The sequence below is a fragment of the Silene latifolia genome, chromosome 2 (assembly GCF_048544455.1).
Source record: "Silene latifolia isolate original U9 population chromosome 2, ASM4854445v1, whole genome shotgun sequence".
Lineage (NCBI taxonomy): Eukaryota > Viridiplantae > Streptophyta > Magnoliopsida > Caryophyllales > Caryophyllaceae > Silene > Silene latifolia.
This window is the reverse complement of record NC_133527.1, coordinates 118122197-118194285: the sequence shown is the minus strand read 5'-3', so window position 1 is coordinate 118194285 and position 72089 is coordinate 118122197. Positions and strand designations below refer to the sequence as shown.

General features: G+C 40.1%; 1 protein-coding gene, 1 long non-coding RNA gene and 2 other non-coding genes across 10 annotated transcripts; 3 read left to right on the top strand and 1 right to left on the bottom strand.

Moving 5' to 3' along the window:
• Window positions 1–33929: 33929 nt before the first annotated feature.
• Window positions 33930–55423, top strand: LOC141641227 (uncharacterized). Its single transcript, XM_074449898.1, has 3 exons — window positions 33930–34954; window positions 35167–35858; window positions 54807–55423. Exons 1-3 carry the CDS (start codon window positions 33930–33932, stop codon window positions 55421–55423), a joined length of 2334 nt encoding a protein of 777 aa, XP_074305999.1.
• On the top strand, window positions 44691–44797 carry LOC141644702 (small nucleolar RNA R71). Its single transcript, XR_012544313.1, has one exon. It is a non-coding gene; the product is annotated as a small nucleolar RNA R71 (small nucleolar RNA).
• A 264-nt stretch (window positions 55424–55687) lies between the features above and the next one.
• LOC141630104 (uncharacterized) lies at window positions 55688–58515 on the bottom strand. 7 transcript variants are annotated; one of them, XR_012537435.1, is made up of 5 exons: window positions 58382–58515; window positions 56932–57037; window positions 56561–56663; window positions 56097–56175; window positions 55688–55932 (listed from the first exon to the last, which is right to left on the bottom strand). It is a non-coding gene; the product is annotated as an uncharacterized LOC141630104 (long non-coding RNA). The 7 variants fall into 7 exon arrangements; XR_012537432.1 differs by having other exon boundaries at window positions 58346–58514; XR_012537433.1 differs by having other exon boundaries at window positions 58362–58514.
• Window positions 58516–60586: 2071 nt separating this feature from the next.
• Window positions 60587–60692, top strand: LOC141644732 (small nucleolar RNA R71). The gene has a single exon (XR_012544342.1). It is a non-coding gene; the product is annotated as a small nucleolar RNA R71 (small nucleolar RNA).
• The last annotated feature ends 11397 nt before the right edge of the window (window positions 60693–72089 follow it).

The window sequence follows — 72089 nt, the reverse complement described above, 5'->3', positions numbered from 1 at the left end:
CCGAACTACCGTGACTACTCGAGGCTAAGCTAGGAGAAACGAAGGGAGTGGGGATGACAACAGGAGTAGATTCTCTAATGACTCCTCTAGACTCTGACTCTGACTCCGACTCCGACTCCGACTCGAACTCGTCGTCTTCTGGTTCTCCTTTGAACATCTCTCCTTCTCCAGTGGTGAGCTTGAAGAGCCTTCCTTGGTTGTTGGTCCATTTGATAGATTTTCTCCACCCTTTCTGCTGCTTTGTGTCGATTTCCGTGATCAACGCGATGGGGTTGAAGCGATCGTCCTGAAGTATCATAGTAATGATCTCATCCTGCGCGGCCCTAATGAATCGATCTTCTCCAAACAATAGGCTCACAGCTTGTTCGTCGAAGCAAGGTGCTTGACGGGTTTTGACGGTAGGAACCGTTTCGGGAGGAATGAAGTAGCAATCGTGAAAGATCTCGATTCCGGCTAACTTCCTCTCAAGATAATGCCAAGGTTCGGGAAATCCATGAAAGGGTTCTGAACTTCCTTCTTGGACAAAGTACCCATTTAGAGTGGGGAGATATGGCCTCATTTGGACTCCCACGTGCTTGCGATTTTGGACTTGGGCAAGCATTTCGAGAACTTCCTCTTTTGTGGGTTTGTACCCTAGTCCAAGTGGTATCCTTGTCGAGTTGCCTTCCTTGTATGGTGCGAAGGTGTTCTTCCGAATTGGGTTTAAAGGCATTCCAGGGAAGTATCCCTGGGATTTGAGTATGTGGTTGACCACCAAGTTAGAGTAGGGATTATAGTATAAGGGTGCCAACTCACTTTCTATGACGTTTACACTTTGGAAACCCCCAAGTTCGTATATGGGATCCGCAAGGACTTGATTGTTTGATTGCTTCTCGATTATTGCCTTGATGGGTGACGAAGTGATCGTCACAACTTTGCCATTTAGTGGAATCTTGATTTTTTGATGAAGGGTGGATGTTACCGCTTTGGAAGCGTGAATCCAAGGCCTTTCCCGAAGTATGTTGAATGAAGCTTCGATGTCCACTATTTGGAAGTTAACATTCCGTTCGATTGGTCCCGTGGCTATGGTTAGGTTAGCGAGTCCTACCACCTTTCGTCGCGTACCGTCATATGCACGAACACCTTGATTTGTAGGAGTCCAATCCGACTCTTTCATGCCTAGTTTGTATGCCGTTTTGAGGGGTATGACGTTGACCACGGAGCCATCGTCTACCAAGGTCATTGGCACATTTTTCTTTAGACAAATGATAGTGATGTATAGAGCAAGGTTGTGACTAGCGCCAAAAGGTGGCAAGTCTTCATCCGAGAAAGTAATAGGATTACTTAGCTTAGGTGATTCTTGGAAGACCAAGTTGACTACATCTTCAGGAGTGGAGTTATGTGCTACATTCAATTTGGCCAAAGCTTGCAGTAAAGCTTGGCGGTGTAGAAATGAGCTTGCCACTAGTTGCCGATGAAAGATCAGCCTTGGTTTTTGTAATTGCTTGAGCAAATGATCGTGGGGTCATCTTCGTTGTCATTTGGTGTGATGACGTTGGTTGGACCGTTTTGAGTAGTGCTTTGATATGGACGACCCGAACGAGTTAGGTGATCCACATCTTGGTCTTTACCATTTTGGACTATTTCCTTGACTAAGGTGTTTTCAATGAGATATTCCTCTTCATCATCATCGGCCCAAACCCCATTGACTGTAGCTAGTTCCTTCATTCTCATGATATCACTTTCTAGTCGTATGATTTGATCGACTAGTTTATCAACCACGGTGACTACTTCTTGCATAGTGGCATTTTGAGAGAAGATCAATGGTACGCGTTCTTTAGGTGTTGCATTAGGATTGCGTAAGGTCGTTACCATGTTTTCTAGTTCCCACACTTGTCTATCTACACTCCTTGTCCATGCGATGAAGTCGGAAATGGTAGGGGAGATAGTAGAGTAGAGCCTTTCTTTCTCAATTGCTTGAATTTCATTTTCGGTGGGAGAAATGAGGTGTGAGCAATCTAAGGTAGATTCGTCACTTGTAATCACTAGAACTCCAAGAGGATTCTGAGTGTTGTTGGGCTTACCTCCTGGTGGAATTGGAAGTCGACCATCTTCAATCATATCTTGAAGCACGTGTTTCAACTTGTAGCATTTTTCTGTGTCGTGCCCTTTGCCCCTATGGTATTCACAGTATGAATTTTCATCCCAAAACTTGGATTTCTTTTCGGGTTCGGGAGTAGGTCCAATGGGTTGGAGTTTACCTTGTTTCATTAGCCTTTTTAGAGCGTTGGAGTACGTATCCCCAAGGTTTGTGAATTTCCTTGGTGGGGTAGTTTTCTTGGATGGCTCGAGAAGGTTAACCTCATCGGTCTTGCTAGTAGAGCCGTATTAACGACTTGTGGACCCTTGATATCCTCGACCTACCGTTTTGGACAAGAGTCCTTTACGGATGTCATCTTCAATTCGTGTCCCTAGTACGGTTAAGTCCTTGAAAGTCTTGATGTTTTGATATCTCAAATGACTGGCATAGATGGGTTTGAGATTATCCACGAACTTTTCCACGAGAGTAGCCTCATCCGGGCGTTCAACTAGTTGAGTACTAGTCTTCCTCCACCTACTTAGGAAGTCGGTGAATCCTTCTTTGTCATTTTGGGTAAGAACCTCTAGAGTACGCATGTTGACTTGGATCTCGGCATTATCCGCGTATTGTTTCGAGAACTCGATTGCGGCGTCCTCCCAAGTAGCGACCTTTTTGTGATCTAAAGTGTAGAACCATTGCTTCGGGATGGTGTCAAGAGATGAAGGAAATATCCTTAAGAACATCTCGGGTTTGATGCCTTTGATGGACATGTAATCTTTGAAGGCGTGGATGTGGTTCAAAGGGTTCTCATGTCCTTTAAACTTAGGGATATCCGTCATGCTAAAGTTAGTTGGTAATTTGGAATTGACGGCTTCATACTTGCGATTGTTTTCCCTATAAATGTCACCCCCTTAAGGTACATCAATTGCTCCTCTAGGTATTGGAGTCTTTTCTCATTTTGCGGTTGTCCCTATGATTGGATTCTCATCTTTAGACTCGTCATCGGAGAAACGTAGTACTTCACCTTTAGGGGGAGGCAACCTTCCCTCTACATCAAAGATACGGCCTTCGATAAGTTCAAGGCGGTCATAGGTTTGTTCTTGAGTGATTTGCATTTGGGCTAGCGCGGCTACGATTCGATCATTACTTTCTTGAATTTCTTTGGAGGTTTGTTTCTTCACTTGACCGGGCATCTTGGAAACTGGATAAGAGATCGGCGACGAATCAAAACACGATCGACCATTCTATCACACTTGCTAAAAGAGGAAAAGTTTTGACTCGTGAAGTGGGTGTGTGCCACTTGTGTTGAGTGAGTTTTGAAGAAAGACAAGGTCTTTGAAAACGTGTGTCCTAGTCAACTGTAGTGTAGTTGTAGGAGTGGACTCGAAGTGAGGTTTGAAATGGGCTTGTGGCCCGAATTTTGACACGACAAACGGACGGAGTTTTGACCGGATTTTGCGCTAATTAAAGGCCTATTTCGAAATTCTTGTTTGAAAATAAGGATTTTGAATTTTTTGAAAATTCGTCATGGTTTTGTTTAGAAGTGGTGATCACGTAAGGTTTACACATTTATACAAGCATTATAACGGGATGCAGAGTGCATTTAGAAGGGTTTTGGTTTAAAGGGTGGGTTGCCATACCGAACCATCAAACCCGAAGTCTGTGGAGAGGCTCGTGCCAAACAAGAGTAAGGCCGATTCCTAGTCCATTTACTCAAGTAGTGAAGGCCCTTGATACAAACAAGAGTAAGCATCATGGTATGGATGACGTCAATCGCTATCCATCCTTAGGCCCAAATAAAAATTAGGACCGTTTAGACGGGACGATTGGTCGAATGGGTTGGGTTGGGCCTAGGAAGGCCGAATAAACGATCTAGGAAGATCGAGTTATGAAAACCGACAATTGTCTTGTACAAATTTATTCCCTAACCTTGTTCAAGTTTCACCCTTGCTACACGTAAGTGTATGATCCCCAGCGGAGTCGCCAAACTGTGGACAGCGGGCCGCCCACGGGGGCGCTTGGTGAGAAACGGGACAAGCGTTTGCATTTTTGTATGGAGTCGGCACCAATTTTTATGGGAAATTGGAACCGTTCGAATACCTCGTGTCATGTCAAGACACAAAGTAGTGACATGAACACTAAGCAATCGTTACCCTTACCATTCTATGTCTAGAATGACTCTCGTGGATGCCAATGAACACGGGTGCTCACGGAGATCTGGAGTAAGGGGTGAGGGTACGTATTAGGAAGCTCTTTTGATCGAACACCTAATCCCGCCCGCCTCGATAGCGGCCTCTACTAATGATTAGGGAAGTTATTCGTACTCGATATATCGTCGGTTGTATGCATGCAATGCAACATCCAAGTCTTAATCCTAACATGTGAAATTTAGACTAAGTCGGTTGACACGTAATTTAGCATACAATTGGGTCGAAGTAGGATTTAATGCTCATTTACATGTGGAAACATACAAGCAATAAGAGAAATACAATAATTATAAATTACAATAATGAAAATTACATTAATTACATTGGGATAGGCGATTTATGTCGAAAATACCTTTAAAACGGATAATTTGAGAAAAAGAATAAAGGAATAAAATAAATAAATAAACGAACAGGAATTAGCGTGATGTTACGGATAATAGTTAGTTAATACGTACGTTAATTAAACTACGTCAAGGCAGAAACGGAGTTCAGAGACAGAACTCAGCCAGGAACAGGCGCAGCAGAGCTGCGTCTTTTGGAATAGGCGCGCAGCAGACGCCTGCCCTGTTCCTTGGCTCAGTTCTGGCTGTGAAGCCGTAATTGCAAGCCGTTAATGTCGATTGGTGAATTTAATGAATTGATTAACATATTTACTCGGATGAAAGTGATTAATAGGTTATTACATATGAATGATGGTCATGAAAACAGTAAAACATGAATGAGACGGATGCAAACGGATTAACTACATGATGGAATAATGATAGAAGTGAAAAATATTAATGAGTCCTCTATTGAAATCAATTAACTAGCATTAGATACGATGGATTAATGACGAATATGCGACGAATATGACAAAAGACGGATTAAACTATATCAAGGACGAATTCCAGAAACCCAATATGAACAAATTGAATCTCTATAACCCGGAATTGAATTTAATGACGAAAACCCGCAAATATTGGATTATTTAGGATTTAAGTCGGATTTATGATGAATTGAAACATGCTAATGATGAATGACTATAATACATGTGGATTATATGCTATTACGACGAAGAATTAACAGACGAAACAAGCAAGAGAAAGATTTGAATACGAATTACAGAGGACAAACGAAGAAGAAAAGAAGCAGGCACTGCGGCAGCCTCACGAAGAGGCGCAGCAGGAGCTGCGCTCCTTCGAAGAGGCGCAGCAGTTGCTGCGTCTTTTCTCGACGTCTGTCTACTGGAAATCCGCAAAAGCAGAGTTTTAAAGCACGATTTTGGAAATCAGTTTTAACGGTGTTTTCGACATAAATCTTACAACGATGATACAATAAGTGAAATACAATAAATAAAAGAGGATTATACACCCTCAGACTTACATGTTGACGAAACGAGAAGGACTAAGATATCGATTAGTGAATGCTCGACGCGAATGCAAAGAGAGTGCCCTCGTAAGAGGAAAACGATTGATTAATTAAAGTTGATTGAGTGTAGTTGGTCAAATTGGTCGGTCATGCAACGGAGAGGCTGGTACCCGGAAAGATCCGAGCTTACGTGGTCGGAAGTCCAAGCACGTAGGCGCCAATTAGTAAGAACGAAGTCTAGAATGCAAAGGGAGAAGAGAAGGGCGGACACTCGCGTGAGAAATATGAGGAACGAAGGCTCCTATTTATACTAATCACGTGAAGGAATAGGGTTTCGGAGACTCTTTGGAAGTGAATCTCGGAAAGATATGAAAAAGATACGTAAATCATGCAAAGAAGGGCCTGGGAAGAGGCGCAGCAGCCACTGCGTCTCTTGGAAGAGGCGCAAAGACCTGCGTCTATTCCCGTGAGGTGTCCTCTGAAGAAAGATTTCGCGTTTGAGTTATGGTAGGACGGAAATAATTCGATTATCTTATGAATATTACGGGATATTATTTGCCAAAAGATAAAATTTATGAAATATGGAATAGAAATATCCGGAACATTCCAGAATATTCTGACTCGGGATTTAACAGTTATCAGAAATGGAGACGGTTTTTGACCCGGACTCCGAATGTACTCTAATTACTGCCAAAACGACCGTATCAGGACGTAGATGACAACTAAGAGGTCGACATTAAATATTTGAGCAAACACTTGACGATAATCTTACGAACTGTCACAAATCGCTCCGCGTATCAAACATGCGGCCCAATCATCACCGGGTGGTTTGCGGGAGGTGCAGAAATGAGGTATCTACACCGTGATGGGTATCTCGAGCCCTTTGTTCCTCTCTTCCAATGTATCAGCCGGATCAAGCTCTAAATCCTTCGATCGAGACCTCTTTCCTCTCGAACGTGGTTGATACCGTCGTAGAGTACACAAATAAAATTTATAATCCATACTACTACTATAGATAGTGGCAGTCAGGGTAGAACCGCAAGTAGGCAAGTAATTTATAGTGGTCTAATTTAAGTCTAAACTAACAGTTTTGGGGGGTTTGATTTGAATGATTCTATAACTAAAGGTAATAAAATCAAAACTAAACTAAAGCAAATAAATGAGCAGTAGATGAAAATAGATGAAATCAAATATTAAAAGGATGCTAAGATAGTCGGTTCACTGTGGTTTCGACGGCAGTAACTCTAAGTAAACTGATTTAAGCATGTTAGACGGGAAAATAAAAAGACCACTCGGTCCAATTTAACAGATAACAACCTTTCGGCCTAAGCTACGGGTCCCTAAGTCTCACTAATACTAACTTTCGTTCTTGATTAATGATACTAAAAGCCTAAATTAACTTATCTCTCGATCTTATTAATTTAGTCGACTTAATTAAGTAGTCTATTTCCCTCCCCTATCTTTCGATCTATCGGGTCGGTTAATTCCTAAGCATTCAACTAGTCGAGTGCACTAGGTTCGTCAAATATAGCAATTAAATTAATTAAGTCGAAGCTAATCTAACACGTGGTAGTCGATCAACCATGCAGGGCGGTCGATCGACCTACGGACCCAGTCGATCGACCAACGAAGTCAGTCGATCGACCAGAGCCCGATAACAGGTTACCTATTGTCGAAACCGTCTAACGTACAGATCCCCTACATCTTAGCACGTAGGATTTAGCTACTCATGATGGTGATAATAACAACAATAGAATTAACAAATAAAGCAATTGAATTCATAATTGAATTAACTAAATAAATAACTAACATGAAACGAGAATTTGGCTTTGGGAAATATAAACTAGCAATTCTAAACTACGGAAGAATTAAAGCAACGAAATTGAACAAAGGAATAGAGGAATACCGTAAAGAAGAATTGAAAAGAAAAGACCAAAACCTAATGCGAAAAGAAAACTTTATTGATGAAAACAAATCTAGATTAATGAAATAATCCAGAATTCAACTTCTGTGTATTGAACCCTAATTAATTCGATTCTCCTCTTCTGAAACCTCAGGTTACGTTATATAGATAGTCTTACGTAACTTTTATTTCTAAAACCTAATTACATTGGGCTTTCTCGTTTTCCAAATTTGCGTCAGATTAAAATAGCGGTCGATCGGCCGAGGACAGTGGTCGATCGACCTAAGTACGATGTGAATAGTAGCTTCTGACTTGATACTTAAGATCCAGCTTCCTTGGTCGATCGACCGAGTATGTCAGTCGATCGACTGCCTCTACTGGAGTTATGCTTCTGCCATCTTCTCGTAAGTTTGTCTTTCAGGCCTCGAAACGCGCACCAAGTTCGTTTCTTGAGTAAATACTTTATGTCAAATAATATGCCAAGTACTCGGGGACTGATTTGGCTCATTTTCCGTTGGATTCTTCGCGTTTCTGTAATATTACACAAGAACACGAAAGTAGACGGAAATAGGGAAAATAGTAGCATAAACTACATAATTGAGCTCTAAAATGCGTGAAAAATAGGGTGTAAAACATCATATTTAGGACACGCATCAAACTTCCCCAAACCAAACCCTTGCTTGTCCCCAAGCAAGAATAGACTCGATCTTAAAACTTAATTGAACGCGTTCATTCTCAGAGCGAAATACAAACTGTAAAGCCTAAACCAATTTAATGCACAACTAACAATCAATTAGCAAAATGAGCTATGCAAACGAGTTATGTAGTCGTTAAAAATTGCTGAACTTTAAACTATAGGGACTTATCAAAACGGACTCTCACGGGTCGCTCAAATCACTCAATAAATACAGGTGAATATATGTAAAGATAGGAAGAAGTAATATTGTAATGACTCTCACCTAATCTACGACCCATAAGAACATGCATGCAGTCTAACATGAACAAAATCTCTACAACCGTACATATGCATGCCTACCTAAATAATTCCCAAGACACATGCCGAGGACTTACATTTGGGTAAGTGAGGTAATGGGTAAGAAGGGGCTAAGTTAAATTTGGATATGAGGAGTTAACAGCCAAGCTAGCGATAACGGATCCAAAAATTAAGCAACATCCCAACTTCATACTCAATTTAACAATACAAAACAGTGCAAATTGGAGCACACAAACTCACTAATCACCATAATATCGTCAACTCCCCATAAAACACAAATATAACATGGGAGTATAAATCATCAACACAATATCTTTCACTTTACCGCATATGACTTTTTCTTCTCGAATTTTTCCATGGGGTTCAGTCGATCGACCATGAGGTTTAGTCGATCGACTGCCCTTCTACAGTACAACACGAATTTTTTTTCTTTTCTTTTTTTTTCATTCCCTTCAACATTTCCACCAACTTCTCATAAAAGACAATATTAACCATTTTGCAATAAACTCATTCCCAAAGGCTAACATTACTAGCTCGACTAGGGTAGGCAAAATTATAGATTGTAGCTATATGGGACAAAACCGGCAATTTGGCTATGTGGAGCTCATGGGTAAAATGTAACAAAGGGGATTGCCTCTCCTAACATGTGTCACCAACCACAGACCGAATGCATACAGGTATTAAGTAGACTAAATTCATATTTATGCATATTGATATTACATGCCTTATAAGGAGTAACTACTCACATTCCTAAATAAACCGGTCATGAACGACACCAGTTATAAACTCTAAACCTTAGAATATAATGTAGCTTGCCAATTTTCAAAGTCAAGTCTCAAGATTCAGCAAATAAATTAACGAAAACTCGTAGATATGCATTAAAACTCTACTAATAACATCTCAATTAGCAAGGCTTAGGCGTAAACAGATGAAAATGCAATGTCATCATTGGACTACTACCGTTCCGACTCGACCTACATGCTAAAATAAACATGCACTTTTTTTGATTTTTTGAAATTTTTCAATTTTTTTTTTTTTTTGAGTTTATCTTGTATATATAAGAAATAAACAACAATGCAAGACAAAAGTGTAAATGTGAATGCAGAGCAGAATGAATGCAACGCAAAACCCTTCCCCAAACCAAATCACACAATGTCCCCATTGTGCGAAATCATTTAAGAAAGATAAGCAAAGGAAATTGGGATTTTGCGGAATTATAACTAAAATTGACATAAAAGAAGGACTCGAAAACTCACAAGACTTTAAGCGCAGCAAGAAACCTCCCCAAACCAGCGTGAGCTAGGAGGTTTCAGTAGCCAGCAGTGCTACCATAGATACCTGAAAAGAAACAAAAGTACCGCGCGTAATTCCGAGAAAGCAATTTACGAAACGCAAAATTATGTGCAAAATAAGAAAACATAAGAAAACAGAAATGAATCAGAGAATAAAGTGGAGAAAAGACTCCCTCAACTCCGCAAATTGACCAAACACAACAGGGGAATGGTCGTGAACAAATACAGCAGCGGAGGCGGTCGATCGACCATACCAGCTAGTGGATCGACCAGGGTGACAGGAACAGAAGCCCCTGGAGTCGCGGCACAGTCGATCGACCACACAAGCCAGTCGATCGACTGAGATACCTGCTGTAAGTTTCTGATTTCTTTGAATTAGCTCAATAAATTGAGCTAATATGATCTATAGACCTGCAAATACACATAAAACCACGCCCAAAATTGTGCAAAACCCAAAGTAACAGTCTAAAGTCTTTAAATCCCTAGCAAACTTAATAAACCGAAGTCTCGCGCACACCAAAGCAATAAAAAGTCTAACAAAAGCAATAAAATGTTTTTAAAAATTCTTAATCAACTAATAGTTGATCAAGAATGGCCACAGAATGGCCCACTTGCTCGGCTTCTGGCTACAAGAGGTAGCCTCTACAGTGCTCATCTTCTCAGCTGCACTCCTAACAACTCAAATATCCACAGAACTCAACGGATCAACGTCTCTAACATCTTCCCAATCACTGACCTCGTCTGGCTGATCAAAATACAAATCGGACTCCGTCACCTTAATTGGCTCCTCATCAGGCTCCTCATCAGTTGCATAGCTCAGACACCCTAGACCGCCTCTCTGTACAATGGGCTCTCTCACAACTGGAGCAACATGCGGCTATAAATTCCCCAAACCAGCTCCTGCAACAGTCAAAACAGAAGGATCTTCCTCCAATTTACTCCCAATCTGGGGCGGAGGTGTTATAGCAGAATTAGGCATAGGGGCAGACATATCAGGCAACACAACATAAGATTTAGCTACATTGCAAGTTACCGGGTACATAGCATCCTTTTTCTTATAGGTCTGGGCAAAAACAATGGACTATTTCCCCACCTTAAATGTCAATGTCCCTGAGCCAACATCTATAACTGCACCAGCAGTGTGCATAAATGGTCTACCCAAAATGATAGAAATGTGAGCATCCTCGGGTATATCTAGCACAACAAAGTCAACTGGGAAAAAAAACTTTCCTATTTGCACAGGAATGTTCTCTAAGACTCCTATAGGCTGGACCGCAGAACGATTAGCCATCTGCACTGTCATGTTTATAATTGCAAACTTAGTCAATCTCAATTTCTTAGCAAGACTCAAAGGCATGACACTAATACTGGCCCCTAGGTCACACAATGCCTTCTCAATAGAAAAGGTGTCGATATTACAAGGAACAGAAAAGCTACCAGGGTCAGCTAACTTATGTGGAGCAGTGTGAGTCAAATAGGAACATGACTCCTCAGTTAGTGCGACAGATTGCACAGTATCAAGTGACTTCTTTTTAGACAACAGCTGCTTCATAAATTTCATATAGGCAGGCACTTGATTAACTAATTCTAAGAAAGGAACTTGCACATTTAAACTACGAATAACATTTTCAAACTTGTTAAACGATACTTGTTCCTTTGTCGGCACCAATCTCTCCGGATAAGGGGTTGTAAGAAGCAACTTAGCCCTCTCCTCTAGGTCTCTCATACCGGCGTCAGTGGACTTAGGCTGAAAATCCACTACTTTGTCCTTGTTGTAGCTCAAACCTTCTTCAGACCGTCTCAGGAATGAACCATTAACCGTCGTAGGGTCATACGTTGGAACCGGAACTGACCCATCAGCATTTGGATCTTGCCTCGATAATTTGGGAGTCGTCGTACCCCGAAATAAGTAGTCCCTCAAGTTATATGGCATTGGAGGACGAAAAGGTTCACGATCAGACGTATCTTCAGTCGATCGACCATGTAAGTCAGTCGATTGACTGGCTTCCGCAGGATTAGAAACTTTACTGTTACCTGAGCTGGTCGATCAACCAGGTATGTCAGTCGATCGACTGATGTACCTGCTGATCGTCTTTTTCTTGCTACTGTTCATTCCAGCCTTTTTCTTACTCGGTTCCGCCTCATTTTTTTCAGTAACATCTTCGACCATAGTAGGCCCATCAAGGGTAGACCCACTCCTCAAAGTAATCGCATTTAGAGTCTCTTTTTGATCCGGCTGCGACGGTAAATGCCTCGGAGCTGTAGTTGCACTTTTGCTTGCCAATTGGGCAATTTGACTCTCCAACATTTTCATGTGACCATAATTAGAGCATATTTAGTCCCCGAATTAGCCTTGTTCCCATGCTTTTTAGTGCATATTTGGGTCATTTATTGTCTTTAGTTCTTTGTTTTGCATATTCTTTGAGGTTTTGTGTCCTTGGTAGGAAAGGAGTGCAAACCTTGCATTTTCATGGCAAAACGAGGCTAAATTGATTGAATTCAATGACCAAGCATCAAGGAGAGACAAGATTAGAAGGCCTTTGTACATACTATAGTAGATGGGCAATGATGAGAAAAGATCCTTGCATCCCCGAGGAAATCCTCAAGGATTTTATGAAGAAAAAGGAAGAAAAGAAGAAGGAATGAAACTGTCTGACAATCCGTGCGGATTGCCCTGAAGACTCCCGTCCCTCACCCACAATCCGAGCGTCTTCCTCCACAAGACGCCCGGGCAAGAGCTCCACAAGACGCCCGTCTTCCCCTCTGGACGCCCGTCCAGGGATGCCCAAATCCACCCGTCCCGTGCCAAAAACGCCCGGATTCCCAGACAGTACTTTCGTCTTCTACAAGCTTCAAGGAAGGATGCACATCTTTTTCTAAGACCGGCGAAAAAGAGACCGGAGTCTCCCTAGAGACCATCGATTCCTCAATGACTTAATCGTCATTTAAGCCCTTAGTAAACCCTAATTTATGTACCTAATCCCCACTATAAATACCTCATTAGTCTAATTAGAAGAGCATGTTCTTCTTAGCAATCTATAGTGTAGTTAATATCAATCAAATATCTCTTTAATCTTGTAATCAACATTTAATCAAGTTTTAATACAAATTTTATTTCCTTAATCTCTCCCTTGTTCATCCTTTATTTTGGGTAATTGAAGATTATTTGGGTTATTATTGGGAGATTGACAACCTTCCAATCAAGCATCAAGTACTTCTTTTATTCTTTGCTTTATTATTGGAATCATTAGTAGGTATAATTCTCTTAATCCCTTTTTAATTATTGTTAATCATCTTCATTTATTCATCATGTTTTACTTTGTTGGTATGATTGACAACCTTGCTAGCATGTTCAACATGATAATGAGTGAGTAGTTTCCTTAGCTAGGGTTAATGGGTAATTAGGGGAAACCAACATGGGGAATGATTCATGCTTAAATTAATATGCTTTCATAGTTTATTTGCTTGCTTGTTGTGATCTCAACTTATGCACATGTTATGTTTGATGAAATGCGAGCCTATGAATCCTTGCATTTTTTTACCCATCACCTATCTTTTCAATGAGACTTGTAAGACATAAACCAACTCGAGTCTCATTACACCATGCATATTTTTGAGTAGGAAAGATTAAGTCGACTTGTAGGTGTTGTACAATCTAATCGATTCGGCTCCGGGACCCAAACTTTCCTAGGATTGTAAGATATAAACCAACTCGATCCATCACAACAATAATTGCTTGCTTATAACTTGAGAATATGTTTGTATGATCAATTCCCATGAATCCCCTATGACCCCATGACACCCTAGTGCCTTTTATCAATCGTTTACATCCCTTTTAATTCATCTTGCTTGTTTACTTTCATTGCTATTTAGTTTAGTGATCTTCTACTTCAAACCCCAATTGTGACACCCTTAGACACCACTAGTTGCAATAGAAATCTCATCTCAATTCCCGTCCCTTGGGATCCGATCTTTACTTGCCTCTTTACTAATTGTAGAGTTGTTGGTGAAGTTATAAATTGTGTTTTGGTCTAGGTGCTCGTAACGACAAGTACTGAAAACTAAACCCCACGAGGGATCACGACCACATTTTTTTCGAAGTCTCTCTAGCTAGAGACTCCTTTTGCAGCAAACCCGACAAATTCTAAACCATGTTTTTCAATTCAGAAATATCAGAACCTTGAAACTGCTGCTGCTGAGGCACATAGGGAGGCTTTTGATACTGCTGCTGCTTATGAGGGGGCACATAGTTTTGCTGCTGCTGCGGACCCGGATTAAGGACATTCTGGTTAGTCCACCTCAAATTGGGGTGGACATTAGAGGGATCGGGATAAGTACCAGTCTGCCTAAAGTGCTGAAAGGCAGCCACATGTTTCCGTCGAACTAGTACAAAACTCCGAAACATGTCCCTCTCCTCCACATCTTTTGCATGTAAAGGGACCGTCTAAAACTGCATTAACTTTATATATCCCACCATTTTGGGATCCCCCGAAATCTAGCTTGTCAAATCTCGTAGTAAGGGCCTCTATTGCAGCTGTAGTAGGAGATTCAGCTGCTCTTCTCTGATTTCCTCTAGAATTCCCATGCTCAGCTTTATGGGTGGCCATATCTTCAATAATCTTCATCCCCTTAGTCTCTCCACTATTCTCCTAGAATCTGCCATTAGCTCCAGCATCCAGGATAGCCCTCTGATCATCATAATGCCCATTGTAGAATTGATTACACAGGAACCATTGCTCGAACCCATAGTGCGGAATAGATCGCACCAGTCTCTTGAAACGGACCCATGCCACATGAAAATCCTCACCGGGACCCTGTTTAAAGCTTGTGATCTGAGCTCTAATCGCATTGGTCTTCGATGCAGAGAAATATTTTTTATAAAATGCTAGGGCCAGCGAATTCCAATCAGTAATCCCATTAACAGCTCGATCCAGATCTCGGTACCACTCCCTAGCAGCATCACGGAGCGAGAATATGAACATCGTCTCTTTTATCTGGTCCTGGGTCACACCTGCTGGTGGGGGTATGGAACAACAATAGTCAATGAATATCTCCATATGTTTAGCTGCATCTTCATTTGCAGCTCCCCCAAATTGGTTTCTCTCAACCAAGTTAATGTAGGACGGTTTCGCTTCGAATTTTCTATCCGTCCCAGCTGTTAATGCGAATACCTTATAGAGATTCTCAGCTTTCGGCTCGGAGTGACTGGCTATACTTGCTTCTTCAGCCATATTTGGAGAGGTAACGGTCTCAGCTAAAGAAGTAGAAATAGGAGATGAAGATGGATCCTCCTCAAATAGCGCATTCTCGTAATAACTGGACAAAGTACTCAGCTCTTCCTCTGTCGGCAATACTCTAGATAATCATCTCAACTCACGCAAAGTCCTCTCGATCTCAGGATCTAACGGTCGTAATTCACCACCCTGTGACCTGCGCATAAGAAGAAACTACAAGTAGAATATGAGAACAGTTTAAGGAACAGATGTCCCTTAAACCAAGAAAGAGACTAAAATAAAAACAACTAAAAATTAAACAATTGCCTCCCCGGCAACGGCGCCAAAATTTGATACCGTCGTAGAGTACCAAAAATAAAATTTATAATCCAAACTACTACTATAGATAGTGGCAGTCAGGGTCGAACCGGAAGGAGGCAAGCAATTTATAGTTGTCTAAATTAAGTCTAAAGTAACAGTTTTGGGGGGTTTGATTTGAATGATTCTAAAACTAAAGGTAATAAAATCAAAACTAAACTAAAGCAAATAAATAAGCAGTAGATGAAAATAGATGAAATCAAATATTAAAAGGATGCTAAGATAGTCGGTTCACTGTGGTTTCGACGGTAGTAACTCTAAGTAAACTGATTTAAGCATGTTAGACGGGAAAATAAAAAGTCCTCTCGGTCCAATTTAACAGGTAGCAACCTTTCGGCCTAAGCTACGGGTCCCTAACTCTCACTAATACTAACTTTCGTTCTTGATTAATGATACTAAAAGCCTAAATTAACTTATCTCCTGAGCTTATTAATTTAGTCGACTTAATTAAGTAGTCTATTTCCCTCCCCTATCTTTCGATCTATCGGGTCGGTCAATTCCTAAGCATTCAACTAGTCGCGTGCACTAGGTTCGTCAAATATAGCAATTAAATTAATTAAGTCGAAGCTAATCTAACACGTGGCAGTCGATCAACCATGCAGGGCGGTCGATTGACCTACGGACCCAGTCGATCGACCAACGAAGTCAGTCGATCGACCAGAGCCCGATAACAGGTTACCTATATTCGAAACCGTCTAACGTACAGATCCCCTACATCTTAGCACGTAGGATTTAGCTACTCATGATGGTGATAATAACAACAATAGAATTAACAAATAAAGCAATTGAATTCATAATTGAATTAACTAAATAAATAACTAACATGAAACGAGAATTTGGCTTTGGTAAATTTAAACTAGCAATTCTAAACTACGGAAGAATTAAAGCAACGAAATTGAACAAAGGAACAGAGGAATACCGTAAAGAAGAATTGAAGAGAAAAGACCAAAACCTAATGCGAAAAGAAAACTTTATTGATGAAAACTAATCTAGATTAATGAAATAATCCAGAATTCAACTTCTGTGTATTGAACCCTAATTAATTCGATTCTCCTCTTCTAAAACCTCAGGTTACGTTATATAGATAGTCTTACGTAACTTTTATTCCTAAAACCTAATTACATTGGGCTTTCTCGTTTTCTAAATTTGCGTCAAATTAAAATAGCGGTCGATCGACCGAGGACACTGGTCGATCGACCTAAGCACGATGTGAACAGTAGCTTTTGACTTGATACTTAAGATCCAGCTTCCTTGGTCGATCGACCGAGTATGTCAGTCGATCGACTGCCTCTACTGGAGTTATGCTTCTGCCATCTTATCGTAAGTTTGTCTTTCAGGCCTCGAAACGCGCACCAAGTTCGTTTCTTGAGTAAATACTTTATGTCAAATAATATGCCAAGTACTCGGGGACGGATTTGGCTCATTTTTCGCTGGATTCTTCGCGTTTCTGCAATATTACACAAGAACATGAAACTAGACAAAAATAGGGAAAATAGTAGTATAAACTACATAATTGAGCTCTGAAATGCGTGAAAAATAGGGTGTAAAACATCATATTTAGGACACGCATCAGTGGTCTTTCAGGTGATTTTTCACTCGATCGAGCACTAGCAGGCTCTCGATCGAGTTGTTCTTTATATCATTCGATCGAGCAGATTCTTCAGCAAATTCACTCGATCGAACAGTTTTATTTACTCGATCGAGCTCTTCTTTTTTCCTGTTCACTCGATCGAGTAGAAATTCCACTCGATCGAGTCCTTTCTTCAGCATTTTTACTCGATCGACCCCCAGAAATTAGTCGATCGAGTACTTTCTTTGTCGTCAGCTCTTTTTCTTCGATAGTGCACTGTTCATCAGCTAGAATTACCTTCCCGGGGTCTGATTTCGGTCCTTCATATGAATAACCGCTCCTCAAATTAATTAAATTCACCGTCTCTTGTGGGTTCTTATCGGCTTGTGACGGTAAATGTCCTGGTTTCCTTGTGGACTGGTACGCGGCTAACTGGGCAACTTGAGTTTCAAGTGCCTTGATAGATGCATCTTTTAGTTGGTCACTTAGTTGCCACTACTTTGTCAAAGACTGCAACATCATCTTCAACTCACCTATCTCACTTACCCCACCAGAAGATGATGCACCTTGATTAGGTGTAGGAAAGGAAGGAGGCTTATGAAAGCCTTGTTGAGCCTTATGAGGAGGGACATATGGCTGCTGCTGTTGCGGAGGAGGGGTAGTGTAACACCCCCATACTCCAAGTGCCTTACCAGGACCACTCAGGTATAAGGATGCTACCATCTCGGTTACCCGAGGCAATGATAATCAAATAGACAATAACGAAACAACATTTAAATAGAAATACTTTAGCGAAAGGTTACAATCCAAAACCAAAACCAAAATACGAATACAAGTTCTGAAACCAACTGTCTAGCAACTAACTGAAATGTTTATTAAACTACTAAGCTACAGCGGAAGACTTCTATCATCAGACGGTGGCAAATCCCAGCTATCCCACAGGTAGCTTATCCATGATCTTAGGGGTCAACCCCCTCTCAAACCTCAGCGCCAGGTTCTCCTCACTCTAACCCATGTCCTCAGCATACCTAGACTTCTCATTAAACTGCTAGTAGTACTCAGCAACTGACATATCAGATGTCATCTTAAACCCATCAAACTCCTCTCTCAGCTTACTCCTCACATGTTCCGGTACAAACTCTTTCCTCATAGCCCTCCGAAACTCTTCACAAGGTATAGCAGGTAAGCCCTGGTTCACATACATCTCCCTAGCACTCACCTTCACCTTATCCCACCACTCGTAAGCTGCTTCCCTCAGGTAGAACGCAACTTGTTCTACTCTCATCTCATCCGGAGAGTGAACCAGGTCTAGTATATTCTCCATCTCACGATGCCAGTTGTCAAGAAAGTTAGGTTCCCCAGTCCCCTTATACTCTTTTGGGTTAAACCTCGCTATATAGAGGCTGATCTTAGAGTGATCAACCTCCTTATCCTTATCCTTTTCCACTTTCTTTAAGGCCTCCGTAAGAGCATCCTGATGCTCCAACATCATAACGATATCATCTATGTTCATGGTCTCAGCTCTCGCATACAAAGCGTTTCTCTTGGGCGGCATCTTGAAACTATATAAGAAAGGGTAGACATAAACATACGCACTAAAACCTCAAAACACGAAAGCGGACGGCCCAGAACACACTTGATCGAGTGCCTAAACATACTCGATCGAGTAGCGGCTACTCGATCGAGTGCCCCGACATCAGACCCCAAACAGACCTTCTGATCTCTAACATACTCGACCGAGTAGCCAGGCTACTCGATCGAGTGACCCCCTACTCGATCGAGTGCCCTATGTACTCGATCGAGTACCCAAAAACCACGATTCTGGTTATAAAAACGTCAAATACCCAATCGATCGAGTATTTCACCTACTCGATCGAGTACCCCCTTACTCGATCGAGTCATGCTGACTCGTATATACTACCCGCATGTTATCTCACATATCCCAACATATTCTATGCAACTTTATAACTCGACATATAAAATAGCTAAGCGTGCATTTCTACCAAGTTTTTCATATGATTAACAAAACAACTATATCATATTATCAAACGCCACATAGTAAACATCCAACATGTTTCTTGTTCAAACAAAAGTTCTATATATTTCACCAACCTTTCATGCACAAACTCAACCTTCTACTCCAAACATCCAACAATTACAGCATAAAACACCACATCCACATACAAACTAACAAGCATCACATACGACCTTGACATATATCCCCCCATGTGACCGGTTCAAAATTATAGGGCGAGTTCGCGACTTTAGGACGTCTCCCAAGTCTTTGCATTAGCTCCTACAACCTTTACCCCGGGTTCATTTTAATTGACTCCCTATATTCATTAGATTCATTGGTTACAGGTTTCAGGATCGTCGCTCTGATACCATTTTGTAACACCCCCATACTCCAAGTGCCTTACCAGGACCACTCAGGTATAAGGATGCTACCATCTCGGTTACCCGAGGCAATGATAATCAAATAGACAATAACGAAACAACATTTAAATAGAAATACTTTAGCGAAAGGTTACAATCCAAAACCAAAACCAAAATACGAATACAAGTTCTCAAACCAACTGTCTAGCAACTAACTGAAATGTTTATTAAACTACTAAGCTACAGCGGAAGACTTCTATCATCAGACGGTGGCACATCCCAGCTTTCCCAGTAACTCGACTCACACCTGCTCAATAACTGCTCACCATCCCCGAATGGATCACCACAGTTTTTAAAACATTAAACGGGGTCAGTACTAATCACACAATTTATATAAACAACAACACAGTAAAACAAACAGCTCAATCATCACAGGTATTTTCCGAACTCCAAACCCAACTCCACAATCCTGACTACACACTAAAGTGTGTAGCCCTGCCAGAGTGCCCATCGCAACAGGTCACTCCTCGCCGCCAGTGGGGGACCGCCGTTCCCACCTAAGCCCCGCTCATCTCCATCGAGCGATAAACCCAAATCCATTAATGTGCACATCCCTTCTGTGGCGGGTTCCATAGAAGGCGAATCATGGGCGTGAAGCCACTCCCGCAAGTGACTCCACTCAGCCAGGGACGCACCCCGAAGAACACAGACAGTTATAATCAATCACAGCTACAACCAACAATCAAAGCCAACAACCGTCACAATACGAGTATGATAATATTCAACAATCACAAACACCAATCGACACATCATGGGACTAATACTGAGTAGGGAAACCCTACCTGGAAAGCACAACACAATCAGACGATCTCACAGCTGATATCAAAACGCTTCCTCTACGAATCCTCTTCCTAACATACAAACATATAATCACTACCAATCACAAAATACAACAAAATCCCCAAATCCCAATATTAGGGTTTAACCAACTTTAACAAAATACTATAAAAACGGTACATAGATCTTACCCTCGACGCAAAGATCACAACGGTATAAAGAAAGGTAAAATCCGACCTTCTAAGCTCCGAGATTTGCCAACAATGCGATTGATGCGAAGAACGTAGTTTGATTTCTCTCTTTGAAAGTAATTAGGTTTTAAAAGTGTTTAAAGAAAAGTGACGGAAGTTATTATATACTTAATCGCATTATTAACAAAACCCGACAAATCATCCCTCAGAACCGGCTACTCGATCGAGTAGCCGAGGTACTCGATCGAGTGCCCCCTTACTCGATCGAGTATCAACGTTACTCGATCGAGTACCCAACAGTCGAAACTATTTTAAATTGCAACTCACCTTTACTCGACAGAGTAAGGCCTACTCGATAGAGTACCCAGAGACTCATAAATCCGTAGTATTACAGTCTTCCCTCCTTAAAAAGAACTTCGTCCCCGAAGTTCAAACCACAACAAAACAAAGACTCACACTACAACACTCCCGACTCAACAACCAAAACAAACTCAACATAAAACATGTTACTAACCCAAACTCAACCCGACTCAACGACAACAACCATACCGACACAACATAAAAAGGGTATAAAAACTCTTAAAAACTCTTTGCAATCATCTCCTACCCCCCTAAAAGAAACAAGGTTACGTCCCCGTAACCATACATACATGATCAAAAAGGAAAGGGTAACGCTCTCTCATGGCCTCCTCTGCCTCCCATGTAGCTTCCTCAGTCTCGTGGTTAGACCAAAGGATCTTAAGCAAAACTGTCTCACCACTCCTAGTCTTCCTAACCTTCCGGTCAAGCATCTGCTTAGGTACCTTAAGATATGATAAGGACTCATCTAGCTCTAAGCTCTCTACCTCTAACACATGTGATGGGTCACTCACATACTTCCGCAGCTACGATACATGAAACACATTATGCACCCTCTCTAGCGCAGCTGGTAAAGCCAGACGATATGCAACCTCTCCAACCCGATCTAAGATCTCATAAAGTCCGATGAACTTCTGACTCAGCTTGCCCTTCTTCTCAAATCTCATAACCCCTCGCATAGGAGACACTTTCAGAAGAACCTTATCCCTAACCTGAAACTCTATATCCCGGCGATGTAGATCTGCATAACTCTTTTGCCTATCCTGAGCTGCTCTCATCCGTTCCCTGATCATCTTAATCTGTTCAACCATCTCATGTACCATTTCTGGTCCTAGAACCACTGCCTCAGCACTATCGTCCCAACAAATCGGACTCCTGTATCTCCTCCCATATAAAGCCTCAAACAGTGCCATGCCAATACAAGTGTGGTAGCTGTTGTTGTAAGAAAACTCTATCAAATCCAACCTCTGTTCCCAGCTACCACCAAAATCCATCACACAAGCTCGTAACATATCCTCAAGAGTCTTGATCGTTCTCTCAGTCTGACCATCTGCCGCGGGATGAAATGTTGTACTCATCTTCAAAGTTGTTCCCAAAGATTCCTGCAACTCTTTCCAAAACCTTGAGATAAATCTCGCATCTCCGTCAGACACTATGTCCTTAGGGACTCCATGTAACTTGAGCACATTCTTTCGATAAGCCATAGCTAATTGTGCTTTAGTCCATGTATCTTTCATTGGCATAAAGTGAGCTGACTTGGTCAGTCGATCCACTATTACCCATATCATGTTGTTACCTTGTTGACTCTTTGGCAAACCCACGATAAAATCCATAGAAATGGATTCCCACTTCCACTCAGGTACCTCTAAAGACTCAATCTTACCTTGTGGTCGTCGCTGTTCCCTTTTAACTCTCTGGCATGTCAAACAACGGGCCACAAACTCAGCTATCTCTTTCTTCATCCCAGGCCACCAAAACGTGTTCTTCAAGTCCTTGTACAGTTTGTCACCACCTGGATGTACTGAATACGGTGTATAATGTGCCTCTGTCATGATACTCTTTTTCAGCTCCTCATCATTAGGGACACACCATCTACCATCGAACCTCAAACTACCATCTGTATGAATAGAGAATCGAGACACTGTCCCTTTCTCTACTCCAGCTCTCCACTCAACCATCTTAGGATCTAAAGCCTGTTTACCTCGAATATCATCATAAAGATCAGCCATCTTGTCAAATCTCCCACAAACATCCCCTCTCTGCATCATATGTATCCCAAACTTCCCCACCTCATCTCTCAACCTCATCAAAGATAGAGCTGTACATAGGGAATGTACACTCTTCCTACTCAAAGCATCTGCAACAACATTGGCTTTCCCTTCATGTAGATAATATCCATGTCATAATCGCCAATCAGCTCCATCCACCTTCTCTGTCTCATGTTCAACTCCTTTTGAGTGAAGATGTACTTGAGACTCTTGTGATCCGAAAATACCTTAAAGGTCGCCTCATAAAGGTAATGTCTCCAAATCTTGAGAGCAAACACCACTGCACCCAACTCTAGATCATGTGTAGGGTAGTTCTCCTCATACGGCTTTAATTGCCTAGAAGCATAGGCAATCACCATACCGTTCTGCATCAACATACATCCCAACCCATTCTTTGAGGCATCTGTATAAACCTCAAAGTTCTCGATCCCTTCAGGCAATGCTAAGATAGGAGCTGTGGTCAAATGCTCCTTTAATGTTTGGAACGCCGTCTCACAACTCTCATCCCAACGAAAACTGTTCTCTTTCCTCATCAAAGCTGTCATAGGTCTAGCTATCTTAGAGAAATCTTTCATGAACCGTCTGTAGTATCCAGCTAAACCCAAGAAACTCCTGATCTCAGCAACATTCTTTGGTGCTTCCCACTTTGTCACTACCTCAATCTTTGCCGGATCCACAAACACTCCCTCCTTAGAGATCACATGCCCCAGAAAAGCAACTTTCTCTAACCAGAACTCACACTTGGACAGCTTAGCATATAACTCATGCTCCCTCAAAGTCTGCAACACAATCCTCAGATGCTCCTCATGCTCCTCCTTAGTCTTAGAGTAGACTAAGATGTCATCGATAAACACCACCACAAACTTGTCCAAAAACTGTCTGAAGATTCTGTTCATCAAATCCATAAACACAGTCGGTGCATTAGATAACCCAAACGGCATCACCACATACTCATAATGGCCATACCTCGACGTGAAAGTTGTCTTTGGTATGTCCACCTCTCTAATCTTCACCTGATGGTACCCCGACCTCAAATCAATCTTAGAAAATACTGATGCACCACTCAACTGATCAAACAGGTCATCTATCCTTGGCAAAGGATACTTGTTCTTCACCGTCACTCGGTTCAGCTCCCTGTAGTCTATGCAGAACCTCAAACTCCCATCTTTCTTCTTCACGAAAAGAACTGGTGCTCCCAACGGTGATACACTAGGTCTAATGTATCCCTTCTCTATCAGATCATCTAACTGTTTCCTGAGCTCCTCCATCTCTTTAGGACCCATCCGGTACGGTGCCTTAGAGATTGGCCTCGTCCCTGGTTTCAACTCAACTGTGAAATCTATCTCCCTCTTCGGTGGCAACCCCGGAATCTCCTCTGGAAAAACATCTACAAACTCTCCCACCACTGGTATCTGATCAACTGTCGGACTCTCTATCCGTTCATCTCTCACATGGCATAAGATCAAAGGGCATCCCTTCCTCAGATAAGACTTCAAGGTGACAGCTGCAATCAACTTAACTTTGGGTTTGACTAAAAACCCACGATAAGACACACTAACACCCTTAGGCCCTCTCAAAGACAATTTCTTTTGATGACAGTCTATCTTAGCTTTATACTTTCCCAACCAATCTATCCCGACTATCATCTCAAAACCCTCAAAAGGAAACTCTAGCAAGTCTACAGGTAGATCAACTTGCCCAACTATCATAAGCACATCTCTATACAACCTCCCACATGATACAGACTCACCCGAAGGTATTAAAACTTTCTCACTTACAGACTCATATACCCTCAAACCCAAACGCTTAACATGACTCGAAGATACAAACGACTGAGACGCCCCCGAATCAAACAAAACAAAGGTATGAATACCGTTAACAAGAAAAGTACCAGTGATAACATGTGCATCATCCTCAGCTGCTTTCTTGTCCATCATGAACAGCTTTCCACTGGTCTTCTGTCCACCTCCCTGGACAGTACTGGCTGATGTGATCGGCTTAGCACCCGACCCCTGGTTGTTGTTGTTGTTCGTAGCTGGTTTCTGATAAGAATTACCGCCATTGTGGTTACCTCCACCCTGATAGCTCTGACTTCCCCGGTTAGACCATGACCCGGACGGTCTATTGCTCGCATAACTCTGTATAGGTCCCTGAGAATAGCTCCCCGAGCCGATCCCTGAAAAGCTCCCGGTGCACTCGTGCACTCATGTCTCTTGTGGCCTACACCGCCACAGCCAAAGCAAGTCATCCCCCAACTACCACTACTACTCACACGGCCACGCCCAAAGGAAGCCCCAGCACTGAACCCTGACCCAGCAGAAAACCCTCTAGCTTGATTGTGGTTGCCTTTCTTGTGACCAGATTGGCCACCACCCTCACTCTCAGCCTTTGTTTTCTCAACACCCACTCTCTCCTGAGCCATCTCCACCAACCTCTTAGCTCTCCCAGCCCTCTCATAAGCTTCCTTAACATCAGTAAGAACTCCCACAGGTAGCTTATCCATGATCTTAGGGGTCAACCCCCTCTCAAACCTCAGCACCAGGTTCTCCTCACTCTAACCCATGTCCTCAGCATATCTAGACTTCTCATTAAACTGGTAGTAGTACTCAGCAACTGACATATCAGATGTCATCTTAAACCCATCAAACTCCTCTCTCAGCTTACTCCTCACATGTTCCGGTACAAACTCTTTCCTCATAGCCCTCCGAAACTCTTCACAAGGTATAGCAGGTAAGCCCTGGTTCACATACATCTCCCTAGCACTCACCTTCACCTTATCCCACCACTCGTAAGCTGCTTCCCTCAGGTAGAACGCAACTTGTTCTACTCTCATCTCATCCGGAGAGTGAACCAGGTCTAGTATATTCTCCATCTCACGATGCCAGTTGTCAAGAAAGTTAGGTTCCCCAGTCCCCTTATACTCTTTTGGGTTAAACCTCGCTATATAGAGGCTGATCTTAGAGTGATCAACCTCCTTATCCTTATCCTTTTCCACTTTCTTTAAGGCCTCCGTAAGAGCATCCTGATGCTCCAACATCATAACGATATCATCTATGTTCATGGTCTCAGCTCGCATACAAAGCGTTTCTCTTGGGCGGCATCTTGAAACTATATAAGAAAGGGTAGACATAAACATACGCACTAAAACCTCAAAACACGAAAGCGGACGGCCCAGAACACACTTGATCGAGTGCCTAAACATACTCGATCGAGTAGCGGCTACTCGATCGAGTGCCCCGACATCAGACCCCAAACAGACCTTCTGATCTCTAACATACTCGACCGAGTAGCCAGGCTACTCGATCGAGTGCCCTATGTACTCGATCGAGTACCCAAAAACCACGATTCTGGTTATAAAAACGTCAAATACCCAATCGATCGAGTATTTCACCTACTCGATCGAGTACCCCCTTACTCGATCGAGTCATGCTGACTCGTATATACTACCCGCATGTTATCTCACATATCCCAACATATTCTATGCAACTTTATAACTCGACATATAAAATAGCTAAGCATGCATTTCTACCAAGTTTTTCATATGATTAACAAAACAACTATATCATATTATCAAACGCCACATAGTAAACATCCAACATGTTTCTTGTTCAAACAAAAGTTCTATATATTTCACCAACCTTTCATGCACAAACTCAACCTTCTACTCCAAACATCCAACAATTACAGCATAAAACACCACATCCACATACAAACTAACAAGCATCACATACGACCTTGACATATATCCCCCCATGTGACCGGTTCAAAATTATAGGGCGAGTTCGCGACTTTAGGACGTCTCCCAAGTCTTTGCATTAGCTCCTACAACCTTTACCCCGGGTTCATTTTAATTGACTCCCTATATTCATTAGATTCATTGGTTACAGGTTTCAGGATCGTCGCTCTGATACCATTTTGTAACACCTCCATACTCCAAGTGCCTTACCAGGACCCACTCAGCTATAAGGATGCTACCATCTCGGTTACCCGAGGCAATGATAATCAAATACACAATAACGAAACAACATTTAAATAGAAATACTTTAGCGAAAGGTTACAATCCAAAACCAAAACCAAAATACGAATACAAGTTCTCAAACCAACTGTCTAGCAACTAACTGAAATGTTTATTAAACTACTAAGCTACAGCGGAAGACTTCTATCATCAGACGGTGGCACATCCCCTATCCCAAGAACTCGACTCATACCGCTCAATAATCGCTCACCATCCCCGAATGGATCACCACGATTTTAAAACATTAAACGGGTCGTACTAATCACACAATTTATATAAACAACAACACAGTAAAACAAACAGCTCAATCATCACAGGTATTTTCCGAACTCCAAACCCAACTCCACAATCCTGACTACACACTAAAGTGTGTAGCCCTGCCAGAGTGCCCATCGCAACAGGTCACTCCTCGCCGCCAGTGGGGGACCGCAGCCGTTCCCACCTAAGCCCCGCTCATCTCCATCGAGCGATAAACCCAAATCCATTAATATGCACATCCCTTCTCTGGCGGGTTCCACAGAAGGCGAATCATGGGCGTGAAGCCACTCCCGCAAGTGACTTCACTCGGCCAGGGACGCACCCCGAAGAACACAGACAGTTACAATCAATCACAGCTACAACCAACAATCAAAGCCAACAACTGTCACAATACGAGTATGATAATATTCTACAATCACAAACACCAATCGACACATCATGGGACTAATACTGAGTAGGGAAACCCTACCTGGAAAGCACAACAAAATCAGACGATCTCACAGCTGATATCAAAACGCTTCCTCTACGAATCCTCCTCCTAACATACAAACATATAATCACTACGAATCACAAAATACAACAAAACTCCCAAATCCCAATATTAGGGTTTAACCAACCTTAACGAAATACTATAAAAACGGTACATAGATCTTACCCTCGACGCAAGGATCACAACGGTATAAAGAAAGTTAAAATCCGACCTTCTAAGCTCCGGTATTTGCCAACAATGCGATTGATGCGAAGAATGTAGTTTGATTTCTCTCTTTGAAAGTAATTAGGTTTTAAAAGTGTTTAAAGAAAAGTGACGGAAGTTATTATATACTTAATCGCATTATTAACAAAACCCGACAAATCATCCCCCGTAAACCGGCTACTCGATCGAGTAGCTGAGGTACTCGATAGAGTGCCCCCTTACTCGATCGAGTATCAACGTTACTCGATCGAGTACCCAACAGGTCAGAAACTATTTTAAACTGCAACTCACCCTTACTCGACAGAGTAAGTCCTACTCGATAGTGTACCCAGAGACTCATAAATCCGTAGTATTACAGGTAGGATTGAGCACATTTTGACTTGTCCACCTCAAATTGGGATGGACTGCCTCTTGGTTATTATAATAGGAACCCCCTTCTTGCTTGTATTGTTGAAAAGCAAGGACCTGTTCCTTCTCTGTAAGACAACCAATAGCAGTGTGACCGTCGTTGCTCCCACACCTCTCGCATATGACAGTTTTCCCTCTAGTAAGCAAATGAACCGTCTGAGGCTCCCCAACAGAATGCAACTCCAACTTATCAAATCTAGCATTCATGGCTTCCAGCTGAGCCACAACTGCCTTATCAACCGCATGAACTGTTCTAATACCATCCCTCGGGTTCCCATACTCAGCACAATGGGTCGCCATCTCTTTAATAATAGCCCATCCCTTATCATCGTCAGTGTTCTTTTGGAATCTTCCGTTGGATGATGCATCAAGTATGGCTCTGTGATCATCGTATAGCCCATTGTAGAACTGATTGGACAGGAACCACGGATCAAAACCATTGTGAGAAAGAGACCACCTCACCAACCTCTTGAACCGGCACCAAGCTTCATAGAAGGTCTTATCAGGTGCCTGCGTGAAACTAGTGATCTTGGCCCTCAGCTGATTAGTGCGCTGCGGAGGGAAATATCTCTTATAAAAAGCAAGAGCAAGGGTCTCCCAGTTAGTAACCCCTGCGCCCGCGCGGTCCAAATCAGTTAGCCACTCCCTGGCTGAGTCAGTCAAAGAAAAAGGAAACATCACCTCCTTAATCTTGTCTTGAGTTACCCCCTTTGTGGCGGGGATAGTAGAACAGTAGTCCATAAAGACCTCCATATGCTTCCTCGGGTCTTCACCTGCCACACCTCTAAAGAGATTTCTCTCCACCAGATTGATATAGGACGGGCGGATGTCAAAAGTATTCCCATCCTCAGTCTGAAGATTGAAAGCTTTAGGAATAGATGATTCTTTAGGCTCCGAATGACTAGCAATATTCGGCATCTTTACTGGTTGGTTTACAGAACTGAAATTGTCTTCTTCAAAAGATGGATTTTCTGTAAATAGGAAATGCTGAAGTTCGGGTTCGAAAGTACTCAAGGCTTTCTTTCGTGATTCTCTTTGCAGACGGAGTCTATGCCTAAACAGTCTCTCTGGCTCAGAATCAGCTGAAACTAACTCCGGCCTATGTGACCTGGGCATACACAACACTGAAAGAAAATAAATAAGAACTGCGTCAAGGAATAAAAATTCCTGAGACGGATAAAATAAACGAAACAAAGACAGATAGGGCAACTGCCTCCCCGGCAACGGTGCCAAAATTTGACAGGGCTATCGTATACCTATCAAAAATAACTAACTAAACTAACTATATAGCTAGGGAAGTCAGGTCGATCTCCTAAGGGAGGCAAGATATCTGTAAGAGTCCGTCTATTTGGTCACAAATGGGGGGCGGGGGAGTTGTAATTTGATTGTTCTAAACTAATTAAGGGTTTAAAGGAAGAAAAATAAAGAAGAGCGATAAAGACAGAAAATGAGAATAAGTTATTAATAGAGAAGGGACATGTCAGGATTTCGGTTCACTACGGTAGTCCAGTGACTCAACTGTAAACAACTTAGATAAATTGCTGTGAGACGTATATGGAAAGGTCCTTCCGGTCCACTTTCTATCCTAAATTACCACTAATTAACTTTCGTCCTCGTCAGGGTAGTCTACTGTTCATAGCAGGCCTATTTAGTCCAATCTTCCGATCCAGGATTAAATTTAACCAGATTAAAAGGGTGACTCAGAAGCGTGCACTCAACTAAGTCGGTAAATACAGTTATATTGCTATGGGGACAGAGTCTCACAATTAATTCATCTAACCTATTTACTATATCGTCACATTTCTACCGTAGATCCCCTAATCCTAACATGAAACAGATTTAGCTACTCATATCGCTAATGTTGTCAATAATAACAATATTGAAATAACTAATATAAAGCATAATGAAATAATAACTAAATTGCAATTAGGAAATTAGGGCAGAAAATTAAAGGAACAAGATGAATAATTAAGATGAATAAATGAATGATTAAGATTAAAAGAGAGTAAGAGATTACAATCGCAAGAATCCGGCGTAAAGAACGACTAATTCCGAGCTAAATAACCCCGAAAGCAAAGTTACAGTGAAAGGAAAAGAGAAGCGTTCAAGCGTAATGTCAAAAAAATAGGTAAAAATTGAATGCTAATGACCTAGTTATTATGCGCTTAAATAGAAAAAATACTAAGTCCATAAGCTAAAACACGTTCACGGACTAATTAAAGCCCATGAAAGCCAAAACCACTCGATCGAGCAGTCTGAAATAGCTCGATCGAGAACTTCTCCAAAATACCTACTCGATCGACCAAAATTGTTACTCGATCGAGTAACTCCTAATTCCAGCACTTCTTGATCGAGTACAATACTACTCGATCGACCAATCTCAGCCATAGAAACCACTCGATCAAGTGACAAAACAGCTCGATCGAGTATTCTTCCTCCAAAACAGCTCAAACTCGTGACCGACTACTCCGTAGACCGTTCCTTCACGCATCCCAATGCAAGATCTTACTCTGAACAATCCCGTCTCCTCAAAATGCATGCAAAAAGGGACGAAAATGGTACGATTCAATTACTTTCACGTTCATTCCTACAAAACGGATAAAACGAACCAAAGTAGCTAATTCGGGGCAAAATGCAATATAAACAGTACGAAAGTACATAGAAATACGTGCTAAAATAGGCTAAAAAGACTATACAAAATGCGCGTATCAATAATCATATTACGTCAAGATAGAAATTAATATATACAGATTTAGTCAAACAATTACTCTTACATGTGTTTATCATGCCAGATGCCACTGATAAAAATCTCGCTTGTAAGTAATATAAAGAGTCTATATTTGTAACACCACCATAAGTCGGGACCCTTCCTCTAGGCATTCCCAACATATGGAGGCATTAGAAGACTTGGTTTCACAAGCTTGTAGTGCGAACAATCGAGTAAAGAAGTACGTAACATAAACTTAAATAGATAAGTTGTAGTTAGTTAAATAGTTACAAGTTTAGGGGATGCAAATGTCATCCCATTTGATACAACCAAATTGAAAGAAGTGGAGTTTAAATGTCAAAAACTAAGATAAGTACCAGTGATGACATCCAAGGAAGACCGCTCCCAAGCCCTCGAGTCAAATCATGCTAACCTGTCAAACGCTGCTCCCCATATGGGCGGAAATCACCATATGGTTCACCACAGACATTTAAAACCCAAGTGTTAGATTAACAATATAAATGTTCAATGAATGCAATGATCAAGCCTACATACTCATATGACAATGTTAAGATAACAACCATAATTCCAATAGGATATGAAATGCATGACAAGCCTTCTCCAACATACTCACGTCCACATACCGGTGGCCAGGACACGCCCAAGACACCACAACCAACACAAAGTACTCGGAATACGTCAGTGGTACCGGGCCAGAGAGCGACTCGAGTCCCCTGCCAGACGTCGTGCCTCAACCACACAAGTCCCTCCATAACCCAAGTACTAAATGTGCACATCTCCCTTGGAGTGGGAAGCTCCAAGGGGTGACTTAAGCGGAAGACGGTTTCCCAACCCCCTTCCGTCTCCATGATCACAACCAAGAACCCATCCACCATCCACCATCCTCCATTGTCAACCAAACAGCAATCAAGCCAAACAATTCCAACCAAGGCAATTATGTAATCACATTAAATACAACAAGTATTACCATGCTCAATTCTTTATTAGTTTATTTTTTTTCTCATTTAATTGCTTCATAACATGTTATAATGCATTGTAACCATCATATGACCGTTAACCATACTTACCTTTACATAATTATCATGAAACCATATTATGTCATAAACCCTAATTATCAAGAATATGTTATAATGCAACTACCATGAGATAAATGCAATTAATGACAATAAATGCATAATTAAGCACCCATATAATTATAGCTAAGTAGGGAAAACCTACCTCAAGCTTATCTTGCAAAACCCTCAAGCTAGCCACTAGAAGTGCTCCTCAATGAAGCTTCATACACAATTAATTACTACATTCATCACCATAATTCATTACAACAATTATACTAATTAAACCCCTTAATTTCCCATCTAAATTCCATAACCTAATTAATTGGGGGACAATACACTAATGTTAAATTAAGGTTACTAATATAAGATTAAGGAAATAAAGCATAAACCGGCTTACAAATAAGGTGGATGAACAAGAGAGAAGAAGATTGTAAGGAATCTTCACTTGAGGAGGCTAAGTTTGGAGAGGATTAGTTGGTGAATGTTTTAGAGATATTTTTGGGAGTTTAGAGAGTGGTGGGATAAGGGGAGGGTTTTTAGATAAGCTTTGAAAGCGACTTCCCACCAAACAAGTTTCTCTTGTAAGCTGAACTCGACCGGTATTCGGTCGAGTGGGCAGTCCACTCGATCGAGTGGAGGCTCCACTCGGTCGAGTGGATGATCACTCGGTCGAGTGACCAATTTTCCAGACTTCCAGCCTTCTGGCAAAGTGCACTCGGTCCTCCACTCGGTCGGGTGGAGTTTCACTCGGCCGAGTGGATCGTCTACTCGATCAAGTGAGAACTATATAAATGCGAGGTATTATAATATTCGTGGCGCCAGAGACTACGAATAATCGGTTGGAAAATCTATCTTCGTTGTGATTGCCCTTAGTCTGAATAAGCATATCTGAAATTTGTTCATAAAAGAAGCCGGTTAAAATAGTTTGATAAAAGTAATTACAGTAAATAATAAAATTAAAGAAAAAAGATAATTATAGCACAAAACCATTTTGAGGGATTAGAAAACATTAGGAAGGCAAAAAAAAAATCAAATGAATCTTGCATTTACAAGGATATATATAGAAAATTTAGTCTTATATTTATAAGTGTAATTTATGCCTCTCTGTTTACCATGAGTTCATGCCTCTTTATTTTCTTTGTTATGCCTTTTTTTATTTGTCTTCTTATATATATTCCAAGATGTTAAAAAAGTCATTAAAATATTTATTGTGCCATCTTAATTAGGGCATAGTAACAATCTTTTATAAAGTTAATACACTCAATTAATTAAGTATAAATTATAGACAATAGATATTATAATACAAATATATTTTGAGAGATTAAAAAACATTAGGATTGCAAAAAAAATGAAAATTTAGCATTTACAATGATGTACACATAAAATTTAGTCTTTATATATATATGAGTCCACTCTATCTTTTTGAGTCCGAGAGTCCATGATACAATATCACACGTTATATTAAACAATATCACAGCTTATACTCCAAAAAAAAATTTAGTGATATTGTTTTGTAATATAATATCACACGTTATGCTACACAATATCACACGTTATACTAAACAATATCACAGCTGAAAAAAAAAATCAAAAAAAAAAAATCGTGATATTGTTTTGTAATACAATATCACACGTTATATAAAATAATATCACAGCTTACACCCAAAAAAAACTTTTTCTAAAAAAAAAATTCGAAAAAAAAAAATTTTGAAAAAAAAAAATTTTCGAAAAGAAAATTGAAAAAAAAAAATTTCGAAAGAAAAAAATTCGTGTTATTGTTTTGTATAGTGCGTGATATTGTTTTATGGACTCTTGGACTCAAATATATAGGTGGACTCACCGGATCTTGCCTATATATATATATATATATATAAGACTAATCTATGTCTCTCTATTTATCATGAGTTCATGACATTGCCTCTTTGTTTTCTTTGTTAATACATTTTTATATTTATCTTCTTATATTCTTAGGTTCTAAAAAATCATTATAATATTTATTGTGCCATATTAATTAAGGTATACTAACAATCTCACAAAGTTAATATGCTAAATTAATCAAGTATAATAATAATATTTCTTTGGAGTGAATATCATGAGAGAGATTCTAGTGAGAGAAAGTTCTGTTTTCTTTTAGGGTTTGACGCAATGGCTCGACCAAAAAAGCATAACAATAATCCCAAATTAAATTCACAAAAATAAATTTATATCTTCTGAAATAAAGGATCTACAATCGGTTGAATTGGATAATGAGATAGATATAGAGGACGATCGTCAGGAAATGACTGCAATTGGGCAGAAATCACACGGAAAAGGACAGGATGCAGCGAGTTATTCTCAATCAGTGCCACCAAAACCTCGAATTACTGTTGAGGATGTTTCAGGTGAGATTGATTATTGGTCAACTGTTGTTTATTGTTTTATTCTTGGTGCGAGGCCGCCTTCGACGGTGGTTAATGGCTTTATTAAACGCGTTTGGTCTGGTTTTTCGATTGATAAGATATCGTTCATGACGAATGGTATTTTTATTGTTCGGTTTAAATCGAAAGAACATCAACTGAAGGCGTTAGATTATGGTCCGCTCATGTTTGATAGCAAACCCGTCATCGTTAATGAGTGGAGGCCTGAAGTCTGTCTTGTTAAGCATGATGTGCAGGTTATCCCAATTTGGGTTAAGTTGCAGGGGTTGGATATTAAATTTTGGGGGATGAACAGTCTTAAGAAAATTGGTAGTGGAATTGGGAAGGTGATTAAATGTGATGAGAATACAGTCCGTAGGAATTTCCTGAGTTTTCCTCGTTTACTTATTGAGGTGAATAGGGACCAGGATTTCCCTAAGGAGATTGTGTTTGTGGATGAACTTGGGAGGGATAAGTGTGTTAAGGTTGAGTATGAATGGTTACCAATTACTTGTGATAAATGTAAGGGGATTGGACATTCACAGGAACAATGCAAAATTGAGAAGAGGAAGGATGTCCCAAGGAAGATGTGGGAACCAGTAGCTCTTAAACCAATGGCTATACAACCAGTGCTGCATAAGCAGGTGGTGACTAAGCAACCGGCCTTGGGGCAGAAGGATAAACGTAAAACCCCTATCAGTTTGCCTCTGGTGAGCCCTGTGATCACTCTTGTGGTACCCCCAGTGAGAAAAGTGAACATTCCAACACCAGCTCGAATTTTTTCTAGAATGGCTAGGACTGGTCCTAATGAATCTAGCTCTTCTGGAACTAAGGGGCCTGGGTTCACTTTTATGGATGCTCTTAACTCTGCAATCCAGATTTCCAGGAGAAAATTGGATGGAATGGGGTTTGTTACACCTAATTGATCATGGTTAATATTGGGTTCTGGAATATAAGGGGATTAAATAGCTTAACAAAATAGAAGGATCTGAAATGGTTTCTTCACCAAAATAATGTTGGGCTGTTTGGTCTTCTTGAAACTAGGGTTAGGTGTAGTAATTGGAATAAAGTGCACAATAAAGTTTGTAGTTACTAAGCAATTTGCACAAATAATTCTAGTCATAAAGGAGGTAGGATTTGGTTAATTTGGAAACCTAATTTGTTCACAATAAATGTGGTTGAGGTCACTGCTCAAACCATTTTTGCTGAGGTGGTGGATAATGTTAGAGGTAGTAGCTTCAGAATTTCTCTAGTTTATGGTTTTAATAAATTAGCTGAGAGAGGGGAGCTTTGGAGTGCTTTGATAAGACATGCTCAATGGGGGTTGGGCCTTGGGCTGTCTTTGGGGATTTTAACAATGTCATGTTCCCCTGATGAAAGGATTGGATCAGAAATCAGTTGGGCAGAAATTAAGCATTTCCAGGAAGCTTGCAGTACTTGTGGGTTGATTACTCTGAAGACTATTGGAGCATTTTTTACCTGGAATAATAAACATGAGGCAGGATCAAGGGTGTTTAGCAGGATTGATAGAGTTCTGGGAAATAATGATTGGGGTATTGAATTCCCTGACTATGTGGCTAAGTTTATCCCTGAAGGGTTGTATGATCACTCCCTTTGTATCATAAGCCTTAGGGTGCAACTTAACAGGAGACCAACACCCTTTAAATATTTCAATATGTGGGCTTTAGCTGATGACTTCTTGGATGTGATCAACCATACTTGGAGCTTAAGTATTCAAGGGACCCCTATGTTTCAATTGACTACTAAGCTGAAGTTGTTAAAGAAACCTATGAAGGATGTGAATCAGAAGGGTTTCCATAATATTGAGCACACTTATAGCCTAGCTCATAAAGCCTTGTTGTGTATGCAAGAGGAGTTGTAGAGGAATCCTATGGATTCCGAGCTGAGTGATAATGAGAGAGTGACAGCTAAGGAGGTGGCAAAGTTATTGAAGGCAAATCAGCAATGTAATACTCCGTATTTATAAGTCTTGGGGTACTCTATCGAGTAGGCCTTACTCTGTCGAGTAAGGGTAAGTTGCGTTTTAGAAAAGTTTCTGACCTGTAGGGTACTCTATCAAGTAGCCTTAGGTACTCGATAGAGTAAGGGGGTACTCTATCAAGTAGCCTTAGGTACTCGATAGAGTAAGGGGGTACTCTATCGAGTAGCCTTAGTGATCGAGTCCGTTTAATATTCACAAATAGATAGATGTGGTCGTTGGTCACGGTCGAATCAAAACACAATTTATAGCTTAACAAGCAACTCTACAATTAGTAAAGAGGCAAGTAAAGGTCGGATCCCAAGGGACGGGAGTTGAAATGAGATTTCTATTGTAACTAGTGGTGTCTAAGGGGTGTCACAAATTGGGTTGATGTAGAAGGTTACTAAACTAGAATAACAATGAAAATAAACAAGCAAGATGAATAAAAAGGGGTGTAAACAATTGATTAAAGGCACTAGGGTGTCATGGGATCATAGGGGAATCATGGGATATGATCATACAAACATGTTCTCAAATTATAAGCAAGCAATTATTGTTGTGATGGATTGAGTTGGGTTATATCTTACAATCCTAGGAAAGTTTGGGTCCCGGAGCCGAATCGATTAGATTGTACAACACCTACAAGTCGACTTAATCTTCCCTACTCAACAACATGCATGGTCTAATGAGACTCGAGTTGGGTTATGTCTTACAAGTCTCATTGAAAAGATAGGAGATGATAGTAAATGCAAGGATTCATAGGCTTAGCATTTCATCAAATATAACATGTGCATGAGTTGAGATCAAAACAAGCAAGCAAATAAGATATGAAAGCATATTAATTTAAGCATGAATCATTCCCCATGTTGGTTTCCCCTAATCACCCATTAACCCTAGCTAAGAGACTACTCACTCATTATCATGTTGATCATGCTAGCAAGGTTGTCAATCATACCAACAATATGAAACATGATGAATAAATGAAAGTAATTAACAATAATTAAAAAGGGATTAAGAGATTATACCTACTAATGATTCCAATAATAAAGCAAGAATAATAGAAGTACTTGAATGCTAGATTGAGAGGTTGTCAATCTCCCAATAATAACCCAAATAATCTTCAATTACCCAAAATAAAGGATGAACAAAAGAGAGATTAAAGAACTAAAACTTGGATTAAAACTTGATTAATATTTGATTACAATATTGAAGAGAGATTTGATTGATATTAACTACACTAATTATTGATAAGAAGAACATGCTCCTCTAATTAGACTAATGGGGTATTTATAGTGAAAATTAGGGAGGATGCATTAGGGTTAACTAAGGGCTAAACTAGTAATTACACTTTTAAGTAGAGCAAGGAGAAGCCGGTATTTTTGGAGAGAAGGGCTTCTCTTTTCGTAGCTTGAAGAAGACAACCCACGCTGTGAAGGAATCGGGCGGATTAGGTCGGGACGGCCGGATTTGGTCGATGGAATCCGAGCGGATTCTCGGGAATCCGGGCGGATTTCGAGGGGAATCCGAGCGGATTCCAGCTGGGACGCTCGGATTGTAGCTAGGTGGGACGGGCGGATTGCTGACAATCCGCTCGGATTGTCAGTCAGCGTGATACTTCTTCTTTTTCTTCCCTTTTCTTCATAAATTCCTTGGGGATTTCCTTGGGGACTCAAGGATCCTTTCTCAACATTGCTCTTCTACTATGATATGTACAAAGGCCTTCTAATCTTGTCTCTCCTTGATGCTTGGTCATTGAATTTGATCAATTTAGTCTTGTTTTGCCACGAAAATGCAAGATTCTTACTTCTTTCCTACCAAGGGATCAAAATCTCAAAGAATATGCAAAACAAAGAACTAAAGATAAGAAATGACCCAAATAAGCACTAAAAAGCATGGAAACAAGGGTAATTCGGGGGCTAAATATGCGCCAATTATGGTCACATCAAATATCCCCAAACCGAACCTTTGCTCGTCCCGAGTAAAGAGGTGACAAAGACTAGGACCAATACTAACCTATCCTAATAATATAGCCGATATGAGACAATTAGCGGGTCTCACTCCGCCCCTTCAACTCACAACAAGACAACCATGAGGTAGGATGCCTTCTTGCAAGGCAAGGTGGGTCTTGCCAAAATGGCGACACATCCAAGCATTAAGTACACAAAAACACATAATGGATGCATCTACAAAAAGAATAGCCACTCCCTCATCAAGTGGCGGAAATTATCTACAAGGGAAGCAATTCAAGGGTACACAATCCTTCATAGATGCAATTTGTTCAAACTACTAAGCCTAGAAGGATACCAATAAATCACCTCCAAAATGTGTCAAGCTAGGGTACCTTTGTCCACAATCGTTAAATGCTTTTGTCAAGAGTAGACTCCCTATGGTGTTAGAAACACTGGAGGATCGCGGAATTCCCCCTCTTGCCTAGACAAGAAGAAGGGTCGTCCCCTCTCTACCATGCACAAAAATGGATATGATGGATAAAGGGATCAATAGATGTTTGAGTTTCACTTTTGGGAGTTTGCTTTTGTTTTTGTTTTCCCCCCAATTTCTTGTGGCATTTGACATTTGAGAACACTTGCTTTGCCATTTCTTTTTTATTTTTGGCATTTCAATACTTGACAACTTTTTGCATTTCTTTTTGAACATTTTCAAAGTCACCCCAATTAGTAACGAGGGTGCCTTGTATTTGAAGCTTAGGAGTCTATTTTTGCTCCTCTTTTCTTTTGATGCATTTTTGAAAACTTTCTTTCACTTTTCATTTCATTGAACTCAAATTGATTTCTTTTTGTGCCCATTCCCTTTTGTTGACAAAAATATATGGTAGAACATGGATGATGGATGTATGGGTGCATGGTTTCAAGGGTCACCTTGGAATAAACGGTAGCCAAGGAGTTATCACACCACAAGGTACTCTTGACTAGGCCTTAAACCATGGGTCAACGGATACTAGCATGACACATCCTAGGGTGTTTTACAAGTATTCTAACAAGCAAAGTCTTAAGAATAAAAAGCATCTACTAGGGCCTATATACACTTGTCAAGCTTCCCAAGTAGACGGTTTCGCAAAATTTTCTAACCATGCAAACTACATGCCATGATGCAACTAACATATAAACATACTAATGCAAATGATTCTACCAACTAATATGACATATAAACTAAATGCAATCCTAAATTCACATTGTTTTTACCGCATCAATCAAAATAAAGCCACATAGTCATTAACATAAAGAGGAAAAAGGAGATTGGAAAGATCATACCATGCGGTCTTCAATATCCTCATGTCTCGGATGTGGCGTAGTCAATCAATGTGAACAAGGATAAAACAAACACAATATATACAAGACAATATATACGAAGGAAATGAACTTGTTTTTGGGTTTTCAATTTTTTTCAATTTTTATGATTTTTGAAATTTTTCAATTTTTTATGGGGTTTTTGAATAAGAGTTAAATGTTAGAATTCCCATCCCCACACTAATATGGGCATTGTCCTCAATGGCCAAAATGATGGAAATTATGCAAAGATGATGCATGATTTTTATACTAAATGCAATTCTATACTAAGCTATACTACATGATGCATGGTTTTTTGTTATGACGGAGAGGATAATTTAGATTACCTCCCGTTGTGTATGCATTAACTTCCCCAAACCGAGTGAGACACTATTGCTAATGTCCAAGGATGGGTATAGTTCATGCACACACTATGCTATGCATGAAACTAGTTTTGTCATTTTGGATTTTACAAATGGGAACAATAAAGAACACCTCAATGGTACCGAGGTGTGAGTCCTTTGATGTTGCTAGGACTAAACCAACAATGATCAAAATGAAATAAAAATACAAAGAGATATAGACAAACCATGGGAGTGTAGGAGTCTCCAAGGCTTGCTAGTCTTCCATCATGCTATCATCATCACCACTTCCCTCATGAGAAGTGGTCACATTGCCACTTTCCTTGTCACTTTCTTCCTCATCTTCTTCCTCATCATCATCTTCACCATCTCTTTCTCCTTCCATTGCTTCTCCCTCAATATTATCATCAACTTCTTCATCATTTCCAACAACCTCATTATCTCCCACCACGTCCCTAGATGCACCCGGAAATAAGACTTCTCTATCCGCCCAACTAGGCAAAGGACAAGATGGATCAAGGAGTCCTTGCCTAGCTAGATGTAGGAGGGGTGGATATTGAGCCAAATACGCATTTTTCCGATCTTCATGGGCTTGCTTGTGCATTGCTTGCATAAGAAGAGTCACATAGTCTTTCCCAATTTCAATTCCTTCCGGCTTGAACTCTTCATACTCAAAGGGGTAAGGTGGTATGATAATGGAAGAGGAGGGGGTTTCAAGATCACCCTTTTGTTGTTGAATGATATACTCGGCTTCTTCGGAAAGGGGAAGTAGATAATTGGTCCGGTGGACACTTAGGCGACAAATCTTCGAGGGCAAGGTGAACGATCTAGCTTCACTAGTTAGCCATCCATATTTAGTGTCAAGGGGGTTATGGGCAACCCACTTGAACTTGTTAATCATAATGTGCATATCAATAAGATGGCCACCTTCCTTTGCTTTATACTTCTTATCCTTATTGAAATTAGGATCAAAGTGCTTAGCTAGGACCGTGACTAGCCCGCCATTGACAATAACGGTTGTGCCCTTCTTCCCATTATCAACATTAAGCCATCTATCAACCAATAGCCTTAAAGAATTGTAAGGCTTGGTGTGAATTCTTCCGATATTCAAAGCCGATTCAAGGAGAATAAAATCGAGTCTTGTGAAATGATTGGTGTCTTTCCTAGCAATTATGGTATTTCCCACAACCTTGTGCCATACTCTTATGCCCGGATGATGGACCAAAAGAGCACGACATGCATGAAAATCCTCAAATTTCTTCCAGGAGATTGCCTCCCAAAGAGGCTCGGGGTCATACTTCCATAACTCTTGAAATAGCTTTCTTCATCACTAAGACCCAAAATTTCACCCAATTCCTTAAAGGTAATGCGTCTACTAACATTAGCTAGACGAAACTCGATATTTTCCCTATTCTCAACTTTGGTGACTTTCAAAGAACTTAAAAATTCCAAGACAAGGGAGGGGTATGTCAATTCCTTTGTTTCAAACAATTTCTCCAACCCCAAGGCTTTGAAAAAGGCTTTTGTTTGTTCAAGAACACCCAATTTTTCCAAGGCATCTTTACATATGAATTTGGTGGATTGAATAGATTTCATAGCAAACTTGACAAAGGTATTTCTATGGGTATCGTAAATAAAAGTTACCTCCGGATAATGCAAAAGTTGATTAATTACCGGAGTAGAGGATGTTGATGGTCCCATAGAAGGTTGATGTTGTTGATGCACTTCCAAGTTTGGTGTTGCCACCACCATAGCCAAAGCTTTCTTTGTTTGAAGAGCCTTTTGCCTTTGTGAGAGTGCCTTAGCCTTTGGTGCCTTGGTTGCCTTTGTTGCACCCTTAGTCCTTGCCATTGATGAGCTTAACCAAGAAAAGAATGAAAAATCTTCAATATGTAGGATGCCCAAATCGATTTGAAGGTGAAAGGCTTTGCCTTTATGAAAACAAAAATCGACTCAAAGGTTGAAGATTTTGTTCTTGGTTTTGACTTTTGTTGAAGATGGAGTGATTAAATTGTTGTTGGAAGGGTGGTTTGATTTGTTTTTGTTGAATGTTGTTGAGGGTTTTTGTTTTTATGATGGAGAGGATGAGGGTTTTGATGTTGTGGGTAGTGTTTATGAATGAATGAGTGAATGAATGAAGGTGGGAGGGGTTATAAAGGGACCGAAATTTTCAAAACTGCAGGGGCAATCCGTGCGTATTAGGTACAATCCGTGCGGATTCTGCTTCTTCAATCTTTGCGAAATCTCGCCTAAAGACGGGCGGATTTGGTACAATCCGCTCGGATTGTCTGAACACGGGACGGGCGGATTTCTTCAAAGACGGACGGATTTGATCCGAGAGATTTTTGCTTGTTTTCCTCGTTTGCAAAGACGGGCGTCTTTTTTACAAGACGGCCGGATTCTTCAAGACGGGCGGATTTTTTGGAATCCGCTCGGATTCTTTAACAGTGGGAAAATTTCAAATTTCAGCTCAGTTCAAGACGGGCGTCTTTTGTGCAGGACGCTCGGATTGCATAGGACGGGCGGATTTTTGGGAATCCGCTCGGATTCTGGTCCTTTGTACCCGGATTCATTCCATTCGTGCACAATGCATTTCCCTTTACCATTCTTCCATTCTTCTTCATTTCTTGTGTTCTTCATTGTGGGGGCATTTCTAAGGCATGGATAGCCTAGGAAATTCCCATCCCCACACTAAGGTAAAGCACTACACATCAATTGAAGTCATTAGTCCCTCCCTCACTTCTCTCTTATATGACAATTATTTTGATCAAAGTAAATAAAAATCCAAAAATGACAAAAATGCAATACAAGAATTGAAATGTAAGTTAGGGAGTTAGAAATATTTACAAGTGGTGGTTTAGGGAGGACTCCACCAAACTCTCATTCTTGATGAGATGTCAAGGGGGCATGTTCAAGGTGTTGTTGATGTTGCTCAACACCTTGAAAAAGTAATCAAAAGCTTGTTCATTATTGTGGTAGAGGTCCTCAATAGACCGTGCCCCTTGTTGTTGATCATGATCGATGGCATGCCCAATGTAGGGATTAAAAATCCCTTCAAACTCGTCGTCCCAAAGACCACAAACTTCATTGAGTTGATCATTGAAAATCTCTTGCTTAGATGGAGACAACTCTCCCAATTTCTTCTCTTGGCCAATGAGGCCATCCTCTTCCTCCTTGGTTGATTTTGATGAGCTTTGCAAGCTCTCCTTGTCACAATTCACTTGCTCTTTGAATGGAGCATCTTCAATTTTCTTCCTCCATTGGAGTTCCGGTTTCTTCCTTTCATCTTTTCGGCTATAATGATCAATCATGAAACATGGCTCATGCAAACGAGGAGCTCTCATGGTCTTGTCAAGATTAAAAGTTATGCTTTCATCTCCCACTTCTAGAGTGAGCTCTCCATGTTTCACATCAATCACCGCACCGGCGGTGTGTAGAAAAGGTCTTCCTAGGATGATTGGAATGTTGGAATCTTCCTCCATATCAACAATGACAAAGTCCACCGGGATGAAAAACTTCCCAATTCGCACGGGGACATCTTCCCATATCCCTAATGGTGTCTTCGTCGATCTATCGGCCATTTGAAGTGTGATGTTGGTGCATTTGAGCTCTCTCATTCCCAACCTTTTACTCACCGAGTACGGCATGACACTCACACTAGCCCCTAGATCACATAAGGCTTTGTTGATCGTCGTGTCGCCAATGGTACACGGTATTGAGAAGCTTCCCGGATCCTTTAACTTTGGAGGTGAACTCCCTTGAAGTATTGCACTACTCACCTTAGTGAAGGCGATAATCTCAAGTTTGCGGATCGACTTCTTCTTTGTGAGGATATCTTTCATGTACTTTGCATAGGCCGGAACGTGGTTGATTAATTCCGTGAAAGGAATTGAGACTTCTAAATTTTTCACAATTTCCATGAACTTTCCAAGTTGATCATCAAATTTGGGCTTGGCTTGACGACTTGGAAAAGGAAGTCTAATCACAATGGGCTCCTTCTCTTTGGCCTTGTCTTCATTTTTCTTTGAACTTTCTTCTTTTGATGATTCTCCATCTTTGGAGTTTTGCACAATTTCTTCCTTTTCACTAGCTTCCACAACTTCATCCTCAACTTGCTTCTTCGGTGCTTCATACCTTGTACCACTTCTCAAGTGAATGGCACTAACCGTTTCATGTCTAGGGGGATTACTTTGAGGTGGTAATTGCCCCTTTTGTCTTTGTGAGCTTGAAGATGCTAGTTGAGTCAATTGTGTTTCCAACATCTTGGTGTGAGCTAGAATGTTGTTGATGGTGGTTTCTTTTGCTTGGCTATCTTTTTGCATTTGGGTGAAAAATTCTTGTTGATTCTTTTGCATTTGGAGGACCGCTTTTTGGACATCAAAGCCTTGGTCATTTTGGTGATTGTATGGATTTTGATTTTGGTAACCTTGGTTTTGATTGTAAAAGGGTCTTTGATTTTGGTTTCTCATGGGTGGTGGAGTGTATGTTGTTTGAGGGTTTTGAACATTTTGGCTCTTGTATGAGAGATTTGGATGGAACTTGGTGTTTTCATTGTAAAAATTCGAATAAGGGGTACCACTTTTGTAAGCTTGGAAAGCATTAACTTGTTCGGTTGTTCCCCTACACTCACTTGGGTCATGACCCAAAGTTCCACAATTCTCACATATCCCACTTGGGATTGATGAGGATGCCGTCATGGCATTGACATGATGCTTCGATGATTTTGAGTTTTCCTCAAGTCTAGCCATAGCTTGTTCAAACTTCAAGTTGATTGTGTCAATGTGAGCACTAAGTTGAGCACCCAATTGAGTAACGGAGTCCACTTCATGCTTTCCTCCTCTAGTAGCCTTGCGAGGTCTACTATATTGTGAATTATGGACCGCCATTTCCTCAATCTTGTTCCATGTTTGATTGTCATCAACTTCGGTGAACATTCCATTTGATCCCATATTGAGAATGTTCCTAGAATCTTCATATAAACCATTCCAAAATTGTTGCACCAAAAACCATTCGCTAAGTCCATGGTGAGGACATGAGCGACAAATACCTTTGAACCGCTCCCAAGCTTCATACAAAGACTATTCATCCCTTTGCTTGAAACCCGTAATTTGAGCTCTTAGCATGTTGGTCTTTTCCGGTGGGTAGAATTTTTTGTAGAAAGCTAGAGCCAACTTCTTCCAAGAATCTATTCCAAGGGTGGCCTTATCAAGGCCCTTCAACCATTGCTTTGCGGTGCCGATTAAGGAAAAAGGAAATAAGACCCATCTAATTTGGTCTTTAGTCACGCTCGTTTGAGAGATAGCATCACAATAATCGCAAAAGGTTTCCATATGAGAATGAGGGTCCTCACTAGGCATTCCCCCAAATTGGCTCCTCTCAACTAGTTGGATGAAGGCGGACTTGGCAATAAAATTACCGGTGAGATGTTGCGGTGTAGGAGTACCATTTGGTAGATTGTCCTCGGTGGGTACGGAGTGTGACGAGAATTTTGGCATTGTAGGTGGATTTTGTAGGGTATTGTGTAATGGGTTTTCTTCTCCTTCTATTGCGAAAGGATTGACAAACTCACTAGTGGGTTGAAAAACTTCACCAACACCTCTCAAATTCCTCCTAACAAGTCTCCTATTATTCGTCAAGGTTCTTTCGATTTCACGGTCAAAAGGTAACAAATCACTTTGTAACCTTCTAGACATGCAAAATATCAAACAACTCAAAAACAATTAGAACAAACCTTGAGGATTTTTATTTCCTCAAGGCGAAGAAAGACACAACTAATAACAAAAAGGAAATCTAAATCAAACAAACACCGTCCCCGGCAACGGCGCCATTTTTGATCGAGTCCGTTTAATATTCACAAATAGATAGATGTGGTCGTTGGTCACGGTCGAATCAAAACACAATTTATAGCTTAACAAGCAACTCTACAATTAGTAAAGAGGCAAGTAAAGGTCGGATCCCAAGGGACGGGAGTTGAAATGAGATTTCTATTGTAACTAGTGGTGTCTAAGGGGTGTCACAAATTGGGTTGATGTAGAAGGTTACTAAACTAGAATAACAATGAAAATAAACAAGCAAGATGAATAAAAAGGGGTGTAAACAATTGATTAAAGGCACTAGGGTGTCATGGGATCATAGGGGAATCATGGGATATGATCATACAAACATGTTCTCAAATTATAAGCAAGCAATTATTGTTGTGATGGATTGAGTTGGGTTATATCTTACAATCCTAGGAAAGTTTGGGTCCCGGAGCCGAATCGATTAGATTGTACAACACCTACAAGTCGACTTAATCTTCCCTACTCAACAACATGCATGGTCTAATGAGACTCGAGTTGGGTTATGTCTTACAAGTCTCATTGAAAAGATAGGAGATGATAGTAAATGCAAGGATTCATAGGCTTAGCATTTCATCAAATATAACATGTGCATGAGTTGAGATCAAAACAAGCAAGCAAATAAGATATGAAAGCATATTAATTTAAGCATGAATCATTCCCCATGTTGGTTTCCCCTAATCACCCATTAACCCTAGCTAAGAGACTACTCACTCATTATCATGTTGATCATGCTAGCAAGGTTGTCAATCATACCAACAATATGAAACATGATGAATAAATGAAAGTAATTAACAATAATTAAAAAGGGATTAAGAGATTATACCTACTAATGATTCCAATAATAAAGCAAGAATAATAGAAGTACTTGAATGCTAGATTGAGATGTCAATCTCCCAATAATAACCCAAATAATCTTCAATTACCCAAAATAAAGGATGAACAAAAGAGAGATTAAAGAACTAAAACTTGGATTAAAACTTGATTAATACTTGATTACAATATTGAAGAGAGATTTGATTGATATTAACTACACTAATTATTGATAAGAAGAACATGCTCCTCTAATTAGACTAATGGGGTATTTATAGTGAAAATTAGGGAGGATGCATTAGGGTTAACTAAGGGCTAAACTAGTAATTACACTTTTTAAGTAGAGCAAGGAGAAGCCAGTATTTTTGGAGAGAAGGGCTTCTCTTTTCGTAGCTTGAAGAAGACAACCCGCGCTGTGAAGGAATCCGGGCGGATTAGGGTCGGGACGGCCGGATTTGGTCGATGGAATCCGAGCGGATTCTGGGGAATCCGGGCGGATTTCGAGGGGAATCCGAGCGGATTCAGCCGGGACGCTCGGATTGTGGCTAGGTGGGACGGGCGGATTGCTGATAATCCGCTCGGATTGTCGATCGCCGTGATACTTCTTCTTTTTCTTCCCTTTTCTTCATAAATTCCTTGGGGATTTCCTTGGGGACTCAAGGATCCTTTCTCAACATTGCTCTTCTACTATGATATGTACAAAGGCCTTCTAATCTTGTCTCTCCTTGATGCTTGGTCATTGAATTTGATCAATTTAGTCTTGTTTTGCCACGAAAATGCAAGATTCTTACTCCTTTCCTACCAAGGGATCAAAATCTCAAAGAATATGCAAAACAAAGAACTAAAGATAAGAAATGACCCAAATAAGCACTAAAAAGCATGGAAACAAGGGTAATTCGGGGGCTAAATATGCGCCAATTATGGTCACATCACTTAGTTACTCGATAGAGTAAGGGGGTACTCTATCGAGTAGCCTTAGGTACTCGATAGAGTAAGGGGGTACTCGATCGAGTAGCCTTGGGTACTCGATCGAGTAGCCGGTTTTACGGGGAGTTTTCTCGGGTTTTGTTAATTATGCGATTAAGGTATATAAGCTTTGTCGTCATTATTCTAAATCACTTTTGCAAAACCTAAATTACTGTTTAGGAGAGAAAGCAAGCAAGTTCTTCATCCTAATCGCATTATTAGCAATACCCGGAGTTTGGAAGGTCAGTTCTTAGCGTTGATTATACCGTTGAGTTCCTTGCGTCGAGGGTAAGATCTATGTACCCTTTTTATTGTCTTTCCTTTGATTTGGTTAAACCCTAATTTACAGATTTGGGGGTTTATGTGTAGTATGTGACTTGGTAGCCTTTATATGTTGTATGATAGGAGGAGGGTTCATAGAGGAAGCTTTTTGATTCAAAGAAAAGAGAGACCGTCGATTGTGTGCTTAGGGCAGGATTTCTACTCGTATTAGTCCCATAATGGGATATTGGTTGATGTATTGTATTTGGTTGTTTGATATAATAATTGTATTGTGATTGTGGTTGTGATCGTTGTTGATGGTTCGCGAGGCGTGGCCTCTACCGAGTGGGGTCACTTGCGGGAGTGGCTTCACGCCCTAGTTTCGCTTCCGTGGAACCCGCCACGGAAGGGATGTGCACATTAATGGACAGGGTTATCGCTCACTATGTGGAGCGGGGATTTGGTGGGTACGGCTGCGGTCCCCCATCTTTGGCGTGGTCGGGTCCGGTGGACGATCGGTGATTGAGATTGTTGGGATTGGTGTGGTTGTGTGTGTGTGTGACGGTTAAGTCGTCTCTGTTTATCTTATTGTTGATATATTGAATTGTGTGATTAGTATCTTGACCCGTTTAAATGTTTTAAAATCGTGGTGATCCATTCGGGGGTGGTGAGCGATTATTGAGCGGTGTATGATATGACGCGTATGGGATAGCCGGGATGAGTCATCACGTGGCAGTTAGAAGTCTTCATTTGTGTCGACGGTGTCTTATAGCTTTGATAGTTTTAGCGAGAGACCGTCGAGAATGTTGTATTTCAGTTTATTAGTTTTGGTTTTGATCATGTAATCACTTAAACTATTTACTTTTAAATATGTTTCTTTATTGTCTTATGAATATCATTGCCTCGGGTAACCGAGATGGTGACATCCTTATACCTGAGTGGTCCTGGTAAGGCACTTGGAGTATGGGGGTGTTACAAATGGTATCAGAGCGACGATCCTGAAACCTGTAACCAATGAATCTAATGAACCTAGGGAGTCTAATTAAAATGAACCCGGGGTAAAGGTTGTAGGAGCTAATGCAAAGACTCGGGAGACGTCCTAAAGTCGCGAACTCGCCCTACAATTTTGAACCGGACACCATGGGATATGTGTCGGGATCGTTATGTGCTTATTGTGTGCTTTGTGTATCTATGTAGTAGTATGTTGTATGAATTGATGGATGCATGCATGTGGAGGATGGGGGATCTGAGTTGAAAGATGATGATGACGTGAATTGTATGATGGTTGATTGTAAAGCATGAAAGTATAATGATTGATACATGTAATTTGGCATGTTATAATTATGTAAGGAAAAGTGTTATGTTTATATATATATGTATAAAGCGATGCGTAAGTATACATGTTGTTGTTGTCGTTTTGAGTAAGAGTACAGAAAGTTGGGAGTGTGAATTGAACATGTGTTGGGTGAATATGTTGAACGAATGTGGTGGATAAATATGTGGCATGATGGATGAATTAGTGGAAAAAGATGAATAATCGTTGTATGATAATATGATTTATGATTAAGCATGTTATATAATGAAAGTTATTTTATAATGTTGTTATGCTAGTAACATGTGAATAGGGGACTTGATGTCATGTATTTGTGATTTTGTTTACGAAAAGTGATAGAATAAAAGCACGTGGGAAGCCATGATTGGCAAGTTAAATGAATTATGTGCATGATAAATGTTATTGTTTGGCTTTTGGTAGGTCGTAACATGTGGTTAGGGATAGTGGTTTTACAAGTATTGAGTCGCTTTTATTCGCTTTGTTGATGTTTAAGTTGTTTGAAAGAGAAAATCGAATAGTTATGTCGTCTGATTACAGCAAAGTTGTCTTTAAACTGTTATAACTTGAGATGTATAAATGATTTTAATGTGATTCCAATTGGAGGTGATAGCTTGTTCTTTTACGATTCTAACGATATGTCACACGCCCAAAACGACCAAGTAATGAGTGAGTTATGACTGTTTTACGAAAACTGGACAGTGCTGAGAAATGCGTAGGTACTCGATCGAGTAGCCTTGGTACTCGATCGAGTAGGGGGTACTCGATCGAGTACGTCAGTTACTCGATCGAGTGTCCCTGGTAATTTGTTTTACGTGCTTCTGATCTTCACCTACTCGATCGAGTAAGTCCCTTACTCGATCGAGTGGCCTGAACTCGATCTAGTGACCCCTGTTTTGGGTCATATGCTTATCTTTTGACATTCGTTGCATATTATGTTTAATTAAAAGGTATTATTTTGCTTATTTATGCACCGTTTTACATGTATGTTGATCCTGATGCGTAAGTTACCCAATCTTATGATGTAAAGAGTGGCACCTATGATGAGTATGAGTTCGGTGGGGAGAACATGATTTATATGTGTTGTGATAGGTAGAGGAAAAAGAAAAGGAAGATTGGTAAGGCTTAATTGAGGCATATAGCATGTTGTGCGAGACGAGATGAGTGACATGGTTGTATGTTGAGTAATGAAATGTAAGTGAATATGGGCAAGGGATGATGTAAGTTGAAGGAACGTGAGAACGAAAAGATTGAAAGAAATGATGTGGATAGTAGCAACCTGAGATGTATAACAAATTATGGAGGGAGATGGTTAGAAATAGTGTAGAGTAAGGATATATGTAATGAAAGGTCGTTTTAGAGGAATTGAGAAGAGTGGTATATATTGAACTTAATGGAGATATGTCGCGACGTGGATTTGCAGATAGTGTCTGAGTTTAGAAATTTGTGTTATCGAGAGACGAAACTAATGTGTGATTTCCTTGGGCAATTAACGGTATAAAAAGAATTTTGATTTCTAGAGATGTAAAAAGGGAGATGTAATTGTTTGAACTTTAAACGTTGATTTTTAAGGACAAATTAGTGATAAGTGTGAGTGAGTGGAGTGATGAGAGGGGACCCATGGTAAGGAAGAGTGAGATAATATCGATAAGAAATAATGAGATTTGAGTTTTGGAGCGGTAAAAAGGTAATTGGAGCACTGAAGAGTTAGGTAGAAGGGATAAAGAGTTGAATGGTTAATGGATTTTGTCAAGTGTAAAAGAAAAGAATGAGGGGAGTAAAACTAGGAAAATGTTGACCGGAGTTATGTGACATAAAAGTAAGGAATCGTCGAGATGTATGATACTATCAGGAGTAAGTAAGTTAATGCTTATACGAAGTTTCGGGACAACATGATTAATCATGAGTTTCGGGAATTAAGGGAGTAAGAAGTTGGTAGAATATCCGCATGATATGAGATTTTGAGTAGAGAGTTAGATAATGACACAATTAAGGATAGTATTGGGAAGAATGTTGAGGTAGTGTTGTTGATGGATTTGATGTTCGTTATTTGGGATGCTAACCACATATAGGAAAGAAATCGTGATGTTTAGAGATGAGTGTAAGAGGTTTGATGCCCGGACAGTGGTAGTGTTATGGTTTGTGACTAGTGATTAAGGGTGACGGTATATTAGAAAAGCAGCAATTCTAAAGAGATTGATTTTGTAGGGACAAGATTGATAAGTATGGTTATGAAAGAGTATAAGATGTGGTTATATGAGGCGGTTGTTAGTAGTTGAGTATTAATGGTGTGGCTACATTTGGCAGAGGGTGATGGATATGCGAAGGGGAGACTATGTTATGAGGTGTATACGAGTTAAGCTCGGGTGAGAGGTAACTTTTAACAGGTGGTAACTTACGTGATCGGGATTGATTTGGTTGGATGTGATTATGGGTCTATGTCATATATAAATGTTTGTGTGAGGTTCTGACCTCACAAGAAATGGTATGGTGTGATAATTATAAGTTGTTATCGAATTTTTCGTAATACATGTTGGATACGAGAACGTAAAGGAAGGATGTTTAAAAAGGTAATAATTTGACTGTTTTGGCATGACTAGTTATGCTGTCTCTCGTATTCATGGTACATGTCAATCGTGATATGGTAAGGGGATGATATTCACGAGGTTATTATCTGTTTAATTCATAAAATATGTTGTGTTATGATTTACTAAAGTGGATTTGAGTAAGTTTTTCCTTGTCCGAGAAATTATTCGAGTCGGTATTTATGGGAGTTGTATGCGATCGTGATGACTATCGATGTGGTTGTGGTGCCTCGGGTGGTGATCCGGGCACGATATTTAGTGTTGTGATGCGGGTATTTTCGCAATGCGGTGTGGCTGTTGGTGGCGGTGTTGTGATGCCGTCACCGGTTGTGGTGGAGTAGGCAGGATGATTATGATTCGAGTTTCAAAGCACATAGTGATTATACATAGATTGTTGTTTTGTTTGATGTTGTTCCTGCGAGTTTCGGTTTGTGCGAGATAGATAGGCAGTTGTCTTGTTTATTGATGTTTTCTTTACCTGGTTAAGTTGGGAATGAGGGTAGAGTATGATATACATAGAGTTGTATATGTTTTCGTTGTTGTCATAGTATAGTGATATTACGTTAATAGGACACGGTTGTGAGAAGTTGTTCTGATAATTTTGATCTTGTTCTAGATAAGGCTTTAGTGGACATGGTAATGGCAAGTGATTCGTAAAACACGTGTGGTAATGACCTGAAAAATGCAGGTGGTCCATAATCCTTTGTTGAGACAGTGAGTGTAGGGTGTTGGGGAAATTAGTGTCATGTTAAGTTACGTTTGAGTTTTGCGATAATGAAGGAAAGAACTTGAGGATCTAGTGTGAGTATACGTAACGAGTGTGGATCGTGAGTTATGCTTTTGGGAGATAGGTTCTTTACATAGAGAGGTATGTTGTTTTGCAGAAATAATGGAGAGTTAGTATGGTGATTTTGCTACGAGCCTTATGGTATAGGTTAGGGGTGTGCCGAATGAGTGAGTTATGAGAAATGTTTAAGTAAGAGAGCCTTGGATATATGCATGGCAGTGTTTAGATTATAGGTGGTTATCTTTGACATGCGGTGGTGATGAGGATAATGAGACGATATAGCTAGGATTTAGTATTAGTGAGTTACGAGGACGTAACATTTGTCTTAAGAGGAGTAAGATGCGATAAAAGAGAGTTTCATGGTGGTGCATGTTGTAATATAATTGGAAGTAGAGTGTTAGCGTAGCGTAAAGGAGGGATTTGTTTTGTGGATGATACTTATAAAAGGCCATGGCCGTGCTTGTAGTAGTGTGATGCTTCGGAGTATGAGAATATTTTATATAATGTTGACAGTTGAAGGATGATGTTGTGAGTCTGAGTAAACTTCGAGGACGAAGTTCCTTTTAAGGGTGGTAGAATGTAACATTCCGTTTGATGTCTATGAGTGTCTTGATTTTGGATTTGATAGTGGATGATATTATGGAGCTAGCAGTGTTAGTGGATGGTGGTTGGTTATGTACGAAGTTGGTGTCGTGAGAGATATATATGTGGTGGATACGATATCGTGAGTCATGTTAAGGAAGTAAACATAGTTGGTGGAGTGGGTGTTAAGAGTTCATGTTTTATGTTTGGTCGAGTTTTTGAGTTCTTAGTTATGTTGTTGTGTCTTGGTCGAGTTAGTATGGTTGTTTTTAGAGTATGGGTTGAACTTCGGGGACGAAGTTCTTTTTAAGGAGGGAAGACTGTAATACTCCGTATTTATAAATCTTGGGGTACTCTATCGAGTAGGCCTTACTCTGTCGAGTAAGGGTAAGTTGCGTTTTAGAAAAGTTTCTGACCTGTAGGGTACTATATCAAGTAGCCTTAGGTACTCGATAGAGTAAAGGGGTACTCTATCAAGTAGCCTTAGGTACTCGATAGAGTAAGGGGGTACTCTATCAAGTAGCCTTAGATACTCGATAGAGTAAGGGGGTACTCTATCGAGTAGCCTTAGGTACTCGATAGAGTAAGGGGGTACTCTATCGAGTAGCCTTAGGTACTCGATAGAGTAGGGGGGTACTCGATCGAGTAGCCTTGGGTACTCGATCGAGTAGCCGGTTTTACGGGGAGTTTTCTCGGGTTTTGTTAATTATGCGATTAAGGTATATAAGCTTTGTCGTCATTATTCTAAATCACTTTTGCAAAACCTAAATTACTGTTTAGGAGAGAAAGCAAGCAAGTTCTTCATCCTAATCGCATTATTAGCAATACCCGGAGTTTGGAAGGTCAGTTCTTAGCGTTGATTATACCGTTGAGTTCCTTGTGTCGAGGGTAAGATCTATGTACCCTTTTTATTGTCTTTCCTTTGATTTGGTTAAACCCTAATTTAGAGATTTGGGGGTTTATGTGTAGTATGTGACTTGGTAGCCTTTATATGTTGTATGATAGGAGGAGGGTTCATAGAGGAAGCTTTTTGATTCAAAGAAGAGAGACCGTCGATTGTGTGCTTACAGGTAGGATTTCTACTCGTATTAGTCCCATAATGGGATATTGGTTGATGTATTGTATTTGGTTGTTTGATATAATAATTGTATTGTGATTGTGGTTGTGATCGTTGTTGATGGTTCGCGAGGCGTGGCCTCTACCGAGTGGGGTCACTTGCGGGAGTGGCTTCACGCCCTAGTTTCGCCTTCGTGGAACCCGCCACGAAGGGATGTGCACATTAATGGACGGGGTTATCGCTCACTATGTGGAGCGGGGATTTGGTGGGTACGGCTGCGGTCCCCCATTGGCGGCGGCTGGTCCAGTGGACGATCGGTGATTGAGATTGTTGGGATTGGTGTGGTTGTGTGTGTGTGTGACGGTTAAGCTGTCTGTTTATCTTATTGTTGATATATTGAATTGTGTGATTAGTCGACCCGTTTAAATGTTTTAAAAACTGTGGTGATCCATTCGGGGGTGGTGAGCGATTATTGAGCGGGTATGATATGACGCGTATGGGATAGCTGGGATGAGTCATCACGTGGCGGTTAGAAGTCTTCACGTGTGTCGACGGTGTCTTATAGCTTTGATAGTTTTAGCAAGAGAAATCCGAGAATGTTGTATTTCAGTTTATTAGTTTTGGTTTTGATCATGTAATCACTTAAACTATTTACTTTTAAATATGTTTCTTTATTGTCTTATGAATATCATTGCCTCGGGTAACCGAGATGGTGACATCCTTATACCTGAGTGGTCCTGGTAAGGCACTTGGAGTATGGGGGTGTTACAAGCAATTTCTTAGTCAAAAAGCCAATATGCAATGGATTGAAGATGGAGATGACAACACAACTTGGTTTCATGCTTCCATCAAAAGAAGGAGATTTGATAATAAAGTGCTCCATATTACTGATAACAAATGAGTGCTTCATGAAGAGCCTGATGATGTCAATAAGGCGTTTGAACTGTACTATTTGGAGTTGTTGGGGTCTGCTAAGGAGATTCAACCAGTAGATACTCAAGTGATCGAGAGGGGGAGGATGGTACAAGATAAACATTATGATATATTGCTTAAATCAGTTAAACCTGATGAAATAAAAGCTGTTATGTTTTCTATTCCTGGAACTAAAGCAGCAGGTCTTGATGGCTACTCTAGCCAGTTCTTCAAGGATTCTTGGGAGGTGACTGGTGGAACTGTAGTTAATGCTGTGATGGATTATTTTGAGCATGGAAGGTTGCTGAAACAAGTAAATCATACTATTATTACCTTAATTCCCAAGGTTGGTATGCCTAAGTTGGTGACTCAGTTCAGACCTATAGCATGTTGTAATGAAGTCTACAAATGCATTACTAAATTGCTATGTAATAGACTGAGTAGTGTGTTGCCAGAGTTAGTGAGTGACAGTCAGAGTGCCTTTGTTAAAGGACGAGATATAGTAGAGAATATTTTAGTATGTCAGGACTTGGTTAAATTGTATAATAGGAATAATTGTTCTCCTAGGGTGCCACTACTACAAAAAAAAAGCCTAAGAAACCGGTTGAAAATGACATAAGAAACCAGACTATAACCGGTCTATATCTAATAGGTGTCTTAGCCTAAGAGACCAGTTATTTGAAATGGTTTCTTTTGTCATAATTAAGAGACTTGTTGCCACTAAAACCGGTCTCTTTGCTTGTTATGTAAAGCAAAATCACAAGAGATTAAGAAACTGGTTATTAGCCAAAACCAGTCTCTTTGATCTCATCTTTGAAACTGGTTATCAACCAAAATCGGTCTCTTAGATTTTTACTGAAAAAAAAAATATCAATCAAGAAAATAAAGAAATACATAATTTTTATTAAAATTACAATTATTAAAAAAATTACAATATAACCATCAACATACTAATTAGCACAACATCATTATCATCATCATTTACATCAAATATTACAATATTAAAAATAAATATCATCCAGTACTTAAACTTCTTATCGAACGATTTCTAAAAAAGACGAAGTGACTAAAATAACCAGTTCCTGATTCTGATTCCTGGTCAGCCAACAAGATTTCTTCGATTAGTGCCTACATAGTTTCAGCAATATAAAAAATTAATAAAAGCAAACAACTTCTTCACAGTTCTAACAGAGAAGTAAACTTCAAAGAACTAGCAACTGCATCTTATAAATGATAAATAAATAAACCTTTACAATTTGATCTATAGCTCATATGTATCACATTCCACTAACCTCGGCCTCAAATGAACGAAGTGACTAATATAACCAGTTCCCAATTTTGATCAGCCAACAACATTTCTTCGATGAGTGTCTGCATAGTTTCAGAAATTTCTAACAAATAAGTAAACATGAAAGGACGAGCTGCTACATCTCATAAGTGATAAACAAACAAACCTTTGTCATTTGATCTTTAGTTCATATGTACCTTATTCCATTAACCTCGGCCTCAAATGAGAAGATATTTAAAAAAAATATCAAATTTTCAGTGCCTTTAACATTAATGATGAGGTTCTCCGCTAAATTTCTTACGAACAGATCATATTTGTCTCAAAAAAATTTGCCAACAAGTGGACTGCTAAAAATAAAAGTATGACATCATTTTGGCTACTTGTACCTTACAATTTACACACATAATATATTCTTGGGCAACAAGAACCACACACTACACGTAGGCTTAAGAAAAAAAAGGAATTTACCTCGAGTCTGCATTCAGGTAACGCGTAGCAGCAACAACTGTCCGCATCAATGGAACCAAGATTTTTCATGTCCATAGATAAGTTGGGTCCTGAGAGAGAAATCCTGGAAAGTAAAAGTATGAACTTTTCAAGTTATGGTGCTTTGCAACATTAATGATAAAGTTTACAATGAATATCAAATAGATGCAGAATAATAAAGTAACAATTATGCCAACTACACTATCATATTATCCCCGATTAGTGTTCACATGATCATACAAGCATAACTAGAGTACATTATTACTAAGTATATAATTGGGTACCATATTACAAAAATCTCCCTAAATAGACTTTCATTTACAGTGGTTAAGAGTTTAGATTATTATTGGTACCTTATGACATGTAAACCTGACTAAATAACACTTCCATTTGCAATGACTAAGAGAAAAACCAATGTTGATGATTTCCCACCATTCTTCTTGTCAAAGGCATGTAATTCTGCAATAGCAAACATAAGAAAATCACATAAGAGAATAAAGTCACAGCAAAGTCCATCATCCAATTATTATCAAAATAAATCATGACAGCAACTCTCCACTTCTAGACAAACTAAAAATTAAACAAAACACAAAGACAAAAGGGATACTCGTAAATCCCATCTTCAAATATTCAAATCCAAGTTGTTGACATGAAACTAGCCAGACCTGTTACTTCTAGGGAAGCTCTTGACTTGTTTGCCAAGTAAGAATGCAACGAAACCTCACTTTGTGCTTAACAAAACCATTTAGAGTCTCAGTCACCTTTCTTCTTTGATTTCTTAGGATGTGTTTGGATAGTAAAAGTGGGGGGAAACGGAGGGAAGGGGGAATGGAGAAATGGAGTTTTCCCTCTAAATCTTTCCTACAATGGAAGGATTTTGACAAGGCTTACAGGAGGGAAAATGAATCCCTCCAAATATAATCCCCCCTCCCCATTTCCCTCCTATACCTCCATTATTCTTCCCTTCCCTCCCCTTCCTTTCCCTCCAAATCCCCTCATCCAAACAAGCCCTACAACTCCATCCGACCAATCGCTACCTAAACCTCGATGGGGGAAGCAATGATGGTTTGCCTGGTCTGCATCCGTACAGTGCCCCCATCAAATCATCCATCTTACCCAGATGACCAGTCATAAGATTAATGAGACACCTCTGCAAATATATGTTTTTGACATTTGTTTCACCAGCCACCATATCCAAAAGCCAGCTCTTAATAATTCCTAGTGATTTTAGGTTTTTTTTAGGAGAAAATCCCCGAAGGAGGAGATTTTAGGATTATTGGACACTCTCGTAAGCTCATCTTTCAAAACTTTTTTGGGTTTTCTAATCCAGTATCAACTAGGAACATTTCTTTGTTAGTTGCAGAACCTTGGATTGCAAGACACTAATACAAAACTTGTATTGGGATTGGGGAATAATTGACTCACATATGAACTTATTTGCAGAAATATTTGATTTTGAATCAAAGTGCGTCAATCAAAATTCAAACAATGATATTCACAAATCACTTGAGAAAGTATCAATCAAACCAATTGATTGTTAACAAAAATATTTAAATATTGGGTTTGTAAATTATGAATGAACCCTACCAAGAAGTGAAAATAATTGATACAATAATGTTAATCAACCATGATTTCCACAATCAACAAGACACCCATTAATATTCAAACAATGAATTTCATGAAATCTTCAATCAATCACAAATTAAGGAACTACCAAATGTAACGAAAAATTGAATTAGACACTTGTAACTTATGAACAAAACTAACAGATTAATAAGATTACTGAAATAACATCGACGTTACAACAGTAGACGGATGAGCCGGAGTTGATTAGTGGTAGAGTTGAACAGTTAACCGGTTGTGTGATGTGACTCATATTTGCGCATATTTAGTCCCTCAATTGAGCCTATTTTGCATATTACTATAATGTTCCATAGCCATTTTATTCGTCAAATGCTTCCTATTTTGCTTTCCTAGTGCATTTCGTATATTTTGTAGGAAAGAAGACAATTAGGCGAAAAATCCCATCTCTCGTGCTTATTAGGGAGGTCATTGATGATATTGGTGAAAGAAGGAGAGGCAAGAACAAAGATTAACAACACAAGAATAAGAAGTATGCGGAAGGAGAAGTAAAACGCATTCTGAAGGATAATCCGAGTGTCCTAGCATGAAAACGCCCGTCGCCCCCTCACACAATCCGAGCGTCCCGATGGTTGATCCGCTCGTCTCCCCTGCCCAGAATCCGAGCGTCTCCCTCCTCGGCACGAACGGACAGTGACACCTTCAGCACAATATGCTCATCTCCTCGAGGATACCTGCATTTCCCTACTTTAGAACTTTGCATTGTTAATTACTAATTTATCCTATATTAACCTAATGATGCACTACTATATATACTCCATTTGTAATAATCAATAAGAAGAAGCCTTGATAGTAGGAAATTCTCTCTTAGATAAGGAGTATATTAGAATAGATTACTCTTTAATTTTTCCAAAAATCACACATTAATCTTTCCTTAATTATTGTTCAAGTCTATTACTTTTGAATAATTGAAAATTATTGGGTTATTATTGGAGAATTGACAATTCTTCATCAATCAACCAAGTTCTCTTCTTTTATTCTTTGCTTTATTATTTTGGAATCTCCATAGGTATAATTCCATTAATCCTTGTTTTAATTATTGTTAATCTTTCTTACTTGTTCATCATGTTTTGCCTTGTTGTGATGATTGACACCATTAATGACATGTTTCTCATGATAATGAGTGAGTAGTTTCCTTAGCTAGGGTTAGTGGGTAATTAGGGGAAACCAACATGAGATTAATCATGCTTAATCTAATATGTTTTCACAATTAAATTGCTTGCTTGTTGTGATGTCAATCTATGCACATGTTATGTTTGATGAAATACTCAACCTATGAATCCTTGCATTTTTACCCATCTCTTAGCTTGACGACTCGGGAATGGAAGTCTAATCACAATGAGCTCCTTCTCTTTGGCTTTTTCTTCACTTTTCTTTGAAACTTCTTGATTGGTGGGTTCTTCTTCCCTAGAATTTTGCACAACTCTTTCCTTCTCACTAGCTTCCACAACTTCATCCTCAACTTGCTTCTTTGGTCTTTCATGTCTCGTACCACTCCTCAAGTGAATGGCACTAACCGTTTCATGTCTTGGGGGATTACTTTGAGGTGGTAGTTGCCTTTTTTGTCTTTGAGAGCTTGAAGATGCTAGTTGGGTCATTTGAGTTTCCAACATTTTTGTGTGGGCTAGGATGTTGTTGATGGTGATATATTTTGCTTGGCTATCTTTTTGCCTTTGATTGAAAAATTCTTGTTGATTCTTTGGCATTTGGAGGACCGCTTTTTGAACATCAAAACCTTGGTCATTTTGTTGATTGTATGGAGTTTGATATTGATAACCTTGGTTTTGGTTGAAAAAGGGTGTTTGATTTTGGTTTCTCATGGGAGGTGGGGTGTATGTTGGTTGAGGGTTTTGAACATTTTGGCTTTTGTATGAGAGATTTGGGTGGAATTTGGTGTTTTCATTGTAATAGTTGGAATAAGGGGTACCACTTTTGTATGATTGAAAAGCATTCACTTGCTCATTTGTTCCCCTACATTCACTTTGGTCATGTCCCAAAGTTCCACAATTCTCACATATCCCACTTGGGATTGATGAAGATGCCACCATGGCATTAACATGATGCTTTGGTGATTTTGAGGCTTCTTCAAGCTTAGTCATAGCCTTCTCAAACTTCAAGTTGATGGTATCAATATGAGCACTAAATTGAGCACCCAATTGAGTAATAGAGTCCACTTCATGGTTTCCTCCTCTAGTAGCCTTGCGAGGTCTACTATATTGTGAATTATGGACCGCCATTTCCTCAATCTTGTTCCAAGTTTGATTATCGTCAACTTCGGTGAACATACCATTTGATCCCATGTTGAGAATGTTTCTTGAGTCTTCATAAAGACCATTCCAAAATTGTTGTACCAAGAACTACTCGCTAAGTCCATGATGAGGACATGAGCGACAAATTCCTTTGAATCGCTCCCAAGCTTCATACAAATATTCTTCGTCCCTTTGCTTAAACCCGTAATTTGAGCTCTTAGCATGTTAGTCTTTTCCGGAGGGTAGAATTTTTTGTAGAAAGCTAGAGCAAACTTCTTCCAAGAGTCAATTCCAAGAGTAGCCTTATCAAGGCTTTTCAACCATTGTTTCGCGGTGCCAATTAGAGAAAAAGGAAATAAGACCCATCGAATTTGGTCTTGAGTCACTCCGGTTTGTGAAATCGCATCACAATAGTCACAAAAAGTTTCCATGTGGGAATGAGGGTCTTTATAGGCATCCCCCCAAATTGGCTTCTTTCGACTAATTGGATAAATGCGGATTTTGCAATGAAATTTCCGGTTAAGTGTTATGGTGTGGGAGTTCCATTGGGTAGGTTCTCCTTGGTTGGTACGGAATGTGATGAAAAATTAGGCATTGTGCGTTGATTGTGTGATTGATTTTGTGTTGGGTTCTCCTCACCTTCTCTTGCAAAAGGGTTGATGAACTCAATAGTGTTTGGTTGAATATCTACAACCTCACCAATACCTCTCAAAGTATTTCTAGCAAGTGTTCTATTGGTTGTCAAAGTCCTTTCAATTTTGTGATCAATGGGTAACAAGTTACCTTGTGATCTTCTAGACATGCAAAATATCAAACAACTCGAAAAAAAATTAGAACAAACCTTGAAGAGTTTTACTTCCCTAAGGCAAAAAAATATACAACTAATAACAATCAAAGAAAATCAAATCAAGTTAACACCGTCCCCGGCAACGGCGCCATTTTTGGTCGGTCCGCTTTCTTAGCTTAGATTTCGTTTACTTGTCGTTAGGAGCACCTAGACCAAAACAATATTTATAACTTCACAAACAACTCTACTACTAGTAAAGAAGTAAGTAAAGGTCAGATCCCAAGGTACGGGTATTGATGTAGGATTTTCGATTGCAAGTAGTGGTGTCTAGGGGTGTCACAATTTGGGTTGAGATAAGAAGATCACTAAACTAGATAACAATAAAAGTAAACAAGCAAGATGACTAAAATGAGATGTAAACAATTGATTAAAAGTACTAGGGTGTCATGGGTTCATAGGGGATTCACGGGAATTGATCATACAAAAATATTCTCAAATTTTAAGCAAGCAATTATTGTTGTGATAGGATCGAGTTGGTTTATATCTTACAATCCTAGGAAGGTTTGGGTCCCGGAGCCGAATCGATTAGATTGTACAACACCTACAAGTCGACTTAATCCTCCTTACTCAACTATATGCATGGTCTAATGAGACTCGAGTGTCTTACAAGTCTCATTGAAAAGGTAAGTGATGGGTAAAAAATGCAAGGATTCATAGGCTAGCATTTCATCAAACATAACATGTGCATAAGTTGAGATCACAACAAGCAAGCAAATAAATTATGAAAACATATTAAATTAAGCATGAATCATCCCCCATGTTGGTTTCCCCTAATTCCCCATTAACCCTAGTCAAGGAAACTACTCACTCATTATCAAGTTTAACATGTTAACAAGGTTGTCAAACATATTAACAAAGCAAAACATGATGAATAAATGAAGATGATTAACAATAATTAAAAAGGGATTAAGAGAATTATACCTAATGATGATTCCAAAATAATAATTCAAAGAATAATATAAGTACTTGATGATTGATGGAAGGTTGTCAATCTCCCAATAAACCCAAATAATCTTCAATTACCCAAAATAAAAGATGAACAATAGAGAAATTAAGGAAGTGAGATTTGTATTAATATTTGATTAGAAGTTGATTACAAGATTAAAGAGAGATTAGAATAATATAAACTACACTAAAGATTGATAAGAAGAACATGATAATCTAATTAGACTAATAGGGTATTTGTAGTGGGGATTAGGTGCACAAATTAGGGTTACTAAGGGCTTAAATGACGATTAAGTCCTTGAGGAATCACTCCTCTCAAGAAAAGATGCGGGTCTCCTTTTAGCTAGTCTTCCAAAAATATGCGCATCTCGAATGAAGAAAGAAGAGGACGTGTTTCTCTAGAGGACAATCCGAGCGTCCAAGGGCCGGGACGGGCGGATTGAGGAGCTTCTGGACGAGCGGCCTGGCGGTAAGGACGAGCGTCCTGGGGAACTGCTGGACGGGCGTCCCGATGGGTGACACGAGCGGATCTTAGCTCAGCTTCCATTTCTTCTTTTCTTCTTTTCTTCTTCCAACAATCCTCCAGGATTTTGTCGGGGATGCAAGGATCTTTTTTATCATTGGCCATCTACTACATTATGTACAAAGGTCTTCTAGTCTTGTCTTCTCTTTGATGCTTGGTCATTATATTCGATCAATTTAGCTCTATTTTGCCATGAAAATGCAAGGTTTGCACTCCTCTCCTACCAAGGAAACAAAACCTCAAAGAATATGCAAAACAAAGGACTAAAGATAGTAAATGACCCAAATATGCACTAAAAAGTATAGGAACGAGGCTAATTCGGGGACTAAATATGCTTAAATATTGATCACATCACCGTTGCCGGGGACGGTGTTATGTGATTAAGTTCTTGTTTGTTTGTCTATTTTAATTTTGCTGTAACCTTGAGGAACTTGTTCCTCAAGGTTCGTTTTTACCATTTTATTGTAGTTTCCATTTTTGTAGTTGTATCTTTATCTTGGTTAAGATGATGGCTCAAGACTTGACATATGGACTATGTGGTGGATCTTTTGAGTATGACTATGGGTATGGGGAGTTTGAGGAGCAAGTCAACACAAACCTACCTTACTACTCATACAATGAAAATCCTAACTACTACCCCAAATTTTCCCCACCAAAATCACCACATCCAATATCCACAACAACCACCCACCCAATACCCACTTTATAATGAATTTCAGTTGCCACAATACAACCACTTTCACACCTACCCACAACAATAAAATGAACCCATTCAAAATATGATTCTCCAAATGATGGGAGATCAACAAAACTTCTTCAAACAAATGCTAAAGGAGAGCCAAAAGAGGGACAATGTTCTTCAAGGCATTGTTACCCAAGGTGAGGGGTTGGAGATTCAAATAGCCCAAATAAAAGAAGCCCAAGCAACCACTCCCCACCATTCCTTAGACATTGATCATGAATGTGAGTTTGAAGTAGTGACCTTTGATATGGAAGATGAGAGGTGGGAAGAGCCAATCTCCTTGAGCTCTTGTGAGTATGAAAGTGTTGTGTTTGATGAGGAACATTTAAGGTTGAGTAAGCCAAATACTCTTAACCTTTGTGAGTATGAGGGTGTGTCTTTTGATGTGAACATTAAGGTGTTGGAGAAACAGTTAAATGAAGCCCCCATCTATGATTCTTATGAAGATAACACTACAACAAATAAGGTAATTGGCGACAATATAAGGCGACTGAGAACAGTCACCATTAAGAATAAAGCGACTAAGGCCCGTCGCCCGCACTTCGTAGCTAGGTTTAGTCGCTTTTGGCGACAGGACTTCGTCGCCAATTTTGGCGACTGAATTTTTTTAAAGCGGGCGACAGAAACTCGTCGCCAAAATTGGCGACTGTGTTGGGTCGCCAATTTAGCGACTCTCATCAGTCGCCTTTTTCAAGCCACGTCACCTCCAAATCTTCAGGATTGGCGACGGTTTTTTGTCACATTACTAATTTAACAAAAACCCCAATTTCTAACCCTAACTCAAATTAATTAACAAAAATGCTAATTAAATTACAACTACATACATTAATAAGCATCACTAATGTATAAATTACAACTAGATACTAAATAAGCATCACAACTTAAACAAAATATGAAGGATTGAAGTAATTAAATCAATTTGAGTCGAAAACAAACCTTTATTAAAAAGAAAAACAAAGGGTCGGTAGTGATGTGGTGATGTGGTGTGCGGATGGCGGCGGCGAGTGGTGGCGTCCGGTGGTCGTTGTAGTTGGTGGTGGCGTCGGATCGTCGGGTTTCTTGGCGATTTTTTTTTTTTGGGTTGATGATAGAATGAATGAGGGACGCGGTGAAGAAACTGGCAAAAAAAAAATTAACAGGCTATTAGCGACCGTTTTTGGTCGCCAAATTGGCGACGGGTATTGGTCGCCAAATTTGGCGACTGTTTTCGGTCGCCAAATTGGATAATATTCAGTCGCCCTTGGATTTCATACGGATTTTTGGATAAAAAGCTATAGTCGCCAAATTGGCGACTGTTTTCCGTCGCCCGGGTTTTTTTTTCTGTCACCAAATTGGCGACTGTAGCATGTCTGTCGCCTTTGTCTTGTTTTCTTGTAGTGTAGCTATGATGATAAGATCGTATTTTGTAAGAACTCATGGGACAAGGAAGAGGAAGTTTTTGAGATCACTCTACTTGAGGAACCTATCCTTGAGAAATTTGAGATATCTTATCATGAAGAAGAAGAATACCTCTCCCCTATTGCCTATGAAGACTACTTTACACCCACTATGGAACCTATGATTGTTGGAGACGATATGTTGGATCTCCTCCAAAAGGTCAAAACATCGTACAAAGGGTGCTTGGTGGAAAAGCTCAAGAAGAAACTTGCAAATGAAGCTACTTGTGGAAATTTGGCATCTACAATTCCAATTTCTAAAGAACCCGATCATCAATATCATGAGAGTTCTCCTTCTACTTTGGAAGGATTGAGTAATAAAAATGCTATCATCATCACCAAAATTGAAGAGGAAGGTGGTAAGTGGAAGTCTCCGGACCAATATGAACCATACTTCATACCTTATGTTGACAAGGATCATGGGCTTGATGGTTTGAAGCATCACAAATACTCAAGTGCCAAAAGAGAGATGAAAAAGAAAATTAATGAAAAATTATTTTGGCCAAGCTTTGTTTTGAAGTTAAGCAAACCATACTTATACTTATTTGGGGCTTGTTCACAAGCTTTTGATCTCCTTCTAAGATCCTTGAGCTCTATGGAAAAAAAAAATTTCGACAATTTGAACTAGTTTGGTGGAGTCCTATCTCAAACCACCATTTGTAAGATATTTCTTAAACTTTTGCATTGTATAATATTGTACATTTTCGCACTTTTACTTAAAATTCCTTGCATGAGAGTAGTGAGAGAGGGTTTCTTATCCATTTATTGAGCATAATTTCAGAAAAAGATAAGGAGGAATAACAAAAGGGTGCAAGGGTATAATCTTTGAAAGAAAAGAATAGGGAAGTGAGGAAAACGGCACGAAATGCTCGTCCCAAGGACAAGCCGCTTGTCCTCAGCCTCTTCATGGGAACTGTTTGGTCCTGACTTGAAATCCGAGCGGATTACTAAACAAGATGCTCGTCCTAGTGAAGACGCTCGTATCAGGGGAAGGACGTTCGTCCTGTATGGCAGCTTGAAAACAATTTTGCACTGGAAGAGAATCCGAGCGGATTCTGAGTAAGACGCTCGTCCTGCTCAAGCCGCTCGTCCCAAGAACGAAACGCTCGTCCTAGCCCAACATCAGAAGAGGCAGAATCACTAGAAAAGAATCCGAGTGGATTCTTGCTAAGACGCTCGGACCCCTGCTGAAAGACGCTCGTCCCGACTACCAGGACGCTCGGATTCTTTTGAAGCCTCGTGAAATCCGCCCGAGCCCGACCCTCAGCCGCTCGTCCCACGCCCCTTTTTTATATAAACACCCCCACCATCCCTCATTTCCTTACTTTATCAAAACCTAAATCTCAAATCTTCATCTCCCAAATACTCCTATCACAAAAATCAACCAAACTCTAACTCCCCCAAATCAAAAAATGATGAACCTCAAGGGAAAAGCCAACAAGCTCGTTGAGTCCGCAACCAAGAAGCGCAAGGGCTCCTCTTCATCCGCTCAAGGAGGGATGCCGCCAAGCTCCACCGCGCTGTGATAATAGGAGGGGTGGAGCAACTTGAGTACTTTCCGGAAGTGATCTTCACTTCCAATGAACATCGCAAGAAGTTCACCACATTGCTAGGTAAGCATTATGAACCGACTCAATTCATTGATACCAAAGTGTTAGAAGTCCTAGGTATAAGGTACCATACCGAAATGTTCTTTGATGGTATGGGGCTTGGAAAACTATTCATTCCCACGAAGAGACCTACCTTAGCCTTAACCTGGAATTCTTGAGTAGCCTCTGCATCGTCACAAACACACAAAGAACCGTTTGCATGGAATTCCGATTGTGCAATCACGACCATAGATTAACCCTCAACCAATTTGCAAGCATTTTTGGTCTTGTTGTGCCAACGGAAAACACCGACAAACCCGCCGACTTTGATGTGGACCAAGTTTGGAGGGCTATTTCCAGGAGGGACTTCATACATTTAAAACAATGCTATACCTTGACAATTCAACATCCGATGATTCGAATCACCGAACGCTTCATTGCCGGCACTATTAATGGAACATTTGAGCAACTATACCAAATATCACATAAATTGAATTGAGACACCCGTGCAAGGTATAATCTTCATATTACTTGAGTACAACATGGATACAACTTCAAGGAAACATAAATGTAATTCCGAATGCTAACATGCATAACATACATGTGGTTCCAAATATTATAGGCATACTTAAATACGTATTTCCGCGACATTACTCTTCCCCTCTTAAAGGAACTTCGTCCCCGAAGTTCACCACTAGCCACTTCCCGTGCCCAAAGCCAACACACACATGACATTACTCATAAACTCTTGTAGCACAACTTACTTTATGACAGTACACGCTTGTGACTTGTAAAGACAGAATATTTCAGCAACTAAGTAGTATATATAAATAAAAATATGGGGTTAAAAAAAAGATAGCAGCTTAATTCGTGACCAGCTGGGGCGATTATAACCGTAACCAAACATATCCACGCATAAGACTGGTGACAGCTACAACCCTGTATGGGTATTGTATTATCTTTCTACATTATTTAAAGATTCGGATATTCCCCCCTGAACAATTAAATTCCTGGATACCAACCAATGTTATATACCGAAACACTCACAAATTAATATGCTATCTCAACAATCACGTACCTGTGACATAATCATAATCAATCTTTTGAACAACTTATTGTACAAAATAGCAAAATAAGGCACTAACAAACTCCTTCATACAATTATTCACATAACTCATGCAATCCACGTAGCTATTACACATCAGTGTCTCTGTGTCAGCAATAATCAGCCAAGTATGAGAGGCTACTCGGTCGAGTAAGCTCTACTCGGTCGAGTATATTTGTATACTCGGCCGAGTAAGCTCTACTCGGTCGAGTAGTAACTATGCTCGGTTGAGTTATGACAGCCAGAGAGCATTTTGACGACATCACATAGAGCATTCACAATCAACCTGCATCAAAACTCTTCCCAGCAATATCAAACACAACTAATCCGTAACATAACGAAATCCAACTCGTCTCCACACGATAAATAAAGTAATTAACGGCCTTATGGCCGAGTACAGTCATCCAACAGTAGATAATAAAACCCGAAAGCAACATCCAAAATAGAAATAATAAATCCAACACAAAAGAAATATATCCAACACCAAAGAAATAAATCCAACACCAAACAATCTAACAACACAAGATCAATAACGAGGACCCTCCTCCATGTCATCATCACCACCTGCGCCAGAAGTACCTGCGCCTGAACTCCCCGCTCCTGGAAAGCCTGTTGCTGTTGAGTAATCCCCTCCTAGCTGACTGCCAGAGTTGGCTCCCCACGGTCCCGCAAGGCAGCCAAACTCAGTCTCCTCCGGAGGCCTCCAGTAACTCGGGTCAACTCCATAGCCGTGGAATACTCCCGTATCCACCCCTGGTCCCCTCCACCAGACAGGCTGTGCTAACTATATCCCTATACCCTGGTTAAGGGTCATCTCATGCAGGTTGCGGAGCACCAAAGATGAGGAGATCCGCTTAGCCAGGTCATGCGGCTGCATCCTGAGGTCATGCACTGTGGGGTAGGGCGAGTACTGATAAGGGTGGTAAGGGTAGGAGTCAGGGGCAGAGTAAGAGGGCTCAGGTAGAACCGGGTCTGCCCTAGACTGCCTCACTCCACGGCGCTCCCGAGGTGGGGGAGGTGTCTGCTGCTGTCCCTCAGGCACGGTGACAGGCTCAGGTAGGTCCAAGAGAATCCGTGGGTCAATCAGGTAGGTCTGGGGCTCAGGTCTAGGAATGGCACAAGTCTCCTACTCAGCCAAATGATCGACAACAGGTAGATGGGCTGGGTCCGAAAGTACCATCCACATAGATCCCCTCACCCTCCAGGCATAAGACCCGTCATCCATCTTCCTCAACCATCTGTTCTGACGCCAATACTGAGCGTCCATGGTAGGCACAATCTCTACATACTCATTCCCCTCAGGAGGTGGGGCCTCAAAATCTGTCAGACGCTGAGCTAGGCGGGTCACTATGGCCCCGCAAGCAATGTGTCGGGTCTCGGACTGTGCCATGCGCTCAAGACTAGAGCACACTACACCAGGAGCACTGTAGTAGAACGATTTCTGACGGTGTAGGTTAAGGTAAGACATAAGGAGCATGACTTCATGAGAATTAAGCTTGCTCACGTCATCTCTCGAGTACAACAAACAGGTCAACATCCTCAGAAACATACGAAGGGAAATGTGCTGCACATCATTAATCAACATGGCACTGGCACTAGGGGCAGGTCTGCCAGTCAAATAAGGAAGGTAAAGAGGTGCACCACTGTTCTTGGCCACATCACTAAGGTACCCCTCCCCCTCGGCCTCTAGAACCAAATGATCAGCAAACTCATCTAGGGTAAGCTCATGATCTTCATTCATGAGACGAAAAGAAACAGTCTTTCCCTTCTTATCATAAACAAATGAGCTCAAAAACTCCAAGGTCAAGTGGGGGTAGGATTTCTTCCTCAGATGATACAACCCCTCCATACCCAAAATCCGAAAGATATGAAATATGTCCTCTTTGATCCCTAAAGTCTCAAGGATACCAGGATTAACACAGCGGGTGGGACGAAAAGGGCGACGCATAAGGGCCACAAAAGCCTTACGATGATTGAAATTAGAGAATATTACCGATGGATGTGCCTCCACCGGCGGAACTACGGGTCCACTGCTTGACTGACCAGTCTCAAGCTGGACATTAGCACGAGTTCTTTTGTTGGGTAAGCCTCTGGTTTTCACCATACTGTAAGAGAACACTCTTTAACAAGGGATTGGCACAAAAATTCTTAGCGCAAAAGACGGACTGTTTTCAATTGTATATCAATTTTGGAACGATCTTTTTAAGACAAATTATCAGAAAATCACCAATTACCTTACAACTTATATGGTTATAAGCTTTAAGTTGTTTCAATTAAAGAATAACCATCAACAACAAAGAGAGTTTCGTTTTTTTTTTGTAACCCTAGAATTCAGAAATTGAATTTTAAACCATGAAATCGCTTAAACAAGGGCATACACAAGGTCTACATATAATTGAATCCAAGAATCAGTAAATTGAAGACTAAATTTCAGTTGTTTTACAAAGAAATTCGAATTATAACATGAAATTATACCATAACTTTGAAAACAAATGAGGAAATTGAGTTTACATCTTACCTTAAACTGATTTGGGGCAAGCAAGAGCAAGTGGAACACCAAGGTTTTACCCAAAAGCTTTGAGAAATGAGGGATATGGAACTTTAGAGAGAAGGAGATGTGAAGGTGGGAGGCGGAAATAAGAAAGAAAGGAACGAAAATAGGGTTTTTGTATAACCCGCTTAAATCCCGATAAAGCACTACTCGGTCGAGTATAGGTGATACTCGGCCGAGTAGCCTCAGCTAGGTCGAGTAAACAATCCTATAAAACTCATGTTACAAGCCTGATCCCTCACCCATTCATCCCTAAGGTCTGTTTGGTCAACAAGATCGGTCAACAATGTTCTTAAATATCCTGGGTATTACATACATAGTCACTAATGACCCAACTTCATTTCTCCTACACTAGAAATAGTGCTTGAATCGGTTTGGGAAGATTTGATCATGGGTGAGAACATGCATCATCTAGTATAGTGTAGATTGCATTCATTTGTTATATATATATATATATATATATATATATATATATATATATATATATATATATATATATCAAATAGAATTGCATTTAGTTAGAGCATGCATTCATTCATATCATATCATTGCATTTGTACTTCAATTTCCATAAAATCAAAAAATCCAAAAACATGTTCTTCTTTTTCATTCCTACTCCTACATGTACATTGAGGACAATGTCCAAAATAAAGTGGGGGATGAGAATTTATATTCCAAAAATGATAAAAATTGAAATTTTTTGAAAAATACAAAAACATGTCTTTTTATTTCATAATCATAAAAACCATAAAAATTTGAAAAAACCTTTTTCACATTATTCGACTACGCCACATCCGAGACATGAGGATATAGAAGACCGCATGGTATGATATTTCCAATCTCCTTTTTCATCTTTATGTTAATGACTATGTGGCCTTATTTTAATTGATGCGGTATGGACCAATGTGATTATAGGACTTGCATTTAGATTATTTGGCATACTAGTTGGTAGAAGCATATGCATTAGGATGTATATATGATAGTTGCATCATGGCATATAGTTGCATTTAGGAAAATTTTTGTGAAAACATCTATTTGGGAAACTTGATAAGTGTATATAGGCCCTTGTAGATACTTTTTCTTCTTAAGACTTTACTTGTTAGAATACTTGTAAAACACCCTAGGATGTGTCATGCTAGTATACTTTGACCCATGGATTAAGGCCTAGTCAAGAGTACCTTGTGGTGTGATAACTGCTTGGCTACCATTTATTCCAAGGTGACCCTTGAAACCATGCAACCATCATCCATTTTCTACCATATTTTTGTCATCACAGGGAATGGGCACAAAAATAATTAAAATTTTAGTCAAGAAATGAAAAGAAAAGAAAAAGTTTGCAATTGCATCAAAAGAAAAGAGGAGTAACAAAAATGAAAACTCCTATGCTTCAAATACAAGCACCCTCACTACAAATGGGGTGACTTTGAAAATGTTCAAAAGAAAATGCAAAAAGTTGAAAATTGTCAAGTGTTGAAAATGCCAAACATTAAAAGAAATGGCAAAGAAAGTGTTCTCAAAGTGTTAATGCCACAAGAAATTGGGGGGAAAAATAACAACAAAAGCAAACTCCCATATGAAACTCATGTACTATTGATCCCTTTATCCATCGTATCCATTTTTGTGCATGGTAAAGAGAGGACGACCCTTCTTCTTGTCTAGGCAAGAAGGGGAATTCCGCGATCCTCCAGTGTTTCTAACACCATAGGGAGTCTATTCTTGACAAAAGCATTTAACGATTGAGGACAAAGGTACCCTAGCTTGGCACAACTTGGAGGTGATCTATTGGTATCCTTCTAGGCTTAGTAGTTTGAAGAAACCATATCTATGAAGGAGTGTGTACCCTTGAATTGCTTCCCCTTTAGATAATTTCCGCCACTTAGATG

What these genes read in the sequence shown, in the direction of transcription:
- LOC141641227 (XM_074449898.1), top strand. Translation starts at nt 33,930, where the DNA reads ATGACTGCAATTGGGCAGAAATCACACGGAAAAGGACAGGATGCAGCG. An exon ending in AGAAAATTGGATGGAATGGG is followed by an intron (nt 34,955 to 35,166) that starts GTTTGTTACACC and finishes AAATAATTCTAG; the next exon opens with TCATAAAGGAGGTAGGATTT. An exon ending in GAAGGATGTGAATCAGAAGG is followed by an intron (nt 35,859 to 54,806) that starts GTTTCCATAATA and finishes TGCTTCATGAAG; the next exon opens with AGCCTGATGATGTCAATAAG.